This window comes from Narcine bancroftii (assembly GCF_036971445.1).
Source record: "Narcine bancroftii isolate sNarBan1 chromosome 12 unlocalized genomic scaffold, sNarBan1.hap1 SUPER_12_unloc_2, whole genome shotgun sequence".
NCBI classification, from domain to species: domain Eukaryota; kingdom Metazoa; phylum Chordata; class Chondrichthyes; order Torpediniformes; family Narcinidae; genus Narcine; species Narcine bancroftii.
In genome coordinates, this window is record NW_027211808.1 from 5,452,005 (window position 1) to 5,524,093 (window position 72,089).

Sequence of the window (72,089 nt, forward strand, 5' to 3'; positions counted from 1 at the left end):
AATTTATTTGATGTTTGAATGTTATTTCCCACATATTTCCTAATGTTATTATCCTAATGTTTGATTATTTCCCGCTTCTTTTCAAATGTTATTTTAGTGATGTTTGAATGATATTTCCCACTTCTTTTCTATTGTTATTTTCCTGATGTTTGAATCTTATTTACGGCTTATTTTCTAATGTTATTATCCTGATGTTTGAATGTTATTTACCGCTTATTTCCTAATGTTATTTTCCGGATGTTTAAATTTTATTTCCCTCTTCATTTCTAATGTTAATTTCGTGATGTTTAAATGTTATTTCCCACTTCTTTTCTAATGTTAATTTCCAGATTTTTGAATGTTATTTCACGATTGATTTCGAATGATAATTTCAAGATGTTTGAATGTTACTTCGCACTTCTTTTCTAATGCTATTTTCCTGAAGTTTGAATGTTATTTCCAATTTTTTTTAATGTTATTTTCCTGATGTTTGAATGTTATATCCCACTTCGTTTCTAAAGTTATTTTCCTGATGTTTGAATGTTACTTCCCACTTCTTTTCTACTGCTATTTTCCTGATCTTTGAATGTTATTTCCCACTTGATTTCTAATGTTAATTTCCTGATGTTTAAATGTTATTTCCCACTTGATTTCTAATGTTAATTTCCTGATGTTTAAATGTGATTTCCCACTTCTTTCCTAATATAATTTTCCTTATGTTTTAATTTTATTTCCTGCTTCATTTCAAATGTTATTTTCCTGATGTTTAAATGTTATTTCCCACTTCTTTTCTAATATAATTTTCCTTATGGTTTAATATTATTTCCTGCTTCTTTTCAAATGTTATTTTCCTCATGTTTGAATGCTATTACCCGCTTCCTTTCTAATATTATTTTCCTGATGTTTGAATGTTATTTCCCACTTCCTTTCTAATGTTATTTTACTGATGTTTGAATGTTATTTCCCGCTTCTTTTCTAATATTATTTTCCTGATGTTTAAATGTTAATTCCCGCTTCTTTTCTAATGTTAATTTCCAGATTTTTAAATGGTATTTCCCACTTCTTTTCTAATGTTATTTTCCTTATGTTTGAATATTATTTCCCGCTTCTTTTCTAATGTTATTTTCCTGGATTGAATGTAATTTCCCCCCTCTTTTCTAATGTTATTTTCCTGATGTTTCTATGTTATTTCCCACTTATTTTCTAATGTTATTTTCTTTATGTTTGAATGTTATTTCCCGCCACTTTATTAACGTTATTTGCCTGATGTTTGAATGTTATTTCCCTTTTTTTCTAATATAATTTTCCTGATGTTTGAATGTTATTTCCCGCTTCTTTTCTAATGTAATTTTCCTGATGTTTGGATGTTATTTCCCACTTCTTTTCTAATGCTATTTTTCTGATGTTTGAATGTTACTTCCCACTTCTTTTCTAATGATATTTTCCTGATGTTTAAATGTTATTTCCCGCTTCTTTTCTAATATTATTTTCCTGATGTTTAAATGTTAATTCCCGCTTCTTTTCTAATGTTAATTTCCTGATTTTTAAATGGTATTTCCCTCTTCTTTTCTAATGTTATTTTCCAAATGTTTGAATGTTATATCCTGCTACGTTTTGTAATGTTATTTTACTGATGTTTGAATGTTACTTCCCTCTTCTTTTCTAATGATATTTTCCTGATGTTTAAATGTTATTTCCCGCTTCTTTTCTAATATTATTTTCCTGATGTTTAAATGTTAATTCCCGCTTCTTTTCTAATGTTAATTTCCTGATGTATAAATGTTATTTCCCACTTCTTTTCTAATGTTAATTTCATGATGTTTAAATGTTATTTCCCGCTTCTTTTCTAATGTTATTTTCATTATGTTTGAATGTTATATCCTGCTACGTTTTTTAATGTTATTTTACTGATGTTTGAATGTTACTTCCCACTTCTTTTCTAATGATATTTTCCTGATGTTTAAATGTTATTTCCCGCTTCTTTTCTAATATTATTTTCCTGATGTTTAAATGTTAATTCCCGCTTCTTTTCTAATGTTAATTTCCAGATTTTTAAATGGTATTTCCCACTTCTTTTCTAATGTTATTTTCCTTATGTTTGAATATTACTTCCCGCTTCTTTTCTAATGTTATTTTCCTGGATTGAATGTAATTTCCCCCCTCTTTTCTAATGTTATTTTCCTGATGTTTCTATGTTATTTCCCACTTATTTTCTAATGTTATTTTCTTTATGTTTGAATGTTATTTCCCGCCACTTTATTAACGTTATTTGCCTGATGTTTGAATGTTATTTCCCGCTTCTTTTCTAATGTAATTTTCCTGATGTTTGGATGTTATTTCCCACTTCTTTTCTAATGCTATTTTTCTGATGTTTGAATGTTACTTCCCACTTCTTTTCTAATGATATTTTCCTGATGTTTAAATGTTATTTCCCGCTTCTTTTCTAATATTATTTTCCTGATGTTTAAATGTTAATTCCCGCTTCTTTTCTAATGTTAATTTCCTGATTTTTAAATGGTATTTCCCTCTTCTTTTCTAATGTTATTTTCCTTATGTTTGAATGTTATATCCTGCTACGTTTTGTAATGTTATTTTACTGATGTTTGAATGTTACTTCCCTCTTCTTTTCTAATGATATTTTCCTGATGTTTAAATGTTATTTCCCGCTTCTTTTCTAATATTATTTTCCTTATGTTTGAATATTATTTCCTGCTTCTTTTATAATGTTATTTTCCTGGATTGAATGTAATTTCCCGCCTCTTTTCTAATGTTATTTTCCTGATGTTTCTATGTTATTTCCCACTTATTTTCTAATGTGATTTTCTTTATGTTTGAATGTTATTTCCCGCCACTTTACTAACGTTATTTCCCTGATGTTTAAATGTTATTTCCCACTTCTTTTCTAATATAATTTTCCTTATGTTTTAATATTCTTTCCTGCTTCTTTTCAAATGTTATTTTCCTGATGTTTGAATGCTATTACCCGCTTCCTTTCTAATATTATTTTCCTGATGTTTGAATGTTATTTCCCGCTTCTTTTCTAATGTCATTTTCCTGATGTTTGAATGTTATTTCCCGCTTATTTTCTAATGTTAATTTCATGATGTTTCAATATTATTTCCTGCTTCTCTTCTAATGCTATTTACTTGATGTTTGAATGTTATTTCCCATTTATTTTCTAATGCAATTTTTCTGATATTTCATTGTTATTTCCAACTTCCTTTCTATTGTTATTTTCATGATGTTTGAATGTTATTTCCCGCTTCTTTTCTAATGTTATTTTCCTTATATTTGAATGTTATTTCTCGCTTCTTTTCTAAAGTTATTTTCCTGTGTTTGAATTTGATTTCCTGCTCCTTTTCTAATGTTATTTTAGAGATGTTTGAATGATATTTCCCACTTCTTTTCTATTCTAATTTTCCTGATGTTTGAATTATATTTACCGCTTATTTTCCAATGTTATTCTCCTGATGTTTAAAAGTTATTTCCCTCTTCGTTTCTAATGTTAATTTCCTGATGTTTAAATGTAAATTCCCACTTCTTTTCTAATGATATTTTCCTGATGTTTAAATGTTATTTCCCGCTTTTTTTCTAATATTATTTTCCTGATGTTTAAATGTTAATTCCCGCTTCTTTTCTAATGTTAATTTTCTGATGTTTAAATGGTATTTCCCACTTCTTTTCTAATGTTATTTTCATTATGTTTGAATATTATTTCCTGCTTCTTTTCTAATGTTATTTTCCTGGATTGAATGTAATTTCCCGCCTCTTTTCTAATGTTATTTTCCTGATGTTTCTATGTTATTTCCCACTTATTTTCTAATGTTATTTTCTTTATGTTTGAATGTTATTTCCCGCCACTTTACTAACGTTATTTCCCTGATGTTCGAATGTTATTTCCCTTTTTTTTTCTAATATGATTTTCCTGATGTTTGAATGTTATTTCCCGCTTCATTTCTGACGTTATTTTCCTGATGTTTGAATGTTACTTCCCACTTTCTTTCTATTGTAATTTTCCTGATGTTTAAATGTTATTTGCTGCTTCTTTTGTAATGTAATTTTACTGATGTTTGAATGTTATTTCTCTCTTATTTTCTAATGATATTTTCATGATGTTTGAATGTTATTACGCGCTTCCTTTCTAATGTTATTTCCTCATGTTTTAATGTTATTTCCCGCTTCTTTTCTAATGTTTTCTTAATGATGTTTGAATGTTATTTCCTGCTTCTTTTCTAATGTAATTTTCCTGATGTTTGAATGTTATCTCCCATTTCTTTTCTAAAGTTATTTTCCTGATGTTTGAATGTTATTTCCCGCTTCTTTTCTAATGTTATTTTCCTTATGTTTGAATGTTGTTTTCCGCTTATCTTCTAATGTTATTTTCCTGATTTTTGAATGTTATTTCCCGCTTCTTTTCTAATGTTAATTTCATGATGTTTGAATATTATTTCGTGCTTCTCTTCTAATGCAATTTATTTGATGTTTGAATGTTATTTCCCACATATTTCCTAATGTTATTATCCTAATGTTTGATTATTTCCCACTTCTTTTCAAATGTTATTTTAGTGATGTTTGAATGATATTTCCCACTTCTTTTCTATTGTTATTTTCCTGATGTTTGAATCTTATTTACGGCTTATTTTCTAATGTTATTATCCTGATGTTTGAATGTTATTTACCGCTTATTTCCTAATGTTATTTTCCGGATGTTTAAATTTTATTTCCCTCTTCATTTCTAATGTTAATTTCGTGATGTTTAAATGTTATTTCCCACTTCTTTTCTAATGTTAATTTCCAGATTTTTGAATGTTATTTCACGATTGATTTCGAATGATAATTTCAAGATGTTTGAATGTTACTTCGCACTTCTTTTCTAATGCTATTTTCCTGAAGTTTGAATGTTATTTCCAATTTTTTTAATGTTATTTTCCTGATGTTTGAATGTTATATCCCACTTCGTTTCTAAAGTTATTTTCCTGATGTTTGAATGTTACTTCCCACTTCTTTTCTACTGCTATTTTCCTGATCTTTGAATGTTATTTCCCACTTGATTTCTAATGTTAATTTCCTGATGTTTAAATGTTAATTCCCGCTTCTTTTCTAATGCTATTTTTCTGATGTTTGAATGTTACTTCCCACTTCTTTTCTAATGATATTTTCCTGATGTTTAAATGTTATTTCCCGCTTCTTTTCTAATGTTAATTTCCTGATTTTTAAATGGTATTTCCCTCTTCTTTTCTAATGTTATTTTCCTAATGTTTGAATGTTATATCCTGCTACGTTTTGTAATGTTATTTTACTGATGTTTGAATGTTACTTCCCTCTTCTTTTCTAATGATATTTTCCTGATGTTTAAATGTTATTTCCCGCTTCTTTTCTAATATTATTTTCCTGATGTTTAAATGTTAATTCCCGCTTCTTTTCTAATGTTAATTTCCTGATGTATATATGTTATTTCCCACTTCTTTTCTAATGTTAATTTCATGATGTTTAAATGTTATTTCCCGCTTCTTTTCTAATGTTATTTTCATTATGTTTGAATGTTATATCCTGCTACGTTTTTTAATGTTATTTTACTGATGTTTGAATGTTACTTCCCACTTCTTTTCTAATGATATTTTCCTGATGTTTAAATGTTATTTCCCGCTTCTTTTCTAATATTATTTTCCTGATGTTTAAATGTTAATTCCCGCTTCTTTTCTAATGTTAATTTCCTGATGTATATATGTTATTTCCCACTTCTTTTCTAATGTTAATTTCATGATGTTTAAATGTTATTTCCCGCTTCTTTTCTAATGTTATTTTCATTATGTTTGAATGTTATATCCTGCTACGTTTTTTAATGTTATTTTACTGATGTTTGAATGTTACTTCCCACTTCTTTTCTAATGATATTTTCCTGATGTTTAAATGTTATTTCCCGCTTCTTTTCTAATGTTAATTTCCAGATTTTTAAATGGTATTTCCCACTTCTTTTCTAATGTTATTTTCCTTATGTTTGAATATTACTTCCCGCTTCTTTTCTAATGTTATTTTCCTGGATTGAATTTAATTTCCCCCCTCTTTTCTAATGTTATTTTCCTGATGTTTCTATGTTATTTCCCACTTATTTTCTAATGTTATTTTCTTTATGTTTGAATGTTATTTCCCGCCACTTTATTAACGTTATTTGCCTGATGTTTGAATGTTATTTCCCTTTTTTTCTAATATAATTTTCCTGATGTTTGAATGTTATTTCCCGCTTCTTTTCTAATGTAATTTTCCTGATGTTTGGATGTTATTTCCCACTTCTTTTCTAATGCTATTTTTCTGATGTTTGAATGTTACTTCCCACTTCTTTTCTAATGATATTTTCCTGATGTTTAAATGTTATTTCCCGCTTCTTTTCTAATATTATTTTCCTGATGTTTAAATGTTAATTCCCGCTTCTTTTCTAATGTTAATTTCCTGATTTTTAAATGGTATTTCCCTCTTCTTTTCTAATGTTATTTTCCTTATGTTTGAATGTTATATCCTGCTACGTTTTGTAATGTTATTTTACTGATGTTTGAATGTTACTTCCCTCTTCTTTTCTAATGATATTTTCCTGATGTTTAAATGTTATTTCCCGCTTCTTTTCTAATATTATTTTCCTTATGTTTGAATATTATTTCCTGCTTCTTTTATAATGTTATTTTCCTGGATTGAATGTAATTTCCCGCCTCTTTTCTAATGTTATTTTCCTGATGTTTCTATGTTATTTCCCACTTATTTTCTAATGTGATTTTCTTTATGTTTGAATGTTATTTCCCGCCACTTTACTAACGTTATTTCCCTGATGTTTAAATGTTATTTCCCACTTCTTTTCTAATATAATTTTCCTTATGTTTTAATATTCTTTCCTGCTTCTTTTCAAATGTTATTTTCCTGATGTTTGAATGCTATTACCCGCTTCCTTTCTAATATTATTTTCCTGATGTTTGAATGTTATTTCCCGCTTCTTTTCTAATGTCATTTTCCTGATGTTTGAATGTTATTTCCCGCTTATTTTCTAATGTTAATTTCATGATGTTTCAATATTATTTCCTGCTTCTCTTCTAATGCTATTTACTTGATGTTTGAATGTTATTTCCCATTTATTTTCTAATGCAATTTTTCTGATATTTCATTGTTATTTCCAACTTCCTTTCTATTGTTATTTTCATGATGTTTGAATGTTATTTCCCGCTTCTTTTCTAATGTTATTTTCCTTATATTTGAATGTTATTTCTCGCTTCTTTTCTAAAGTTATTTTCCTGTGTTTGAATTTGATTTCCTGCTCCTTTTCTAATGTTATTTTAGAGATGTTTGAATGATATTTCCCACTTCTTTTCTATTCTAATTTTCCTGATGTTTGAATTATATTTACCGCTTATTTTCCAATGTTATTCTCCTGATGTTTAAAAGTTATTTCCCTCTTCGTTTCTAATGTTAATTTCCTGATGTTTAAATGTAATTTCCCACTTCTTTTCTAATGATATTTTCCTGATGTTTAAATGTTATTTCCCGCTTTTTTTCTAATATTATTTTCCTGATGTTTAAATGTTAATTCCCGCTTCTTTTCTAAAGTTAATTTTCTGATGTTTAAATGGTATTTCCCACTTCTTTTCTAATGTTATTTTCATTATGTTTGAATATTATTTCCTGCTTCTTTTCTAATGTTATTTTCCTGGATTGAATGTAATTTCCCGCCTCTTTTCTAATGTTATTTTCCTGATGTTTCTATGTTATTTCCCACTTATTTTCTAATGTTATTTTCTTTATGTTTGAATGTTATTTCCCGCCACTTTACTAACGTTATTTCCCTGATGTTCGAATGTTATTTCCCTTTTTTTTTCTAATATGATTTTCCTGATGTTTGAATGTTATTTCCCGCTTCATTTCTGACGTTATTTTCCTGATGTTTGAATGTTACTTCCCACTTCCTTTCTATTGTAATTTTCCTGATGTTTAAATGTTATTTGCTGCTTCTTTTGTAATGTAATTTTACTGATGTTTGAATGTTATTTCTCTCTTATTTTCTAATGATATTTTCATGATGTTTGAATGTTATTACGCGCTTCCTTTCTAATGTTATTTCCTCATGTTTTAATGTTATTTCCCGCTTCTTTTCTAATGTTTTCTTAATGATGTTTGAATGTTATTTCCTGCTTCTTTTCTAATGTAATTTTCCTGATGTTTGAATGTTATCTCCCATTTCTTTTCTAAAGTTATTTTCCTGATGTTTGAATGTTATTTCCTGCTTCTTTTCTAATGTTATTTTCCTGATGTTTGAATGTTGTTTTCCGCTTATCTTCTAATGTTATTTTCCTGATTTTTGAATGTTATTTCCCGCTTCTTTTCTAATGTTAATTTCATGATGTTTGAATATTATTTCGTGCTTCTCTTCTAATGCAATTTATTTGATGTTTGAATGTTATTTCCCACATATTTCCTAATGTTATTATCCTAATGTTTGATTATTTCCCGCTTCTTTTCAAATGTTATTTTAGTGATGTTTGAATGATATTTCCCACTTCTTTTCTATTGTTATTTTCCTGATGTTTGAATGTTATTTACGGCTTATTTTCTAATGTTATTATCCTGATGTTTGAATGTTATTTACCGCTTATTTCCTAATGTTATTTTCCGGATGTTTAAATTTTATTTCCCTCTTCATTTCTAATGTTAATTTCGTGATGTTTAAATGTTATTTCCCACTTCTTTTCTAATGTTAATTTCCAGATTTTTGAATGTTATTTCACGATTGATTTCGAATGATAATTTCAAGATGTTTGAATGTTACTTCGCACTTCTTTTCTAATGCTATTTTCCTGAAGTTTGAATGTTATTTCCAATTTTTTTTAATGTTATTTTCCTGATGTTTGAATGTTATATCCCACTTCGTTTCTAAAGTTATTTTCCTGATGTTTGAATGTTACTTCCCACTTCTTTTCTACTGCTATTTTCCTGATCTTTGAATGTTATTTCCCACTTGATTTCTAATGTTAATTTCCTGATGTTTAAATGTTATTTCCCACTTGATTTCTAATGTTAATTTCCTGATGTTTAAATGTGATTTCCCACTTCTTTCCTAATATAATTTTCCTTATGTTTTAATTTTATTTCCTGCTTCATTTCAAATGTTATTTTCCTGATGTTTAAATGTTATTTCCCACTTCTTTTCTAATATAATTTTCCTTATGGTTTAATATTATTTCCTGCTTCTTTTCAAATTTTATTTTCCTCATGTTTGAATGCTATTACCCGCTTCCTTTCTAATATTATTTTCCTGATGTTTGAATGTTATTTCCCACTTCCTTTCTAATGTTATTTTACTGATGTTTGAATGTTATTTCCCGCTTCTTTTCTAATATTATTTTCCTGATGTTTAAATGTTAATTCCCGCTTCTTTTCTAATGTTAATTTCCAGATTTTTAAATGGTATTTCCCACTTCTTTTCTAATGTTATTTTCCTTATGTTTGAATATTATTTCCCGCTTCTTTTCTAATGTTATTTTCCTGGATTGAATGTAATTTCCCCCCTCTTTTCTAATGTTATTTTCCTGATGTTTCTATGTTATTTCCCACTTATTTTCTAATGTTATTTTCTTTATGTTTGAATGTTATTTCCCGCCACTTTATTAACGTTATTTGCCTGATGTTTGAATGTTATTTCCCTTTTTTTCTAATATAATTTCCCTGATGTTTGAATGTTATTTCCCGCTTCTTTTCTAATGTAATTTTCCTGATGTTTGGATGTTATTTCCCACTTCTTTTCTAATGCTATTTTTCTGATGTTTGAATGTTACTTCCCACTTCTTTTCTAATGATATTTTCCTGATGTTTAAATGTTATTTCCCGCTTCTTTTCTAATATTATTTTCCTGATGTTTAAATGTTAATTCCCGCTTCTTTTCTAATGTTAATTTCCTGATTTTTAAATGGTATTTCCCTCTTCTTTTCTAATGTTATTTTCCTAATGTTTGAATGTTATATCCTGCTACGTTTTGTAATGTTATTTTACTGATGTTTGAATGTTACTTCCCTCTTCTTTTCTAATGATATTTTCCTGATGTTTAAATGTTATTTCCCGCTTCTTTTCTAATATTATTTTCCTGATGTTTAAATGTTAATTCCCGCTTCTTTTCTAATGTTAATTTCCTGATGTATAAATGTTATTTCCCACTTCTTTTCTAATGTTAATTTCATGATGTTTAAATGTTATTTCCCGCTTCTTTTCTAATGTTATTTTCATTATGTTTGAATGTTATATCCTGCTACGTTTTTTAATGTTATTTTACTGATGTTTGAATGTTACTTCCCACTTCTTTTCTAATGATATTTTCCTGATGTTTAAATGTTATTTCCCGCTTCTTTTCTAATATTATTTTCCTGATGTTTAAATGTTAATTCCCGCTTCTTTTCTAATGTTAATTTCCAGATTTTTAAATGGTATTTCCCACTTCTTTTCTAATGTTATTTTCCTTATGTTTGAATATTACTTCCCGCTTCTTTTCTAATGTTATTTTCCTGGATTGAATGTAATTTCCCCCCTCTTTTCTAATGTTATTTTCCTGATGTTTCTATGTTATTTCCCACTTATTTTCTAATGTTATTTTCTTTATGTTTGAATGTTATTTCCCGCCACTTTATTAACGTTATTTGCCTGATGTTTGAATGTTATTTCCCTTTTTTTCTAATATAATTTTCCTGATGTTTGAATGTTATTTCCCGCTTCTTTTCTAATGTAATTTTCCTGATGTTTGGATGTTATTTCCCACTTCTTTTCTAATGCTATTTTTCTGATGTTTGAATGTTACTTCCCACTTCTTTTCTAATGATATTTTCCTGATGTTTAAATGTTATTTCCCGCTTCTTTTCTAATATTATTTTCCTGATGTTTAAATGTTAATTCCCGCTTCTATTCTAATGTTAATTTCCTGATTTTTAAATGGTATTTCCCTCTTCTTTTCTAATGTTATTTTCCTTATGTTTGAATGTTATATCCTGCTACGTTTTGTAATGTTATTTTACTGATGTTTGAATGTTACTTCCCTCTTCTTTTCTAATGATATTTTCCTGATGTTTAAATGTTATTTCCCGCTTCTTTTCTAATATTATTTTCCTTATGTTTGAATATTATTTCCTGCTTCTTTTATAATGTTATTTTCCTGGATTGAATGTAATTTCCCGCCTCTTTTCTAATGTTATTTTCCTGATGTTTCTATGTTATTTCCCACTTATTTTCTAATGTGATTTTCTTTATGTTTGAATGTTATTTCCCGCCACTTTACTAACGTTATTTCCCTGATGTTTAAATGTTATTTCCCACTTCTTTTCTAATATAATTTTCCTTATGTTTTAATATTCTTTCCTGCTTCTTTTCAAATGTTATTTTCCTGATGTTTGAATGCTATTACCCGCTTCCTTTCTAATATTATTTTCCTGATGTTTGAATGTTATTTCCCGCTTCTTTTCTAATGTCATTTTCCTGATGTTTGAATGTTATTTCCCGCTTATTTTCTAATGTTAATTTCATGATGTTTCAATATTATTTCCTGCTTCTCTTCTAATGCTATTTACTTGATGTTTGAATGTTATTTCCCATTTATTTTCTAATGCAATTTTTCTGATATTTCATTGTTATTTCCAACTTCCTTTCTATTGTTATTTTCATGATGTTTGAATGTTATTTCCCGCTTCTTTTCTAATGTTATTTTCCTTATATTTGAATGTTATTTCTCGCTTCTTTTCTAAAGTTATTTTCCTGTGTTTGAATTTGATTTCCTGCTCCTTTTCTAATGTTATTTTAGAGATGTTTGAATGATATTTCCCACTTCTTTTCTATTCTAATTTTCCTGATGTTTGAATTATATTTACCGCTTATTTTCCAATGTTATTCTCCTGATGTTTAAAAGTTATTTCCCTCTTCGTTTCTAATGTTAATTTCCTGATGTTTAAATGTAATTTCCCACTTCTTTTCTAATGATATTTTCCTGATGTTTAAATGTTATTTCCCGCTTTTTTTCTAATATTATTTTCCTGATGTTTAAATGTTAATTCCCGCTTCTTTTCTAATGTTAATTTTCTGATGTTTAAATGGTATTTCCCACTTCTTTTCTAATGTTATTTTCATTATGTTTGAATATTATTTCCTGCTTCTTTTCTAATGTTATTTTCCTGGATTGAATGTAATTTCCCGCCTCTTTTCTAATGTTATTTTCCTGATGTTTCTATGTTATTTCCCACTTATTTTCTAATGTTATTTTCTTTATGTTTGAATGTTATTTCCCGCCACTTTACTAACGTTATTTCCCTGATGTTCGAATGTTATTTCCCTTTTTTTTTCTAATATGATTTTCCTGATGTTTGAATGTTATTTCCCGCTTCATTTCTGACGTTATTTTCCTGATGTTTGAATGTTACTTCCCACTTTCTTTCTATTGTAATTTTCCTGATGTTTAAATGTTATTTGCTGCTTCTTTTGTAATGTAATTTTACTGATGTTTGAATGTTATTTCTCTCTTATTTTCTAATGATATTTTCATGATGTTTGAATGTTATTACGCGCTTCCTTTCTAATGTTATTTCCTCATGTTTTAATGTTATTTCCCGCTTCTTTTCTAATGTTTTCTTAATGATGTTTGAATGTTATTTCCTGCTTCTTTTCTAATGTAATTTTCCTGATGTTTGAATGTTATCTCCCATTTCTTTTCTAAAGTTATTTTCCTGATGTTTGAATGTTATTTCCCGCTTCTTTTCTAATGTTATTTTCCTTATGTTTGAATGTTGTTTTCCGCTTATCTTCTAATGTTATTTTCCTGATTTTTGAATGTTATTTCCCGCTTCTTTTCTAATGTTAATTTCATGATGTTTGAATATTATTTCGTGCTTCTCTTCTAATGCAATTTATTTGATGTTTGAATGTTATTTCCCACATATTTCCTAATGTTATTATCCTAATGTTTGATTATTTCCCGCTTCTTTTCAAATGTTATTTTAGTGATGTTTGAATGATATTTCCCACTTCTTTTCTATTGTTATTTTCCTGATGTTTGAATCTTATTTACGGCTTATTTTCTAATGTTATTACCTGATGTTTGAATGTTATTTACCGCTTATTTCCTAATGTTATTTTCCGGATGTTTAAATTTTATTTCCCTCTTCATTTCTAATGTTAATTTCGTGATGTTTAAATGTTATTTCCCACTTCTTTTCTAATGTTAATTTCCAGATTTTTGAATGTTATTTCACGATTGATTTCGAATGATAATTTCAAGATGTTTGAATGTTACTTCGCACTTCTTTTCTAATGCTATTTTCCTGAAGTTTGAATGTTATTTCCAATTTTTTTAATGTTATTTTCCTGATGTTTGAATGTTATATCCCACTTCGTTTCTAAAGTTATTTTCCTGATGTTTGAATGTTACTTCCCACTTCTTTTCTACTGCTATTTTCCTGATCTTTGAATGTTATTTCCCACTTGATTTCTAATGTTAATTTCCTGATGTTTAAATGTTAATTCCCGCTTCTTTTCTAATGCTATTTTTCTGATGTTTGAATGTTACTTCCCACTTCTTTTCTAATGATATTTTCCTGATGTTTAAATGTTATTTCCCGCTTCTTTTCTAATGTTAATTTCCTGATTTTTAAATGGTATTTCCCTCTTCTTTTCTAATGTTATTTTCCTAATGTTTGAATGTTATATCCTGCTACGTTTTGTAATGTTATTTTACTGATGTTTGAATGTTACTTCCCTCTTCTTTTCTAATGATATTTTCCTGATGTTTAAATGTTATTTCCCGCTTCTTTTCTAATATTATTTTCCTGATGTTTAAATGTTAATTCCCGCTTCTTTTCTAATGTTAATTTCCTGATGTATATATGTTATTTCCCACTTCTTTTCTAATGTTAATTTCATGATGTTTAAATGTTATTTCCCGCTTCTTTTCTAATGTTATTTTCATTATGTTTGAATGTTATATCCTGCTACGTTTTTTAATGTTATTTTACTGATGTTTGAATGTTACTTCCCACTTCTTTTCTAATGATATTTTCCTGATGTTTAAATGTTATTTCCCGCTTCTTTTCTAATATTATTTTCCTGATGTTTAAATGTTAATTCCCGCTTCTTTTCTAATGTTAATTTCCAGATTTTTAAATGGTATTTCCCACTTCTTTTCTAATGTTATTTTCCTTATGTTTGAATATTACTTCCCGCTTCTTTTCTAATGTTATTTTCCTGGATTGAATGTAATTTCCCCCCTCTTTTCTAATGTTATTTTCCTGATGTTTCTATGTTATTTCCCACTTATTTTCTAATGTTATTTTCTTTATGTTTGAATGTTATTTCCCGCCACTTTATTAACGTTATTTGCCTGATGTTTGAATGTTATTTCCCTTTTTTTCTAATATAATTTTCCTGATGTTTGAATGTTATTTCCCGCTTCTTTTCTAATGTAATTTTCCTGATGTTTGGATGTTATTTCCCACTTCTTTTCTAATGCTATTTTTCTGATGTTTGAATGTTACTTCCCACTTCTTTTCTAATGATATTTTCCTGATGTTTAAATGTTATTTCCCGCTTCTTTTCTAATATTATTTTCCTGATGTTTAAATGTTAATTCCCGTTTCTTTTCTAATGTTAATTTCCTGATTTTTAAATGGTATTTCCCTCTTCTTTTCTAATGTTATTTTCCTTATGTTTGAATGTTATATCCTGCTACGTTTTGTAATGTTATTTTACTGATGTTTGAATGTTACTTCCCTCTTCTTTTCTAATGATATTTTCCTGATGTTTAAATGTTATTTCCCGCTTCTTTTCTAATATTATTTTCCTTATGTTTGAATATTATTTCCTGCTTCTTTTATAATGTTATTTTCCTGGATTGAATGTAATTTCCCGCCTCTTTTCTAATGTTATTTTCCTGATGTTTCTATGTTATTTCCCACTTATTTTCTAATGTGATTTTCTTTATGTTTGAATGTTATTTCCCGCCACTTTACTAACGTTATTTCCCTGATGTTTAAATGTTATTTCCCACTTCTTTTCTAATATAATTTTCCTTATGTTTTAATATTCTTTCCTGCTTCTTTTCAAATGTTATTTTCCTGATGTTTGAATGCTATTACCCGCTTCCTTTCTAATATTATTTTCCTGATGTTTGAATGTTATTTCCCGCTTCTTTTCTAATGTCATTTTCCTGATGTTTGAATGTTATTTCCCGCTTATTTTCTAATGTTAATTTCATGATGTTTCAATATTATTTCCTGCTTCTCTTCTAATGCTATTTACTTGATGTTTGAATGTTATTTCCCATTTATTTTCTAATGCAATTTTTCTGATATTTCATTGTTATTTCCAACTTCCTTTCTATTGTTATTTTCATGATGTTTGAATGTTATTTCCCGCTTCTTTTCTAATGTTATTTTCCTTATATTTGAATGTTATTTCTCGCTTCTTTTCTAAAGTTATTTTCCTGTGTTTGAATTTGATTTCCTGCTCCTTTTCTAATGTTATTTTAGTGATGTTTGAATGATATTTCCCACTTCTTTTCTATTCTAATTTTCCTGATGTTTGAATTATATTTACCGCTTATTTTCCAATGTTATTCTCCTGATGTTTAAAAGTTATTTCCCTCTTCGTTTCTAATGTTAATTTCGTGATGTTTAAATGTAATTTCCCACTTCTTTTCTAATGATATTTTCCTGATGTTTAAATGTTATTTCCCGCTTTTTTTCTAATATTATTTTCCTGATGTTTAAATGTTAATTCCCGCTTCTTTTCTAATGTTAATTTTCTGATGTTTAAATGGTATTTCCCACTTCTTTTCTAATGTTATTTTCATTATGTTTGAATATTATTTCCTGCTTCTTTTCTAATGTTATTTTCCTGGATTGAATGTAATTTCCCGCCTCTTTTCTAATGTTATTTTCCTGATGTTTCTATGTTATTTCCCACTTATTTTCTAATGTTATTTTCTTTATGTTTGAATGTTATTTCCCGCCACTTTACTAACGTTATTTCCCTGATGTTCGAATGTTATTTCCCTTTTTTTTTCTAATATGATTTTCCTGATGTTTGAATGTTATTTCCCGCTTCATTTCTGACGTTATTTTCCTGATGTTTGAATGTTATCTCCCATTTCTTTTCTAAAGTTATTTTCCTGATGTTTGAATGTTATTTCCCGCTTCTTTTCTAATGTTATTTTCCTTATGTTTGAATGTTGTTTTCCGCTTATCTTCTAATGTTATTTTCCTGATTTTTGAATGTTATTTCCCGCTTCTTTTCTAATGTTAATTTCATGATGTTTGAATATTATTTCGTGCTTCTCTTCTAATGCAATTTATTTGATGTTTGAATGTTATTTCCCACATATTTCCTAATGTTATTATCCTAATGTTTGATTATTTCCCGCTTCTTTTCAAATGTTATTTTAGTGATGTTTGAATGATATTTCCCACTTCTTTTCTATTGTTATTTTCCTGATGTTTGAATCTTATTTACGGCTTATTTTCTAATGTTATTACCTGATGTTTGAATGTTATTTACCGCTTATTTCCTAATGTTATTTTCCGGATGTTTAAATTTTATTTCCCTCTTCATTTCTAATGTTAATTTCGTGATGTTTAAATGTTATTTCCCACTTCTTTTCTAATGTTAATTTCCAGATTTTTGAATGTTATTTCACGATTGATTTCGAATGATAATTTCAAGATGTTTGAATGTTACTTCGCACTTCTTTTCTAATGCTATTTTCCTGAAGTTTGAATGTTATTTCCAATTTTTTTAATGTTATTTTCCTGATGTTTGAATGTTATATCCCACTTCGTTTCTAAAGTTATTTTCCTGATGTTTGAATGTTACTTCCCACTTCTTTTCTACTGCTATTTTCCTGATCTTTGAATGTTATTTCCCACTTGATTTCTAATGTTAATTTCCTGATGTTTAAATGTTAATTCCCGCTTCTTTTCTAATGCTATTTTTCTGATGTTTGAATGTTACTTCCCACTTCTTTTCTAATGATATTTTCCTGATGTTTAAATGTTATTTCCCGCTTCTTTTCTAATGTTAATTTCCTGATTTTTAAATGGTATTTCCCTCTTCTTTTCTAATGTTATTTTCCTAATGTTTGAATGTTATATCCTGCTACGTTTTGTAATGTTATTTTACTGATGTTTGAATGTTACTTCCCTCTTCTTTTCTAATGATATTTTCCTGATGTTTAAATGTTATTTCCCGCTTCTTTTCTAATATTATTTTCCTGATGTTTAAATGTTAATTCCCGCTTCTTTTCTAATGTTAATTTCCTGATGTATATATGTTATTTCCCACTTCTTTTCTAATGTTAATTTCATGATGTTTAAATGTTATTTCCCGCTTCTTTTCTAATGTTATTTTCATTATGTTTGAATGTTATATCCTGCTACGTTTTTTAATGTTATTTTACTGATGTTTGAATGTTACTTCCCACTTCTTTTCTAATGATATTTTCCTGATGTTTAAATGTTATTTCCCGCTTCTTTTCTAATATTATTTTCCTGATGTTTAAATGTTAATTCCCGCTTCTTTTCTAATGTTAATTTCCAGATTTTTAAATGGTATTTCCCACTTCTTTTCTAATGTTATTTTCCTTATGTTTGAATATTACTTCCCGCTTCTTTTCTAATGTTATTTTCCTGGATTGAATGTAATTTCCCCCCTCTTTTCTAATGTTATTTTCCTGATGTTTCTATGTTATTTCCCACTTATTTTCTAATGTTATTTTCTTTATGTTTGAATGTTATTTCCCGCCACTTTATTAACGTTATTTGCCTGATGTTTGAATGTTATTTCCCTTTTTTTCTAATATAATTTTCCTGATGTTTGAATGTTATTTCCCGCTTCTTTTCTAATGTAATTTTCCTGATGTTTGGATGTTATTTCCCACTTCTTTTCTAATGCTATTTTTCTGATGTTTGAATGTTACTTCCCACTTCTTTTCTAATGATATTTTCCTGATGTTTAAATGTTATTTCCCGCTTCTTTTCTAATATTATTTTCCTGATGTTTAAATGTTAATTCCCGTTTCTTTTCTAATGTTAATTTCCTGATTTTTAAATGGTATTTCCCTCTTCTTTTCTAATGTTATTTTCCTTATGTTTGAATGTTATATCCTGCTACGTTTTGTAATGTTATTTTACTGATGTTTGAATGTTACTTCCCTCTTCTTTTCTAATGATATTTTCCTGATGTTTAAATGTTATTTCCCGCTTCTTTTCTAATATTATTTTCCTTATGTTTGAATATTATTTCCTGCTTCTTTTATAATGTTATTTTCCTGGATTGAATGTAATTTCCCGCCTCTTTTCTAATGTTATTTTCCTGATGTTTCTATGTTATTTCCCACTTATTTTCTAATGTGATTTTCTTTATGTTTGAATGTTATTTCCCGCCACTTTACTAACGTTATTTCCCTGATGTTTAAATGTTATTTCCCACTTCTTTTCTAATATAATTTTCCTTATGTTTTAATATTCTTTCCTGCTTCTTTTCAAATGTTATTTTCCTGATGTTTGAATGCTATTACCCGCTTCCTTTCTAATATTATTTTCCTGATGTTTGAATGTTATTTCCCGCTTCTTTTCTAATGTCATTTTCCTGATGTTTGAATGTTATTTCCCGCTTATTTTCTAATGTTAATTTCATGATGTTTCAATATTATTTCCTGCTTCTCTTCTAATGCTATTTACTTGATGTTTGAATGTTATTTCCCATTTATTTTCTAATGCAATTTTTCTGATATTTCATTGTTATTTCCAACTTCCTTTCTATTGTTATTTTCATGATGTTTGAATGTTATTTCCCGCTTCTTTTCTAATGTTATTTTCCTTATATTTGAATGTTATTTCTCGCTTCTTTTCTAAAGTTATTTTCCTGTGTTTGAATTTGATTTCCTGCTCCTTTTCTAATGTTATTTTAGTGATGTTTGAATGATATTTCCCACTTCTTTTCTATTCTAATTTTCCTGATGTTTGAATTATATTTACCGCTTATTTTCCAATGTTATTCTCCTGATGTTTAAAAGTTATTTCCCTCTTCGTTTCTAATGTTAATTTCGTGATGTTTAAATGTAATTTCCCACTTCTTTTCTAATGATATTTTCCTGATGTTTAAATGTTATTTCCCGCTTTTTTTCTAATATTATTTTCCTGATGTTTAAATGTTAATTCCCGCTTCTTTTCTAATGTTAATTTTCTGATGTTTAAATGGTATTTCCCACTTCTTTTCTAATGTTATTTTCATTATGTTTGAATATTATTTCCTGCTTCTTTTCTAATGTTATTTTCCTGGATTGAATGTAATTTCCCGCCTCTTTTCTAATGTTATTTTCCTGATGTTTCTATGTTATTTCCCACTTATTTTCTAATGTTATTTTCTTTATGTTTGAATGTTATTTCCCGCCACTTTACTAACGTTATTTCCCTGATGTTCGAATGTTATTTCCCTTTTTTTTTCTAATATGATTTTCCTGATGTTTGAATGTTATTTCCCGCTTCATTTCTGACGTTATTTTCCTGATGTTTGAATGTTACTTCCCACTTCCTTTCTATTGTAATTTTCCTGATGTTTAAATGTTATTTGCTGCTTCTTTTGTAATGTAATTTTACTGATGTTTGAATGTTATTTCTCTCTTATTTTCTAATGATATTTTCATGATGTTTGAATGTTATTACGCGCTTCCTTTCTAATGTTATTTCCTCATGTTTTAATGTTATTTCCCGCTTCTTTTCTAATGTTTTCTTAATGATGTTTGAATGTTATTTCCTGCTTCTTTTCTAATGTAATTTTCCTGATGTTTGAATGTTATCTCCCATTTCTTTTCTAAAGTTATTTTCCTGATGTTTGAATGTTATTTCCTGCTTCTTTTCTAATGTTATTTTCCTGATGTTTGAATGTTGTTTTCCGCTTATCTTCTAATGTTATTTTCCTGATTTTTGAATGTTATTTCCCGCTTCTTTTCTAATGTTAATTTCATGATGTTTGAATATTATTTCGTGCTTCTCTTCTAATGCAATTTATTTGATGTTTGAATGTTATTTCCCACATATTTCCTAATGTTATTATCCTAATGTTTGATTATTTCCCGCTTCTTTTCAAATGTTATTTTAGTGATGTTTGAATGATATTTCCCACTTCTTTTCTATTGTTATTTTCCTGATGTTTGAATGTTATTTACGGCTTATTTTCTAATGTTATTATCCTGATGTTTGAATGTTATTTACCGCTTATTTCCTAATGTTATTTTCCGGATGTTTAAATTTTATTTCCCTCTTCATTTCTAATGTTAATTTCGTGATGTTTAAATGTTATTTCCCACTTCTTTTCTAATGTTAATTTCCAGATTTTTGAATGTTATTTCACGATTGATTTCGAATGATAATTTCAAGATGTTTGAATGTTACTTCGCACTTCTTTTCTAATGCTATTTTCCTGAAGTTTGAATGTTATTTCCAATTTTTTTTAATGTTATTTTCCTGATGTTTGAATGTTATATCCCACTTCGTTTCTAAAGTTATTTTCCTGATGTTTGAATGTTACTTCCCACTTCTTTTCTACTGCTATTTTCCTGATCTTTGAATGTTATTTCCCACTTGATTTCTAATGTTAATTTCCTGATGTTTAAATGTTATTTCCCACTTGATTTCTAATGTTAATTTCCTGAAGTTTAAATGTGATTTCCCACTTCTTTCCTAATATAATTTTCCTTATGTTTTAATTTTATTTCCTGCTTCATTTCAAATGTTATTTTCCTGATGTTTAAATGTTATTTCCCACTTCCTTTCTAATATAATTTTCCTTATGTTTTAATATTATTTCCTGCTTCTTTTCAAATGTTATTTTCCTCATGTTTGAATGCTATTACCCGCTTCCTTTCTAATATTATTTTCCTGATGTTTGAATGTTATTTCCCACTTCCTTTCTAATGTTATTTTACTGATGTTTGAATGTTATTTCCCGCTTCTTTTCTAATATTATTTTCCTGATGTTTAAATGTTAATTCCCGCTTCTTTTCTAATGTTAATTTCCAGATTTTTAAATGGTATTTCCCTCTTCTTTTCTAATGTTATTTTCCTAATGTTTGAATGTTATATCCTGCTACGTTTTGTAATGTTATTTTACTGATGTTTGAATGTTACTTCCCTCTTCTTTTCTAATGATATTTTCCTGATGTTTAAATGTTATTTCCCGCTTCTTTTCTAATATTATTTTCCTGATGTTTAAATGTTAATTCCCGCTTCTTTTCTAATGTTAATTTCCTGATGTATAAATGTTATTTGCCACTTCTTTTCTAATGTTAATTTCATGATGTTTAAATGTTATTTCCCGCTTCTTTTCTAATGTTATTTTCATTATGTTTGAATGTTATATCCTGCTACGTTTTTTAATGTTATTTTACTGATGTTTGAATGTTACTTCCCACTTCTTTTCTAATGATATTTTCCTGATGTTTAAATGTTATTTCCCGCTTCTTTTCTAATATTATTTTCCTGATGTTTAAATGTTAATTCCCGCTTCTTTTCTAATGTTAATTTCCAGATTTTTAAATGGTATTTCCCACTTCTTTTCTAATGTTATTTTCCTTATGTTTGAATATTACTTCCCGCTTCTTTTCTAATGTTATTTTCCTGGATTGAATGTAATTTCCCCCCTCTTTTCTAATGTTATTTTCCTGATGTTTCTATGTTATTTCCCACTCTTTTTCTAATGTTATTTTCTTTATGTTTGAATGTTATTTCCCGCCACTTTATTAACGTTATTTGCCTGATGTTTGAATGTTATTTCCCTTTTTTTCTAATATAATTTTCCTGATGTTTGAATGTTATTTCCCGCTTCTTTTCTAATGTAATTTTCCTGATGTCTGGATGTTATTTCCCACTTCTTTTCTAATGCTATTTTTCTGATGTTTGAATGTTACTTCCCACTTCTTTTCTAATGATATTTTCCTGATGTTTAAATGTTATTTCCCGCTTCTTTTCTAATATTATTTTCCTGATGTTTAAATGTTAATTCCCGCTTCTTTTCTAATGTTAATTTCCTGATTTTTAAATGGTATTTCCCTCTTCTTTTCTAATGTTATTTTCCTTATGTTTGAATGTTATATCCTGCTACGTTTTGTAATGTTATTTTACTGATGTTTGAATGTTACTTCCCTCTTCTTTTCTAATGATATTTTCCTGATGTTTAAATGTTATTTCCCGCTTCTTTTCTAATATTATTTTCCTTATGTTTGAATATTATTTCCTGCTTCTTTTATAATGTTATTTTCCTGGATTGAATGTAATTTCCCGCCTCTTTTCTAATGTTATTTTCCTGATGTTTCTATGTTATTTCCCACTTATTTTCTAATGTGATTTTCTTTATGTTTGAATGTTATTTCCCGCCACTTTACTAACGTTATTTCCCTGATGTTTAAATGTTATTTTCCACTTCTTTTCTAATATAATTTTCCTTATGTTTTAATATTCTTTCCTGCTTCTTTTCAAATGTTATTTTCCTGATGTTTGAATGCTATTACCCGCTTCCTTTCTAATATTATTTTCCTGATGTTTGAATGTTATTTCCCGCTTCTTTTCTAATGTCATTTTCCTGATGTTTGAATGTTATTTCCCGCTTATTTTCTAATGTTAATTTCATGATGTTTCAATATTATTTCCTGCTTCTCTTCTAATGCTATTTACTTGATGTTTGAATGTTATTTCCCATTTATTTTCTAATGCAATTTTTCTGATATTTCATTGTTATTTCCAACTTCCTTTCTATTGTTATTTTCATGATGTTTGAATGTTATTTCCCGCTTCTTTTCTAATGTTATTTTCCTTATATTTGAATGTTATTTCTCGCTTCTTTTCTAAAGTTATTTTCCTGTGTTTGAATTTGATTTCCTGCTCCTTTTCTAATGTTATTTTAGTGATGTTTGAATGATATTTCCCACTTCTTTTCTATTCTAATTTTCCTGATGTTTGAATTATATTTACCGCTTATTTTCCAATGTTATTCTCCTGATGTTTAAAAGTTATTTCCCTCTTCGTTTCTAATGTTAATTTCCTGATGTTTAAATGTAATTTCCCACTTCTTTTCTAATGATATTTTCCTGATGTTTAAATGTTATTTCCCGCTTTTTTTCTAATATTATTTTCCTGATGTTTAAATGTTAATTCCCGCTTCTTTTCTAATGTTAATTTTCTGATGTTTAAATGGTATTTCCCACTTCTTTTCTAATGTTATTTTCATTATGTTTGAATATTATTTCCTGCTTCTTTTCTAATGTTATTTTCCTGGATTGAATGTAATTTCCCGCCTCTTTTCTAATGTTATTTTCCTGATGTTTCTATGTTATTTCCCACTTATTTTCTAATGTTATTTTCTTTATGTTTGAATGTTATTTCCCGCCACTTTACTAACGTTATTTCCCTGATGTTCGAATGTTATTTCCCTTTTTTTTTCTAATATGATTTTCCTGATGTTTGAATGTTATTTCCCGCTTCATTTCTGACGTTATTTTCCTGATGTTTGAATGTTACTTCCCACTTTCTTTCTATTGTAATTTTCCTGATGTTTAAATGTTATTTGCTGCTTCTTTTGTAATGTAATTTTACTGATGTTTGAATGTTATTTCTCTCTTATTTTCTAATGATATTTTCATGATGTTTGAATGTTATTACGCGCTTCCTTTCTAATGTTATTTCCTCATGTTTTAATGTTATTTCCCGCTTCTTTTCTAATGTTTTCTTAATGATGTTTGAATGTTATTTCCTGCTTCTTTTCTAATGTAATTTTCCTGATGTTTGAATGTTATCTCCCACTTCTTTTCTAAAGTTATTTTCCTGATGTTTGAATGTTATTTCCCGCTTCTTTTCTAATGTTATTTTCCTTATGTTTGAATGTTGTTTTCCGCTTATCTTCTAATGTTATTTTCCTGATTTTTGAATGTTATTTCCCGCTTCTTTTCTAATGTTAATTTCATGATGTTTGAATATTATTTCGTGCTTCTCTTCTAATGCAATTTATTTGATGTTTGAATGTTATTTCCCACATATTTCCTAATGTTATTATCCTAATGTTTGATTATTTCCCGCTTCTTTTCAAATGTTATTTTAGTGATGTTTGAATGATATTTCCCACTTCTTTTCTATTGTTATTTTCCTGATGTTTGAATCTTATTTACGGCTTATTTTCTAATGTTATTATCCTGATGTTTGAATGTTATTTACCGCTTATTTCCTAATGTTATTTTCCGGATGTTTAAATTTTATTTCCCTCTTCATTTCTAATGTTAATTTCGTGATGTTTAAATGTTATTTCCCACTTCTTTTCTAATGTTAATTTCCAGATTTTTGAATGTTATTTCACGATTGATTTCGAATGATAATTTCAAGATGTTTGAATGTTACTTCGCACTTCTTTTCTAATGCTATTTTCCTGAAGTTTGAATGTTATTTCCAATTTTTTTAATGTTATTTTCCTGATGTTTGAATGTTATATCCCACTTCGTTTCTAAAGTTATTTTCCTGATGTTTGAATGTTACTTCCCACTTCTTTTCTACTGCTATTTTCCTGATCTTTGAATGTTATTTCCCACTTGATTTCTAATGTTAATTTCCTGATGTTTAAATGTTATTTCCCACTTGATTTCTAATGTTAATTTCCTGATGTTTAAATGTGATTTCCCACTTCTTTCCTAATATAATTTTCCTTATGTTTTAATTTTATTTCCTGCTTCATTTCAAATGTTATTTTCCTGATGTTTAAATGTTATTTCCCACTTCTTTTCTAATATAATTTTCCTTATGTTTTAATATTATTTCCTGCTTCTTTTCAAATGTTATTTTCCTCATGTTTGAATGCTATTACCCGCTTCCTTTCTAATATTATTTTCCTGATGTTTGAATGTTATTTCCCACTTCCTTTCTAATGTTATTTTACTGATGTTTGAATGTTATTTCCCGCTTCTGCTCTAATGTTATTTTCCTGATGTTTAAATTTTATTTCCCACTTGATTTCTAATGTTAATTTCCTGATGTTTAAATGTTATTTCCCACTTCTTTTCTAATATAATTTTCCTTATGTTTTAATATTATTTCCTGCTTCTTTTCAAATGTTATTTTCCTGATGTTTGAATGCTATTACCCGCTTCTTTTCTAATGTTATTTTCCTTATATTTGAATGTTATTTTTCGCTTCTTTTCTAATGTTATTTTCCTGATGTTTGAATTTGATTTCCTGCTCCTTTTCTAATGTTATTTTAGTGATGTTTGAATGATATTTCCCACTTCTTTTCTATTCTAATTTTCCTGATGTTTGAATTATATTTACCGCTTATTTTCCAATGTTATTCTCCTGATGTTAAAATGTTATTTCCCTCTTCGTTTCTAATGTTAATTTCGTGATGTTTAAATGTTATTTCCCACTTTTTTTCTAATGTTATTTTCCTGATGTTTGAATGTTATTTCACGATTGATTTCGAATGTTAATTTCATGATGTTTGAATGTTACTTCACACTTCTTTTCTAATGCAATTTTCCTGATGTTTGAATGTTATTTCCAACTTATTTTTTAATGTTATTGTACTGGTGTTTGAATGTTACTTCCCACTTCTTTTCTAATGCTATTTTCCTGATGTTTGAATGTTATTTCCCACTTCTTTTCTAATGTTATTTTCCTGATGTTTGAAAGTTATTTCCCGCCTTTTTCCAATGTTATTATACTGATGTTTGATTATTTCCCGCTTCTTTTCTAATGTTATTTCTCTGATGTTTGTATCTTATTTCCCACTTCTTTTCTAATGTTATTTTCCTGATGATTAAATATAATTTCCCACTTCTTTTCTAATGTTAATTTCCTGATGTTTAAATGTTATTTCCCACTTCTTTTCTAATGTTAATTTCCTGATGTTTAAATGTTATTTCCCGCTTCTTTTCTAATGTTAATTTCATAATGTTTAAATGTTAATTCCAACTTCTTTTCTAATGTTATTTATCTGATGTTTGAATGTTATTTCCCGCTTCTGTTCTAATGTAATTTTCCTGATGTTTGAATGTTATTTCCTGCTTCTTTTCTAATGTTATTTTCCTGGATTGAATGTAATTTCCCGCCTCTTTTCTAATGTTATTTTCCTGATGTTTCTATGTTATTTCCCACTTATTTTCTAATGTTATTTTCTTTATGTTTGAATGTTATTTCCCGCCACTTTACTAACGTTATTTCCCTGATGTTTGAATGTTATTTCCCTTTTTTTTTCTAATATGATTTTCCTGATGTTTGAATGTTATTTCCCGCTTGTTTTCTGACGTTATTTTCCTGATGTTTGAATGTTACTTCCCACTTCCTTTCTATTGTAATTTTCCTGATGTTTAAATGTTATTTGCTGCTTCTTATGTAATGTAATTTTACTGATGTTTGAATGTTATTTCTCTCTTATTTTCTAATGATATTTTCATGATGTTTGAATGTTATTACGCGCTTCCTTTCTAATGTTATTTCCTCATGTTTTAATGTTATTTCCCGCTTCTTTTCTAATGTTTTCTTAATGATGTTTGAATGTTATTTCCTGCTTCTTTTCTAATGTAATTTTCCTGAGGTTTGAATGTTATCTCCCATTTCTTTTCTAAAGTTATTTTCCTGATGTTTGAATGTTATTTCCCGCTTCTTTTCTAATGTTATTTTCCTGATGTTTGAATGTTGTTTTCCGCTTATCTTCTAATGTTATTTTCCTGATTTTTGAATGTTATTTCCCGCATCTTTTCTAATGTTAATTTCATGATGTTTGAATATTATTTCGTGCTTCTCTTCTAATGCAATTTATTTGATGTTTGAATGTTATTTCCCACATATTTTCTAATGTTATTATCCTAATGTTTGATTATTTCCCGCTTATTTTCAAATGTTATTTTAGTGATGTTTGAATGATATTTCCCACTTCTTTTCTATTGTTATTTTCCTGATGTTTGAATGTTATTTACGGCTTATTTTCTAATGTTATTATCCTGATGTTTGATTATTTACCGCTTCTTTTCTAATGTTATTTTCCTGATGTTTGAATTTGATTTCCCGCTCCATTTCTAATGTTATTTTAGTGATGTTTGAATGATATTTCCCACTTCTTTTCTATTGTTATCTTCCTGATGTTTGAATGTTATTTACCGCTTATTTCCTAATGTTATTTTCCGGATGTTTAAATTTTATTTCCCTCTTCATTTCTAATGTTAATTTCGTGATGTTTAAATGTTATTTCCCACTTCTTTTCTAATGTTAATTTCCAGATTTTTGAATGTTATTTCACGATTGATTTCGAATGATAATTTCAAGATGTTTGAATGTTACTTCGCACTTCTTTTCTAATGCTATTTTCCTGAAGTTTGAATGTTATTTCCAATTTTTTTTAATGTTATTTTCCTGATGTTTGAATGTTATTTCCTGCTTCTTTTCTAACGTTAATTTCGTGATGTTTAAATGTTAATTCCCACTTCTTTTCTAATGTCATTTTCCTGATGTTTGAATGTTATTTCCCGCTTCTGCTCTAATGTTATTTTCCTGATGTTTAAATTTTATTTCCCACTTGATTTCTAATGTTAATTTCCTGATGTTTAAATGTTATTTCCCACTTCTTTTCTAATATAATTTTCCTTATGTTTTAATATTATTTCCTGCTTCTTTTCAAATGTTATTTTCCTGATGTTTGAATGCTATTACCCGCTTCCTTTCTAATATTATTTTCCTGATGTTTGAATGTTATTTCCCGCTTCCTTTCTAATGTTATTTCACTGATGTTTGAATGTTATTTCCCGCTTCTGTTCTAATGTTATTTTCCTGATGTTTGAATGTTATTTCCTGCTTCTTTTCTAACGTTAATTTCGTGATGTTTAAATGTTAATTCCCACTTCTTTTCTAATGTCATTTTCCTGATGTTTGAATGTTATTTCCCGCTTCTGTTCTAATGTTATTTTCCTGATGTTTGAATGTTATTTCCCGCTTATTTTCTAATGTTAATTTCATGATGTTTCAATATTATTTCCTGCTTCTCTTCTAATGCTATTTACTTGATGTTTGAATGTTATTTCCCATTTATTTTCTAATGCTATTTTTCTGATATTTCATTGTTATTTCCAACTTCCTTTCTATTGTTATTTTAATTATGTTTGAATGTTATTTCCCGCTTCTTTTCTAATGTTATTTTCCTTATATTTGAATGTTATTTCTCGCTTCTTTTCTAATGTTATTTTAGTGATGTTTGAATGATATTTCCCACTTCTTTTCTATTCTAATTTTCCTGATGTTTGAATTATATTTACCGCTTATTTTCCAATGTTATTCTCCTGATGTTAAAATGTTATTTCCCTCTTCGTTTCTAATGTTAATTTCGTGATGTTTAAATGTTATTTCCCACTTTTTTTCTAATGTTATTTTCCTGATGTTTGAATGTTATTTCACGATTGATTTCGAATGTTAATTTCATGATGTTTGAATGTTACTTCACACTTCTTTTCTAATGCAATTTTCCTGATGTTTGAATGTTATTTCCAACTTATTTTTTAATGTTATTGTACTGATGTTTGAATGTTACTTCCCACTTCTTTTCTATTGCTATTTTCCTGATGTTTGAATGTTATTTCCCACTTCTTTTCTAATGTTATTTTCCTGATGTTTGGAAGTTATTTCCCGCCTTTTTCCAATGTTATTATACTGATGTTTGATTATTTCCCGCTTCTTTTCTAATGTTATTTCTCTGATGTTTGTATCTTATTTCCCACTTCTTTTCTAATGTTATTTTCCTGATGATTAAATATAATTTCCCACTTCTTTTCTAATGTTAATTTCCTGATGTTTTAATGTTATTTCCCACTTCTTTTCTAATGTTAATTTCCTGATGTTTAAATGTTATTTCCCGCTTCTTTTCTAATGTTAATTTCATAATGTTTAAATGTTAATTCCAACTTCTTTTCTAATGTTATTTATCTGATGTTTGAATGTTATTTCCCGCTTCTGTTCTAATGTAATTTTCCTGATGTTTGAATGTTATTTCCCGCTTCTTTTCTAATGTTAATTTCCTGATGTTTAAATGGTATTTCCCACTTCTTTTCTAATGTTATTTTACTGATGTTTGAATGTTATTTCCCACTTCTTTTCTAATGTTATTTTCCTTATGTTTGAATGTTATTTGCTGCTTCTTTTCTAATGTTATTTTCCTGATATTTGAATGTTATTTCCCGCCACTTTACTAACGTTATTTGCCTGATGTTTGAATGTTATTTCCCACTTCTTTTCTAATGTTATTTTCTTGATGTTTGAATGTTATTTCCCTCCTTTTTCCAATGTTATTATACTGATGTTTGATTATTTCCCGCTTCTTTTCTAATGTTAATTTCATAATGTTTAAATGTTAATTCCCACTTCTTTTCTAATGTTATTTATCTGATGTTTGAATGTTATTTCCCGCTTCTGTTCTAATGTAATTTTCCTGATGTTTGAATGTTATTTCCCGCTTCTTTTCTAATGTTAATTTCATGATGTTTGAATATTATTTCGTGCTTCTCTTCTAATGCAATTTATTTGATGTTTGAATGTTATTTCCCACATATTTCCTAATGTTATTATCCTAATGTTTGATTATTTCCCGCTTCTTTTCAAATGTTATTTTAGTGATGTTTGAATGATATTTCCCACTTCTTTTCTATTGTTATTTTCCTGATGTTTGAATCTTATTTACGGCTTATTTTCTAATGTTATTACCTGATGTTTGAATGTTATTTACCGCTTATTTCCTAATGTTATTTTCCGGATGTTTAAATTTTATTTCCCTCTTCATTTCTAATGTTAATTTCGTGATGTTTAAATGTTATTTCCCACTTCTTTTCTAATGTTAATTTCCAGATTTTTGAATGTTATTTCACGATTGATTTCGAATGATAATTTCAAGATGTTTGAATGTTACTTCGCACTTCTTTTCTAATGCTATTTTCCTGAAGTTTGAATGTTATTTCCAATTTTTTTAATGTTATTTTCCTGATGTTTGAATGTTATATCCCACTTCGTTTCTAAAGTTATTTTCCTGATGTTTGAATGTTACTTCCCACTTCTTTTCTACTGCTATTTTCCTGATCTTTGAATGTTATTTCCCACTTGATTTCTAATGTTAATTTCCTGATGTTTAAATGTTAATTCCCGCTTCTTTTCTAATGCTATTTTTCTGATGTTTGAATGTTACTTCCCACTTCTTTTCTAATGATATTTTCCTGATGTTTAAATGTTATTTCCCGCTTCTTTTCTAATGTTAATTTCCTGATTTTTAAATGGTATTTCCCTCTTCTTTTCTAATGTTATTTTCCTAATGTTTGAATGTTATATCCTGCTACGTTTTGTAATGTTATTTTACTGATGTTTGAATGTTACTTCCCTCTTCTTTTCTAATGATATTTTCCTGATGTTTAAATGTTATTTCCCGCTTCTTTTCTAATATTATTTTCCTGATGTTTAAATGTTAATTCCCGCTTCTTTTCTAATGTTAATTTCCTGATGTATATATGTTATTTCCCACTTCTTTTCTAATGTTAATTTCATGATGTTTAAATGTTATTTCCCGCTTCTTTTCTAATGTTATTTTCATTATGTTTGAATGTTATATCCTGCTACGTTTTTTAATGTTATTTTACTGATGTTTGAATGTTACTTCCCACTTCTTTTCTAATGATATTTTCCTGATGTTTAAATGTTATTTCCCGCTTCTTTTCTAATATTATTTTCCTGATGTTTAAATGTTAATTCCCGCTTCTTTTCTAATGTTAATTTCCAGATTTTTAAATGGTATTTCCCACTTCTTTTCTAATGTTATTTTCCTTATGTTTGAATATTACTTCCCGCTTCTTTTCTAATGTTATTTTCCTGGATTGAATGTAATTTCCCCCCTCTTTTCTAATGTTATTTTCCTGATGTTTCTATGTTATTTCCCACTTATTTTCTAATGTTATTTTCTTTATGTTTGAATGTTATTTCCCGCCACTTTATTAACGTTATTTGCCTGATGTTTGAATGTTATTTCCCTTTTTTTCTAATATAATTTTCCTGATGTTTGAATGTTATTTCCCGCTTCTTTTCTAATGTAATTTTCCTGATGTTTGGATGTTATTTCCCACTTCTTTTCTAATGCTATTTTTCTGATGTTTGAATGTTACTTCCCACTTCTTTTCTAATGATATTTTCCTGATGTTTAAATGTTATTTCCCGCTTCTTTTCTAATATTATTTTCCTGATGTTTAAATGTTAATTCCCGTTTCTTTTCTAATGTTAATTTCCTGATTTTTAAATGGTATTTCCCTCTTCTTTTCTAATGTTATTTTCCTTATGTTTGAATGTTATATCCTGCTACGTTTTGTAATGTTATTTTACTGATGTTTGAATGTTACTTCCCTCTTCTTTTCTAATGATATTTTCCTGATGTTTAAATGTTATTTCCCGCTTCTTTTCTAATATTATTTTCCTTATGTTTGAATATTATTTCCTGCTTCTTTTATAATGTTATTTTCCTGGATTGAATGTAATTTCCCGCCTCTTTTCTAATGTTATTTTCCTGATGTTTCTATGTTATTTCCCACTTATTTTCTAATGTGATTTTCTTTATGTTTGAATGTTATTTCCCGCCACTTTACTAACGTTATTTCCCTGATGTTTAAATGTTATTTCCCACTTCTTTTCTAATATAATTTTCCTTATGTTTTAATATTCTTTCCTGCTTCTTTTCAAATGTTATTTTCCTGATGTTTGAATGCTATTACCCGCTTCCTTTCTAATATTATTTTCCTGATGTTTGAATGTTATTTCCCGCTTCTTTTCTAATGTCATTTTCCTGATGTTTGAATGTTATTTCCCGCTTATTTTCTAATGTTAATTTCATGATGTTTCAATATTATTTCCTGCTTCTCTTCTAATGCTATTTACTTGATGTTTGAATGTTATTTCCCATTTATTTTCTAATGCAATTTTTCTGATATTTCATTGTTATTTCCAACTTCCTTTCTATTGTTATTTTCATGATGTTTGAATGTTATTTCCCGCTTCTTTTCTAATGTTATTTTCCTTATATTTGAATGTTATTTCTCGCTTCTTTTCTAAAGTTATTTTCCTGTGTTTGAATTTGATTTCCTGCTCCTTTTCTAATGTTATTTTAGTGATGTTTGAATGATATTTCCCACTTCTTTTCTATTCTAATTTTCCTGATGTTTGAATTATATTTACCGCTTATTTTCCAATGTTATTCTCCTGATGTTTAAAAGTTATTTCCCTCTTCGTTTCTAATGTTAATTTCGTGATGTTTAAATGTAATTTCCCACTTCTTTTCTAATGATATTTTCCTGATGTTTAAATGTTATTTCCCGCTTTTTTTCTAATATTATTTTCCTGATGTTTAAATGTTAATTCCCGCTTCTTTTCTAATGTTAATTTTCTGATGTTTAAATGGTATTTCCCACTTCTTTTCTAATGTTATTTTCATTATGTTTGAATATTATTTCCTGCTTCTTTTCTAATGTTATTTTCCTGGATTGAATGTAATTTCCCGCCTCTTTTCTAATGTTATTTTCCTGATGTTTCTATGTTATTTCCCACTTATTTTCTAATGTTATTTTCTTTATGTTTGAATGTTATTTCCCGCCACTTTACTAACGTTATTTCCCTGATGTTCGAATGTTATTTCCCTTTTTTTTTCTAATATGATTTTCCTGATGTTTGAATGTTATTTCCCGCTTCATTTCTGACGTTATTTTCCTGATGTTTGAATGTTACTTCCCACTTCCTTTCTATTGTAATTTTCCTGATGTTTAAATGTTATTTGCTGCTTCTTTTGTAATGTAATTTTACTGATGTTTGAATGTTATTTCTCTCTTATTTTCTAATGATATTTTCATGATGTTTGAATGTTATTACGCGCTTCCTTTCTAATGTTATTTCCTCATGTTTTAATGTTATTTCCCGCTTCTTTTCTAATGTTTTCTTAATGATGTTTGAATGTTATTTCCTGCTTCTTTTCTAATGTAATTTTCCTGATGTTTGAATGTTATCTCCCATTTCTTTTCTAAAGTTGTTTTCCTGATGTTTGAATGTTATTTCCTGCTTCTTTTCTAATGTTATTTTCCTGATGTTTGAATGTTGTTTTCCGCTTATCTTCTAATGTTATTTTCCTGATTTTTGAATGTTATTTCCCGCTTCTTTTCTAATGTTAATTTCATGATGTTTGAATATTATTTCGTGCTTCTCTTCTAATGCAATTTATTTGATGTTTGAATGTTATTTCCCACATATTTCCTAATGTTATTATCCTAATGTTTGATTATTTCCCGCTTCTTTTCAAATGTTATTTTAGTGATGTTTGAATGATATTTCCCACTTCTTTTCTATTGTTATTTTCCTGATGTTTGAATGTTATTTACGGCTTATTTTCTAATGTTATTATCCTGATGTTTGAATGTTATTTACCGCTTATTTCCTAATGTTATTTTCCGGATGTTTAAATTTTATTTCCCTCTTCATTTCTAATGTTAATTTCGTGATGTTTAAATGTTATTTCCCACTTCTTTTCTAATGTTAATTTCCAGATTTTTGAATGTTATTTCACGATTGATTTCGAATGATAATTTCAAGATGTTTGAATGTTACTTCGCACTTCTTTTCTAATGCTATTTTCCTGAAGTTTGAATGTTATTTCCAATTTTTTTTAATGTTATTTTCCTGATGTTTGAATGTTATATCCCACTTCGTTTCTAAAGTTATTTTCCTGATGTTTGAATGTTACTTCCCACTTCTTTTCTACTGCTATTTTCCTGATCTTTGAATGTTATTTCCCACTTGATTTCTAATGTTAATTTCCTGATGTTTAAATGTTATTTCCCACTTGATTTCTAATGTTAATTTCCTGATGTTTAAATGTGATTTCCCACTTCTTTCCTAATATAATTTTCCTTATGTTTTAATTTTATTTCCTGCTTCATTTCAAATGTTATTTTCCTGATGTTTAAATGTTATTTCCCACTTCCTTTCTAATATAATTTTCCTTATGTTTTAATATTATTTCCTGCTTCTTTTCAAATGTTATTTTCCTCATGTTTGAATGCTATTACCCGCTTCCTTTCTAATATTATTTTCCTGATGTTTGAATGTTATTTCCCACTTCCTTTCTAATGTTATTTTACTGATGTTTGAATGTTATTTCCCGCTTCTTTTCTAATATTATTTTCCTGATGTTTAAATGTTAATTCCCGCTTCTTTTCTAATGTTAATTTCAAGATTTTTAAATGGTATTTCCCTCTTCTTTTCTAATGTTATTTTCCTAATGTTTGAATGTTATATCCTGCTACGTTTTGTAATGTTATTTTACTGATGTTTGAATGTTACTTCCCTCTTCTTTTCTAATGACATTTTCCTGATGTTTAAATGTTATTTCCCGCTTCTTTTCTAATATTATTTTCCTGATGTTTAAATGTTAATTCCCGCTTCTTTTCTAATGTTAATTTCCTGATGTATAAATGTTATTTGCCACTTCTTTTCTAATGTTAATTTCATGATGTTTAAATGTTATTTCCCGCTTCTTTTCTAATGTTATTTTCATTATGTTTGAATGTTATATCCTGCTACGTTTTTTAATGTTATTTTACTGATGTTTGAATGTTACTTCCCACTTCTTTTCTAATGATATTTTCCTGATGTTTAAATGTTATTTCCCGCTTCTTTTCTAATATTATTTTCCTGATGTTTAAATGTTAATTCCCGCTTCTTTTCTAATGTTAATTTCCAGATTTTTAAATGGTATTTCCCACTTCTTTTCTAATGTTATTTTCCTTATGTTTGAATATTACTTCCCGCTTCTTTTCTAATGTTATTTTCCTGGATTGAATGTAATTTCCCCCCTCTTTTCTAATGTTATTTTCCTGATGTTTCTATGTTATTTCCCACTCTTTTTCTAATGTTATTTTCTTTATGTTTGAATGTTATTTCCCGCCACTTTATTAACGTTATTTGCCTGATGTTTGAATGTTATTTCCCTTTTTTTCTAATATAATTTTCCTGATGTTTGAATGTTATTTCCCGCTTCTTTTCTAATGTAATTTTCCTGATGTTTGGATGTTATTTCCCACTTCTTTTCTAATGCTATTTTTCTGATGTTTGAATGTTACTTCCCACTTCTTTTCTAATGATATTTTCCTGATGTTTAAATGTTATTTCCCGCTTCTTTTCTAATATTATTTTCCTGATGTTTAAATGTTAATTCCCGCTTCTTTTCTAATGTTAATTTCCTGATTTTTAAATGGTATTTCCCTCTTCTTTTCTAATGTTATTTTCCTTATGTTTGAATGTTATATCCTGCTACGTTTTGTAATGTTATTTTACTGATGTTTGAATGTTACTTCCCTCTTCTTTTCTAATGATATTTTCCTGATGTTTAAATGTTATTTCCCGCTTCTTTTCTAATATTATTTTCCTTATGTTTGAATATTATTTCCTGCTTCTTTTATAATGTTATTTTCCTGGATTGAATGTAATTTCCCGCCTCTTTTCTAATGTTATTTTCCTGATGTTTCTATGTTATTTCCCACTTATTTTCTAATGTGATTTTCTTTATGTTTGAATGTTATTTCCCGCCACTTTACTAACGTTATTTCCCTGATGTTTAAATGTTATTTCCCACTTCTTTTCTAATATAATTTTCCTTATGTTTTAATATTCTTTCCTGCTTCTTTTCAAATGTTATTTTCCTGATGTTTGAATGCTATTACCCGCTTCCTTTCTAATATTATTTTCCTGATGTTTGAATGTTATTTCCCGCTTCTTTTCTAATGTCATTTTCCTGATGTTTGAATGTTATTTCCCGCTTATTTTCTAATGTTAATTTCATGATGTTTCAATATTATTTCCTGCTTCTCTTCTAATGCTATTTACTTGATGTTTGAATGTTATTTCCCATTTATTTTCTAATGCAATTTTTCTGATATTTCATTGTTATTTCCAACTTCCTTTCTATTGTTATTTTCATGATGTTTGAATGTTATTTCCCGCTTCTTTTCTAATGTTATTTTCCTTATATTTGAATGTTATTTCTCGCTTCTTTTCTAAAGTTATTTTCCTGTGTTTGAATTTGATTTCCTGCTCCTTTTCTAATGTTATTTTAGTGATGTTTGAATGATATTTCCCACTTCTTTTCTATTCTAATTTTCCTGATGTTTGAATTATATTTACCGCTTATTTTCCAATGTTATTCTCCTGATGTTTAAAAGTTATTTCCCTCTTCGTTTCTAATGTTAATTTCCTGATGTTTAAATGTAATTTCCCACTTCTTTTCTAATGATATTTTCCTGATGTTTAAATGTTATTTCCCGCTTTTTTTCTAATATTATTTTCCTGATGTTTAAATGTTAATTCCCGCTTCTTTTCTAATGTTAATTTTCTGATGTTTAAATGGTATTTCCCACTTCTTTTCTAATGTTATTTTCATTATGTTTGAATATTATTTCCTGCTTCTTTTCTAATGTTATTTTCCTGGATTGAATGTAATTTCCCGCCTCTTTTCTAATGTTATTTTCCTGATGTTTCTATGTTATTTCCCACTTATTTTCTAATGTTATTTTCTTTATGTTTGAATGTTATTTCCCGCCACTTTACTAACGTTATTTCCCTGATGTTCGAATGTTATTTCCCTTTTTTTTTCTAATATGATTTTCCTGATGTTTGAATGTTATTTCCCGCTTCATTTCTGACGTTATTTTCCTGATGTTTGAATGTTACTTCCCACTTTCTTTCTATTGTAATTTTCCTGATGTTTAAATGTTATTTGCTGCTTCTTTTGTAATGTAATTTTACTGATGTTTGAATGTTATTTCTCTCTTATTTTCTAATGATATTTTCATGATGTTTGAATGTTATTACGCGCTTCCTTTCTAATGTTATTTCCTCATGTTTTAATGTTATTTCCCGCTTCTTTTCTAATGTTTTCTTAATGATGTTTGAATGTTATTTCCTGCTTCTTTTCTAATGTAATTTTCCTGATGTTTGAATGTTATCTCCCACTTCTTTTCTAAAGTTATTTTCCTGATGTTTGAATGTTATTTCCCGCTTCTTTTCTAATGTTATTTTCCTTATGTTTGAATGTTGTTTTCCGCTTATCTTCTAATGTTATTTTCCTGATTTTTGAATGTTATTTCCCGCTTCTTTTCTAATGTTAATTTCATGATGTTTGAATATTATTTCGTGCTTCTCTTCTAATGCAATTTATTTGATGTTTGAATGTTATTTCCCACATATTTCCTAATGTTATTATCCTAATGTTTGATTATTTCCCGCTTCTTTTCAAATGTTATTTTAGTGATGTTTGAATGATATTTCCCACTTCTTTTCTATTGTTATTTTCCTGATGTTTGAATCTTATTTACGGCTTATTTTCTAATGTTATTATCCTGATGTTTGAATGTTATTTACCGCTTATTTCCTAATGTTATTTTCCGGATGTTTAAATTTTATTTCCCTCTTCATTTCTAATGTTAATTTCGTGATGTTTAAATGTTATTTCCCACTTCTTTTCTAATGTTAATTTCCAGATTTTTGAATGTTATTTCACGATTGATTTCGAATGATAATTTCAAGATGTTTGAATGTTACTTCGCACTTCTTTTCTAATGCTATTTTCCTGAAGTTTGAATGTTATTTCCAATTTTTTTAATGTTATTTTCCTGATGTTTGAATGTTATATCCCACTTCGTTTCTAAAGTTATTTTCCTGATGTTTGAATGTTACTTCCCACTTCTTTTCTACTGCTATTTTCCTGATCTTTGAATGTTATTTCCCACTTGATTTCTAATGTTAATTTCCTGATGTTTAAATGTTATTTCCCACTTGATTTCTAATGTTAATTTCCTGATGTTTAAATGTGATTTCCCACTTCTTTCCTAATATAATTTTCCTTATGTTTTAATTTTATTTCCTGCTTCATTTCAAATGTTATTTTCCTGATGTTTAAATGTTATTTCCCACTTCTTTTCTAATATAATTTTCCTTATGTTTTAATATTATTTCCTGCTTCTTTTCAAATGTTATTTTCCTCATGTTTGAATGCTATTACCCGCTTCCTTTCTAATATTATTTTCCTGATGTTTGAATGTTATTTCCCACTTCCTTTCTAATGTTATTTTACTGATGTTTGAATGTTATTTCCCGCTTCTGCTCTAATGTTATTTTCCTGATGTTTAAATTTTATTTCCCACTTGATTTCTAATGTTAATTTCCTGATGTTTAAATGTTATTTCCCACTTCTTTTCTAATATAATTTTCCTTATGTTTTAATATTATTTCCTGCTTCTTTTCAAATGTTATTTTCCTGATGTTTGAATGCTATTACCCGCTTCTTTTCTAATGTTATTTTCCTTATATTTGAATGTTATTTTTCGCTTCTTTTCTAATGTTATTTTCCTGATGTTTGAATTTGATTTCCTGCTCCTTTTCTAATGTTATTTTAGTGATGTTTGAATGATATTTCCCACTTCTTTTCTATTCTAATTTTCCTGATGTTTGAATTATATTTACCGCTTATTTTCCAATGTTATTCTCCTGATGTTAAAATGTTATTTCCCTCTTCGTTTCTAATGTTAATTTCGTGATGTTTAAATGTTATTTCCCACTTTTTTTCTAATGTTATTTTCCTGATGTTTGAATGTTATTTCACGATTGATTTCGAATGTTAATTTCATGATGTTTGAATGTTACTTCACACTTCTTTTCTAATGCAATTTTCCTGATGTTTGAATGTTATTTCCAACTTATTTTTTAATGTTATTGTACTGGTGTTTGAATGTTACTTCCCACTTCTTTTCTAATGCTATTTTCCTGATGTTTGAATGTTATTTCCCACTTCTTTTCTAATGTTATTTTCCTGATGTTTGAAAGTTATTTCCCGCCTTTTTCCAATGTTATTATACTGATGTTTGATTATTTCCCGCTTCTTTTCTAATGTTATTTCTCTGATGTTTGTATCTTATTTCCCACTTCTTTTCTAATGTTATTTTCCTGATGATTAAATATAATTTCCCACTTCTTTTCTAATGTTAATTTCCTGATGTTTAAATGTTATTTCCCACTTCTTTTCTAATGTTAATTTCCTGATGTTTAAATGTTATTTCCCGCTTCTTTTCTAATGTTAATTTCATAATGTTTAAATGTTAATTCCAACTTCTTTTCTAATGTTATTTATCTGATGTTTGAATGTTATTTCCCGCTTCTGTTCTAATGTAATTTTCCTGATGTTTGAATGTTATTTCCTGCTTCTTTTCTAATGTTATTTTCCTGGATTGAATGTAATTTCCCGCCTCTTTTCTAATGTTATTTTCCTGATGTTTCTATGTTATTTCCCACTTATTTTCTAATGTTATTTTCTTTATGTTTGAATGTTATTTCCCGCCACTTTACTAACGTTATTTCCCTGATGTTTGAATGTTATTTCCCTTTTTTTTTCTAATATGATTTTCCTGATGTTTGAATGTTATTTCCCGCTTGTTTTCTGACGTTATTTTCCTGATGTTTGAATGTTACTTCCCACTTCCTTTCTATTGTAATTTTCCTGATGTTTAAATGTTATTTGCTGCTTCTTATGTAATGTAATTTTACTGATGTTTGAATGTTATTTCTCTCTTATTTTCTAATGATATTTTCATGATGTTTGAATGTTATTACGCGCTTCCTTTCTAATGTTATTTCCTCATGTTTTAATGTTATTTCCCGCTTCTTTTCTAATGTTTTCTTAATGATGTTTGAATGTTATTTCCTGCTTCTTTTCTAATGTAATTTTCCTGAGGTTTGAATGTTATCTCCCATTTCTTTTCTAAAGTTATTTTCCTGATGTTTGAATGTTATTTCCCGCTTCTTTTCTAATGTTATTTTCCTGATGTTTGAATGTTGTTTTCCGCTTATCTTCTAATGTTATTTTCCTGATTTTTGAATGTTATTTCCCGCATCTTTTCTAATGTTAATTTCATGATGTTTGAATATTATTTCGTGCTTCTCTTCTAATGCAATTTATTTGATGTTTGAATGTTATTTCCCACATATTTCCTAATGTTATTATCCTAATGTTTGATTATTTCCCGCTTCTTTTCAAATGTTATTTTAGTGATGTTTGAATGATATTTCCCACTTCTTTTCTATTGTTATTTTCCTGATGTTTGAATCTTATTTACGGCTTATTTTCTAATGTTATTATCCTGATGTTTGAATGTTATTTACCGCTTATTTCCTAATGTTATTTTCCGGATGTTTAAATTTTATTTCCCTCTTCATTTCTAATGTTAATTTCGTGATGTTTAAATGTTATTTCCCACTTCTTTTCTAATGTTAATTTCCAGATTTTTGAATGTTATTTCACGATTGATTTCGAATGATAATTTCAAGATGTTTGAATGTTACTTCGCACTTCTTTTCTAATGCTATTTTCCTGAAGTTTGAATGTTATTTCCAATTTTTTTAATGTTATTTTCCTGATGTTTGAATGTTATATCCCACTTCGTTTCTAAAGTTATTTTCCTGATGTTTGAATGTTACTTCCCACTTCTTTTCTACTGCTATTTTCCTGATCTTTGAATGTTATTTCCCACTTGATTTCTAATGTTAATTTCCTGATGTTTAAATGTTATTTCCCACTTGATTTCTAATGTTAATTTCCTGATGTTTAAATGTGATTTCCCACTTCTTTCCTAATATAATTTTCCTTATGTTTTAATTTTATTTCCTGCTTCATTTCAAATGTTATTTTCCTGATGTTTAAATGTTATTTCCCACTTCTTTTCTAATATAATTTTCCTTATGTTTTAATATTATTTCCTGCTTCTTTTCAAATGTTATTTTCCTCATGTTTGAATGCTATTACCCGCTTCCTTTCTAATATTATTTTCCTGATGTTTGAATGTTATTTCCCACTTCCTTTCTAATGTTATTTTACTGATGTTTGAATGTTATTTCCCGCTTCTGCTCTAATGTTATTTTCCTGATGTTTAAATTTTATTTCCCACTTGATTTCTAATGTTAATTTCCTGATGTTTAAATGTTATTTCCCACTTCTTTTCTAATATAATTTTCCTTATGTTTTAATATTATTTCCTGCTTCTTTTCAAATGTTATTTTCCTGATGTTTGAATGCTATTACCCGCTTCTTTTCTAATGTTATTTTCCTTATATTTGAATGTTATTTTTCGCTTCTTTTCTAATGTTATTTTCCTGATGTTTGAATTTGATTTCCTGCTCCTTTTCTAATGTTATTTTAGTGATGTTTGAATGATATTTCCCACTTCTTTTCTATTCTAATTTTCCTGATGTTTGAATTATATTTACCGCTTATTTTCCAATGTTATTCTCCTGATGTTAAAATGTTATTTCCCTCTTCGTTTCTAATGTTAATTTCGTGATGTTTAAATGTTATTTCCCACTTTTTTTCTAATGTTATTTTCCTGATGTTTGAATGTTATTTCACGATTGATTTCGAATGTTAATTTCATGATGTTTGAATGTTACTTCACACTTCTTTTCTAATGCAATTTTCCTGATGTTTGAATGTTATTTCCAACTTATTTTTTAATGTTATTGTACTGGTGTTTGAATGTTACTTCCCACTTCTTTTCTAATGCTATTTTCCTGATGTTTGAATGTTATTTCCCACTTCTTTTCTAATGTTATTTTCCTGATGTTTGAAAGTTATTTCCCGCCTTTTTCCAATGTTATTATACTGATGTTTGATTATTTCCCGCTTCTTTTCTAATGTTATTTCTCTGATGTTTGTATCTTATTTCCCACTTCTTTTCTAATGTTATTTTCCTGATGATTAAATATAATTTCCCACTTCTTTTCTAATGTTAATTTCCTGATGTTTAAATGTTATTTCCCACTTCTTTTCTAATGTTAATTTCCTGATGTTTAAATGTTATTTCCCGCTTCTTTTCTAATGTTAATTTCATAATGTTTAAATGTTAATTCCAACTTCTTTTCTAATGTTATTTATCTGATGTTTGAATGTTATTTCCCGCTTCTGTTCTAATGTAATTTTCCTGATGTTTGAATGTTATTTCCTGCTTCTTTTCTAATGTTATTTTCCTGGATTGAATGTAATTTCCCGCCTCTTTTCTAATGTTATTTTCCTGATGTTTCTATGTTATTTCCCACTTATTTTCTAATGTTATTTTCTTTATGTTTGAATGTTATTTCCCGCCACTTTACTAACGTTATTTCCCTGATGTTTGAATGTTATTTCCCTTTTTTTTTCTAATATGATTTTCCTGATGTTTGAATGTTATTTCCCGCTTGTTTTCTGACGTTATTTTCCTGATGTTTGAATGTTACTTCCCACTTCCTTTCTATTGTAATTTTCCTGATGTTTAAATGTTATTTGCTGCTTCTTATGTAATGTAATTTTACTGATGTTTGAATGTTATTTCTCTCTTATTTTCTAATGATATTTTCATGATGTTTGAATGTTATTACGCGCTTCCTTTCTAATGTTATTTCCTCATGTTTTAATGTTATTTCCCGCTTCTTTTCTAATGTTTTCTTAATGATGTTTGAATGTTATTTCCTGCTTCTTTTCTAATGTAATTTTCCTGAGGTTTGAATGTTATCTCCCATTTCTTTTCTAAAGTTATTTTCCTGATGTTTGAATGTTATTTCCCGCTTCTTTTCTAATGTTATTTTCCTGATGTTTGAATGTTGTTTTCCGCTTATCTTCTAATGTTATTTTCCTGATTTTTGAATGTTATTTCCCGCATCTTTTCTAATGTTAATTTCATGATGTTTGAATATTATTTCGTGCTTCTCTTCTAATGCAATTTATTTGATGTTTGAATGTTATTTCCCACATATTTTCTAATGTTATTATCCTAATGTTTGATTATTTCCCGCTTATTTTCAAATGTTATTTTAGTGATGTTTGAATGATATTTCCCACTTCTTTTCTATTGTTATTTTCCTGATGTTTGAATGTTATTTACGGCTTATTTTCTAATGTTATTATCCTGATGTTTGATTATTTACCGCTTCTTTTCTAATGTTATTTTCCTGATGTTTGAATTTGATTTCCCGCTCCATTTCTAATGTTATTTTAGTGATGTTTGAATGATATTTCCCACTTCTTTTCTATTGTTATCTTCCTGATGTTTGAATGTTATTTACCGCTTATTTCCTAATGTTATTTTCCGGATGTTTAAATTTTATTTCCCTCTTCATTTCTAATGTTAATTTCGTGATGTTTAAATGTTATTTCCCACTTCTTTTCTAATGTTAATTTCCAGATTTTTGAATGTTATTTCACGATTGATTTCGAATGATAATTTCAAGATGTTTGAATGTTACTTCGCACTTCTTTTCTAATGCTATTTTCCTGAAGTTTGAATGTTATTTCCAATTTTTTTTAATGTTATTTTCCTGATGTTTGAATGTTATTTCCTGCTTCTTTTCTAACGTTAATTTCGTGATGTTTAAATGTTAATTCCCACTTCTTTTCTAATGTCATTTTCCTGATGTTTGAATGTTATTTCCCGCTTCTGCTCTAATGTTATTTTCCTGATGTTTAAATTTTATTTCCCACTTGATTTCTAATGTTAATTTCCTGATGTTTAAATGTTATTTCCCACTTCTTTTCTAATATAATTTTCCTTATGTTTTAATATTATTTCCTGCTTCTTTTCAAATGTTATTTTCCTGATGTTTGAATGCTATTACCCGCTTCCTTTCTAATATTATTTTCCTGATGTTTGAATGTTATTTCCCGCTTCCTTTCTAATGTTATTTCACTGATGTTTGAATGTTATTTCCCGCTTCTGTTCTAATGTTATTTTCCTGATGTTTGAATGTTATTTCCTGCTTCTTTTCTAACGTTAATTTCGTGATGTTTAAATGTTAATTCCCACTTCTTTTCTAATGTCATTTTCCTGATGTTTGAATGTTATTTCCCGCTTCTGTTCTAATGTTATTTTCCTGATGTTTGAATGTTATTTCCCGCTTATTTTCTAATGTTAATTTCATGATGTTTCAATATTATTTCCTGCTTCTCTTCTAATGCTATTTACTTGATGTTTGAATGTTATTTCCCATTTATTTTCTAATGCTATTTTTCTGATATTTCATTGTTATTTCCAACTTCCTTTCTATTGTTATTTTAATTATGTTTGAATGTTATTTCCCGCTTCTTTTCTAATGTTATTTTCCTTATATTTGAATGTTATTTCTCGCTTCTTTTCTAATGTTATTTTAGTGATGTTTGAATGATATTTCCCACTTCTTTTCTATTCTAATTTTCCTGATGTTTGAATTATATTTACCGCTTATTTTCCAATGTTATTCTCCTGATGTTAAAATGTTATTTCCCTCTTCGTTTCTAATGTTAATTTCGTGATGTTTAAATGTTATTTCCCACTTTTTTTCTAATGTTATTTTCCTGATGTTTGAATGTTATTTCACGATTGATTTCGAATGTTAATTTCATGATGTTTGAATGTTACTTCACACTTCTTTTCTAATGCAATTTTCCTGATGTTTGAATGTTATTTCCAACTTATTTTTTAATGTTATTGTACTGATGTTTGAATGTTACTTCCCACTTCTTTTCTATTGCTATTTTCCTGATGTTTGAATGTTATTTCCCACTTCTTTTCTAATGTTATTTTCCTGATGTTTGGAAGTTATTTCCCGCCTTTTTCCAATGTTATTATACTGATGTTTGATTATTTCCCGCTTCTTTTCTAATGTTATTTCTCTGATGTTTGTATCTTATTTCCCACTTCTTTTCTAATGTTATTTTCCTGATGATTAAATATAATTTCCCACTTCTTTTCTAATGTTAATTTCCTGATGTTTTAATGTTATTTCCCACTTCTTTTCTAATGTTAATTTCCTGATGTTTAAATGTTATTTCCCGCTTCTTTTCTAATGTTAATTTCATAATGTTTAAATGTTAATTCCAACTTCTTTTCTAATGTTATTTATCTGATGTTTGAATGTTATTTCCCGCTTCTGTTCTAATGTAATTTTCCTGATGTTTGAATGTTATTTCCCGCTTCTTTTCTAATGTTAATTTCCTGATGTTTAAATGGTATTTCCCACTTCTTTTCTAATGTTATTTTACTGATGTTTGAATGTTATTTCCCACTTCTTTTCTAATGTTATTTTCCTTATGTTTGAATGTTATTTGCTGCTTCTTTTCTAATGTTATTTTCCTGATATTTGAATGTTATTTCCCGCCACTTTACTAACGTTATTTGCCTGATGTTTGAATGTTATTTCCCACTTCTTTTCTAATGTTATTTTCTTGATGTTTGAATGTTATTTCCCTCCTTTTTCCAATGTTATTATACTGATGTTTGATTATTTCCCGCTTCTTTTCTAATGTTAATTTCATAATGTTTAAATGTTAATTCCCACTTCTTTTCTAATGTTATTTATCTGATGTTTGAATGTTATTTCCCGCTTCTGTTCTAATGTAATTTTCCTGATGTTTGAATGTTATTTCCCGCTTCTTTTCTAATGTTATTTTCCTTATGTTTGAATGTTATTTCCCGCTTCTTTTCTAATGTTATTTTCCTGATGTTTGAATGTAATTTCCCGCCTCTTTTCTAATGTTATTTTCCTGATGTTGGATTATTTCCCGCTTCTTTTCTAATATTATTTTTCCTGATGTTTGTATGTTATTTCCCGCCACCTTACTAACGTTATTTGCCTGATGTTTGAATGTTATTTCCCTTTTTTTCCTAATATGATTTTTCTGATGTTTGAATATTATTTCCCGCTTCTGTTCTAATGTAATTTTCCTGATGTTTTAATGTTATTTCCCGCTTCTTTTCTAACATTATTTTCCTGATGTTTGAATGTTACTTCCCACTTCCTTTCTAATGTAATTTTCCTGATGTTTAAATGTTACTCATGCTTCTTTTGTAATGTAATTTTACTGATTTTTGAATGTTATTTCTCTCTTATTTTTTAATGATATTTTCATGATGTTTGAATGTTATTACGCGCTTCCTTTCTAATGTTATTTCCTCATGTTTTAATGTTATTTCCCACTTCTTTTCTAATGTTTTCTTAATGATGTTTGAATGTTATTTCCTGCTTCTTTTCTAATGTAATTTTCCTGATGTTTGAATGTTATCTCCCGCTTCTTTTCTAATGTTATTTTCCTGTTGTTTGAATGTTATTTCCCGCTTCTTTTCTAATATTAATTTCATAATGTTTAAATGTTAATTCCCACTTCTTTTCTAATGTTATTTTCCTGATGTTTCTTTTATTTTCCAATTATCTTCTAATGTTATTTCCTTTATGTTTGAATGTTATTTCCCGCCACTTTACTAACGTTATTTCCCTGATGTTTGAATGTTATTTCCCTTTTTTTTTCTAATATGATTTTCCTGATGTTTGAATGTTATTTCCCGCTTCTTTTCTAATGTAATTTTCCTGATGTTTGAATGTTATTTCCCGCTTCTTTTCTGACGTTATTTTCCTGATGTTTGAATGTTACTTCCCACTTCCTTTCTAATGTAATTTTACTGATGTTTAAATGTTATTTCCTGCTTCTTTTGTAATGTAATTTTACTGATGTTTGAATGTTATTTCTCTCTTATTTTCTAATGAAATTTTCATGATGTTTGAATGTTATTACGCGCTTCCCTTCTAATGTTATTTCCTCATTTTTTAATGTTATTTCCCGCTTCTTTTCTAATGTTTTCTTAATGATGTTTGAATGTTATTTCCTGCTTCTTTTCTAATGTAATTTTCCTGATGTTTGAATGTTATCTCCCATTTCTTTTCTAAAGTTATTTTCCTGATGTTTGAATGTTATTTCCCGCTTCTTATCTAATGTTATTTTCCTGATGTTTGAATGTTGTTTTCTGCTTATCTTCTAATGTTATTTTCCTGATTTTTGAATGTTATTTCCCGCTTCTTTTCTAATGTTAATTTCATGATGTTTGAATATTATTTCGTGCTTCTCTTCTAATGCAATTTATTTGATGTTTGAATGTTATTTCACGATTGATTTCGAATGTTAATTTCATGATGTTTGAATGTTACTTCACACTTCTTTTCTAATGCAATTTTCCTGATGTTTGAATGTTATTTCCAACTTATTTTTTAATGTTATTGTACTGATGTTTGAATGTTACTTCCCACTTCTTTTCTAATGCTATTTTCCTGATGTTTGAATGTTATTTCCCACTTCTTTTCTAATGTTATTTTCCTGATGTTTGGAAGTTATTTCCCGCCTTTTTCCAATGTTATTATACTGATGTTTGATTATTTCCCGCTTCTTTTCTAATGTTATTTCTCTGATGTTTGTATCTTATTTCCCACTTCTTTTCTAATGTTATTTTCCTGATGATTACATATAATTTCCCACTTCTTTTCTAATGTTAATTTCCTGATGTTTAAATGTTATTTCCCACTTCTTTTCTAATGTTAATTTCCTGATGTTTAAATGTTATTTCCCGCTTCTTTTCTAATGTTAATTTCATAATGTTTAAATGTTAATTCCAACTTCTTTTCTAATGTTATTTATCTGATGTTTGAATGTTATTTCCCGCTTCTGTTCTAATGTAATTTTCCTGATGTTTGAATGTTATTTCCCGCTTCTTTTCTAATGTTAATTTCCTGATGTTTAAATGGTATTTCCCACTTCTTTTCTAATGTTATTTTACTGATGTTTGAATGTTATTTCCCACTTCTTTTCTAATGTTATTTTCCTTATGTTTGAATGTTATTTGCTGCTTCTTTTCTAATGTTATTTTCCTGATATTTGAATGTAATTTCCCGCCTCTTTTCTAATGTTATTTTCCTCTTGTTTGATTATTTCCCGCTTCTTTTCTAATATTATTTTTCCTGATGTTTGTATGTTATTTCCCGCCACTTTACTAACGTTATTTGCCTGATGTTTGAATGTTATTTCCCACTTCTTTTCTAATGTTATTTTCTTGATGTTTGAATGTTATTTCCCTCCTTTTTCCAATGTTATTATACTGATGTTTGATTATTTCCCGCTTCTTTTCTAATGTTAATTTCATAATGTTTAAATGTTAATTCCCACTTCTTTTCTAATGTTATTTATCTGATGTTTGAATGTTATTTCCCGCTTCTGTTCTAATGTAATTTTCCTGATGTTTGAATGTTATTTCCCGCTTCTTTTCTAATGTTATTTTCCTTATGTTTGAATGTTATTTCCCGCTTCTTTTCTAATGTTATTTTCCTGATGTTTGAATGTAATTTCCCGCCTCTTTTCTAATGTTATTTTCCTGATGTTGGATTATTTCCCGCTTCTTTTCTAATATTATTTTTCCTGATGTTTGTATGTTATTTCCCGCCACCTTACTAACGTTATTTGCCTGATGTTTGAATGTTATTTCCCTTTTTTTCCTAATATGATTTTTCTGATGTTTGAATATTATTTCCCGCTTCTGTTCTAATGTAATTTTCCTGATGTTTTAATGTTATTTCCCGCTTCTTTTCTAACATTATTTTCCTGATGTTTGAATGTTACTTCCCACTTCCTTTCTAATGTAATTTTCCTGATGTTTAAATGTTATTCATGCTTCTTTTGTAATGTAATTTTACTGATGTTTGAATGTTATTTCTCTCTTATTTTCTAATGAAATTTTCATGATGTTTGAATGTTATTACGCGCTTCCTTTCTAATGTTATTTCCTCATTTTTTAATGTTATTTCCCGCTTCTTTTCTAATGTTTTCTTAATGATGTTTGAATGTTATTTCCTGCTTCTTTTCTAATGTAATTTTCCTGATGTTTGAATGTTATCTCCCATTTCTTTTCTAAAGTTATTTTCCTGATGTTTGAATGTTATTTCCCGCTTCTTTTCTAATGTTATTTTCCTGATGTTTGAATGTTGTTTTCTGCTTATCTTCTAATGTTATTTTCCTGATTTTTGAATGTTATTTCCCGCTTCTTTTCTAATGTTAATTTCATGATGTTTGAATATTATTTCGTGCTTCTCTTCTAATGCAATTTATTTGATGTTTGAATGTTATTTCCCACATATTTTCTAATGTTATTATCCTAATGTTTGATTATTTCCCGCTTCTTTTCAAATGTTATTTTAGTGATGTTTGAATGATATTTCCCACTTCTTTTCTATTGTTATTTTCCTGATGTTTGAATGTTATTTACCGCTTATTTTCTAATGTTATTCTCCTGATGTTTGATTATTTCCCGCTTCTGTTCTAATGTTATTTTCCTGATGTTTGAATTTGATTTCCCGCTCCATTTCTAATGTTATTTTAGTGATGTTTGAATGATATTTCCCACTTCTTTTCTATTGTTATTTTCCTGATGTTTGAATGTTATTTACCGCTTATTTCCTAATGTTATTTTCCCGATGTTTAAATTTTATTTCCCTCTTCATTTCTTATGTTAATTTCGTGATGTTTAAATGTTATTTCCCACTTCTTTTCTAATGTTAATTTCCAGATTTTTGAATGTTATTTCACGATTGATTTCGAATGTTAATTTCAAGATGTTTGAATGTTACTTCGCACTTCTTTTCTAATGCTATTTTCCTGATGTTTGAATGTTATTTCCAATTTTTTTTAATGTTATTTTCCTGATGTTTGAATGTTATATCCCACTTCGTTTCTAAAGTTATTTTCCTGATGTTTGAATGTTACTTCCCACTTCTTTTCTACTGCTATTTTCCTGATTTTTGAATGTTATTTCCCAATTCTTTTCTAATGTTATTTTCCTGATTTTTTTATCTTATTTCCCACTTCTTTTCTACTGTTATTTTCCTGATGTTTAAATGTTATTTCCCACTTGATTTCTAATGTTAATTTCCTGATGTTTAAATGTTATTTCCCACTTCTTTTCTAATATAATTTTCCTTATGTTTTAATATTATTTCCTGCTTCTTTTCAAATGTTATTTTCCTGATGTTTGAATGCTATTACCCGCTTCCTTTCTAATATTATTTTCCTGATGTTTGAATGTTATTTCCCGCTTCCTTTCTAATGTTATTTTACTGATGTTTGAATGTTATTTCCCGCTTCAGTTCTAATGTTATTTTCCTGATTTTTGAATGTTATTTCCTGCTTCTTTTCTAACGTTAATTTCGTGATGTTTAAATGTTAATTCCCACTTCTTGTCTAATGTCATTTTCCTGATGTTTGAATGTTATTTCCCGCTTCTGTTCTAATGTTATTTTCCTGATGTTTGAATGTTATTTCCCTCTTATTTTCTAATGTTAATTTCATGATGTTTCAATATTGTTTCCTGCTTCTCTTCTAATGCTATTTACTTGAAGTTTGAATGTTATTTCCCATTTAATTTCTAATTCTATTTTTCTGATATTTCATTGTTATTTCCAACTTCCTTTCTATTGTTATTTTCATTATGTTTGAATGTTATTTCCCGCTTCTTTTCTAATGTTATTTTCCTTATATTTGAATGTTATTTCTCGCTTCTTTTCTAATGTTATTTTCCTGATGTTTGAATTTGTATTTCCTGCTCCTTTTCTAATGTTATTTTAGTGATGTTTGAATGATATTTCCCACTTCTTTTCTATTCTAATTTTCCTGATGTTTGAATTATATTTACCGCTTATTTTCCAATGTTATTCTCCTGATGTTTTAATGTTATTTCCCTCTTCGTTTCTAATGTTAATTTCGTGATGTTTAAATGTTATTTCCCACTTCTTTTCTAATGTTATTTTCCTGATGTTTGAATGTTATTTCACGATTGATTTCGAATGTTAATTTCATGATGTTTGAATGTTACTTCACACTTCTTTTCTAATGCTATTTTCCTGATGTTTGAATGTTATTTCCAAGTTATTTTTTAATGTTATTTTACTGATGTTTGAATGTTACTTCCCACTTCTTTTCTAATGCTATTTTCCTGATGTTTGAATGTTATTTCCCACTTCTTTTCTAATGTTATTTTCCTGATGTTTGAATGTTATTTCCCGCATTTTTCCAATGTTATTATACTGATGTTTGATTATTTCCCGCTTCTTTTCTAACGTTATTTCTCTGATATTTGTTTCTTATTTCCCATTTCTTTTCTAATGTTATTTTCCTGATGATTAAATATTATTTCCCACTTCTTTTCTAATGTTAATTTCCTGATGTTTAAATGTTATTTCCCACTTCTTTTCTAATGTTAATTTCCTGAAGTTTAAATGTTATTTCCCGCTTCTTTTCTAATGTTAATTTCATAATGTTTAAATGTTAATTCCCACTTCTTTTCTAATGTTATTTATCTGATGTTTGAATGTTATTTCCCGCTTCTGTTCTAATGTAATTTTCCTGATGTTTGAATGTTATTTCCCGCTTTTTTCTAATGTTAATTTCCTGATGTTTAAATGGTATTTCCCACTTCTTTTCTAATGTTATTTTACTGATGTTTGAATGTTATTTCCCACTTCTTTTCTAATGTTATTTTCCTTATGTTTGAATGGTATTTCCCGCTTCTTTTCTAATGTTATTTTCATGATGTTTGAATGTAATTTCCCGCCTCTTTTCTAATGTTATTTTCCTGATGTTTGATTATTTCCCGCTTCTTTTCTAATATTATTTTTCCTGATGTTTGTATGTTATTTCCCGCCACTTTACTAACGTTATTTGCCTGATGTTTGAATGTTATTTCCCGCCTTTTTCCAATGTTATTATACTGATGTTTGATTATTTCCCGCTTCTTTTCTGATGTTAATTTCATAATGTTTAAATGTTAATTCCCACTTCTTTTCTAATGTTGTTTATCTGATGTTTGAATGTTATTTCCCGCTTCTGTTCTAATGTAATTTTCCTGATGTTTGAATGTTATTTCCCGCTTCTTTTCTAATATTATTTTCCTTATGTTTGAATGTTATTTCCCGCTTCTTTTCTAATGTTATTTTCCTGATGTTTGAAGGTAATTTCCCGCCTCTTTTCTAATGTTATTTACCTGATGTTTGATTATTTCCCGCTTCTTTCTAATGTTATTTTCCTGATGTTTGAATGTTATTTCCCGCTTCTTTGCTAACGTTATTTTCCTGATGTTTGAATGTTACTTCCCACTTCCTTTCTAATCTAATTTTCCTGATGTTTAAATGTTATTTCCTGCTTCTTTTGTAATGTAATTTTACTGATGTTTAAATGTTTTTTCTCCCTTATTTTCTAATGTTATTTTCATGATGTTTGAATGTTATTACGTGCTTCCTTTCTAATGTTATTTCCTCTTGTTTTAATGTTATTTCCCGCTTCTTTTCTAGTATTTTTTTCATGATGTTTGAATGTTGTTTGCTGCTTCTTTTCTAATGTAATTTTCCTGATGTTTGAATGTTATCTCCCATTTCTTTTCTAAAGTTATTTTCCTGATGTTTTAATGTTATTTACCACTTCTTTTCTGACGTTATTTTCCTGATGTTTGAATGTTGTTTTCCGCTTATCTTCTAATGTTATTTTCCTGATTTTTGAATGTTATTTCCCGCTTCTTTTCTAATGTTAATTTCATGATGTTTGAATATTATTTCGTGCTTCTCTTCTAATGCAATTTATTTGATGTTTGAATGTTATTTCCCACATATTTTTTAATGTTATTATCCTCATGTTTGATTATTTCCCGCTTCTTTTCAAATGTTATTTTAGTGATGTTTGAATGATATTTCCCACTTCTTTTCTATTGTTATTTTTCTGATGTTTGAATGTTATTTACGGCTTATTTTCTAATGTTATTATCCTGATGTTTGATTATTTCCCGCTTCTTTTCTAATGTTATTTTCCTGATGTTTGAATTTGATTTCCCGCTCCATTTCTAATGTTATTTTAGTGATGTTTGAATGATATTTCCCACTTCTTTTCTATTGTTATTTCCTGATGTTTGAATGTTATTTACCGCTTATTTCCTAATGTTATTTTCCCGATGTTTAAATTTTATTTCCCTCTTCATTTCTAATGTTAATTTCGTGATGTTTAAATGTTATTTCCCACTTCTTTTCTAATGTTAATTTCCAGATTTTTGAATGTTATTTCACGATTGATTTCGAATGTTAATTTCAAGATGTTTGAATGTTACCTCGCACTTCTTTTCTAATGCTATTTTCCTGAAGTTTGAATGTTATTTCCAATTTTTTTTAATGTTATTTTCCTGATGTTTGAATGTTATATCCCACTACGTTTCTAAAGTTATTTTCCTGATGTTTAAATGTTATTTCCCACTTCTTTTCTAATATAATTTTCCTTATGTTTTAATATTATTTCCTGCTTCTTTTCAAATGTTATTTTCCTGATGTTTGAATGCTATTACTCGCTTCCTTTCTAATATTATTTTCCTGATGTTTGAATGTTATTTCCCGCTTCCTTTCTAATGTTATTTTACTGATGTTTGAATGTTATTTCCCGCTTCTGTTCTATTGTTATTTTCCTGATGTTTGAATCTTATTTACGGCTTATTTTCTAATGTTATTACCTGATGTTTGAATGTTATTTACCGCTTATTTCCTAATGTTATTTTCCGGATGTTTAAATTTTATTTCCCTCTTCATTTCTAATGTTAATTTCGTGATGTTTAAATGTTATTTCCCACTTCTTTTCTAATGTTAATTTCCAGATTTTTGAATGTTATTTCACGATTGATTTCGAATGATAATTTCAAGATGTTTGAATGTTACTTCGCACTTCTTTTCTAATGCTATTTTCCTGAAGTTTGAATGTTATTTCCAATTTTTTTAATGTTATTTTCCTGATGTTTGAATGTTATATCCCACTTCGTTTCTAAAGTTATTTTCCTGATGTTTGAATGTTACTTCCCACTTCTTTTCTACTGCTATTTTCCTGATCTTTGAATGTTATTTCCCACTTGATTTCTAATGTTAATTTCCTGATGTTTAAATGTTAATTCCCGCTTCTTTTCTAATGCTATTTTTCTGATGTTTGAATGTTACTTCCCACTTCTTTTCTAATGATATTTTCCTGATGTTTAAATGTTATTTCCCGCTTCTTTTCTAATGTTAATTTCCTGATTTTTAAATGGTATTTCCCTCTTCTTTTCTAATGTTATTTTCCTAATGTTTGAATGTTATATCCTGCTACGTTTTGTAATGTTATTTTACTGATGTTTGAATGTTACTTCCCTCTTCTTTTCTAATGATATTTTCCTGATGTTTAAATGTTATTTCCCGCTTCTTTTCTAATATTATTTTCCTGATGTTTAAATGTTAATTCCCGCTTCTTTTCTAATGTTAATTTCCTGATGTATATATGTTATTTCCCACTTCTTTTCTAATGTTAATTTCATGATGTTTAAATGTTATTTCCCGCTTCTTTTCTAATGTTATTTTCATTATGTTTGAATGTTATATCCTGCTACGTTTTTTAATGTTATTTTACTGATGTTTGAATGTTACTTCCCACTTCTTTTCTAATGATATTTTCCTGATGTTTAAATGTTATTTCCCGCTTCTTTTCTAATATTATTTTCCTGATGTTTAAATGTTAATTCCCGCTTCTTTTCTAATGTTAATTTCCAGATTTTTAAATGGTATTTCCCACTTCTTTTCTAATGTTATTTTCCTTATGTTTGAATATTACTTCCCGCTTCTTTTCTAATGTTATTTTCCTGGATTGAATGTAATTTCCCCCCTCTTTTCTAATGTTAATTTCCTGATGTTTAAATGTTATTTTCCACTTATTTTCTAATGTTATTTTCTTTATGTTTGAATGTTATTTCCCGCCACTTTATTAACGTTATTTGCCTGATGTTTGAATGTTATTTCCCTTTTTTTCTAATATAATTTTCCTGATGTTTGAATGTTATTTCCCGCTTCTTTTCTAATGTAATTTTCCTGATGTTTGGATGTTATTTCCCACTTCTTTTCTAATGCTATTTTTCTGATGTTTGAATGTTACTTCCCACTTCTTTTCTAATGATATTTTCCTGATGTTTAAATGTTATTTCCCGCTTCTTTTCTAATATTATTTTCCTGATGTTTAAATGTTAATTCCCGTTTCTTTTCTAATGTTAATTTCCTGATTTTTAAATGGTATTTCCCTCTTCTTTTCTAATGTTATTTTCCTTATGTTTGAATGTTATATCCTGCTACGTTTTGTAATGTTATTTTACTGATGTTTGAATGTTACTTCCCTCTTCTTTTCTAATGATATTTTCCTGATGTTTAAATGTTATTTCCCGCTTCTTTTCTAATATTATTTTCCTTATGTTTGAATATTATTTCCTGCTTCTTTTATAATGTTATTTTCCTGGATTGAATGTAATTTCCCGCCTCTTTTCTAATGTTATTTTCCTGATGTTTCTATGTTATTTCCCACTTATTTTCTAATGTGATTTTCTTTATGTTTGAATGTTATTTCCCGCCACTTTACTAACGTTATTTCCCTGATGTTTAAATGTTATTTCCCACTTCTTTTCTAATATAATTTTCCTTATGTTTTAATATTCTTTCCTGCTTCTTTTCAAATGTTATTTTCCTGATGTTTGAATGCTATTACCCGCTTCCTTTCTAATATTATTTTCCTGATGTTTGAATGTTATTTCCCGCTTCTTTTCTAATGTCATTTTCCTGATGTTTGAATGTTATTTCCCGCTTATTTTCTAATGTTAATTTCATGATGTTTCAATATTATTTCCTGCTTCTCTTCTAATGCTATTTACTTGATGTTTGAATGTTATTTCCCATTTATTTTCTAATGCAATTTTTCTGATATTTCATTGTTATTTCCAACTTCCTTTCTATTGTTATTTTCATGATGTTTGAATGTTATTTCCCGCTTCTTTTCTAATGTTATTTTCCTTATATTTGAATGTTATTTCTCGCTTCTTTTCTAAAGTTATTTTCCTGTGTTTGAATTTGATTTCCTGCTCCTTTTCTAATGTTATTTTAGTGATGTTTGAATGATATTTCCCACTTCTTTTCTATTCTAATTTTCCTGATGTTTGAATTATATTTACCGCTTATTTTCCAATGTTATTCTCCTGATGTTTAAAAGTTATTTCCCTCTTCGTTTCTAATGTTAATTTCGTGATGTTTAAATGTAATTTCCCACTTCTTTTCTAATGATATTTTCCTGATGTTTAAATGTTATTTCCCGCTTTTTTTCTAATATTATTTTCCTGATGTTTAAATGTTAATTCCCGCTTCTTTTCTAATGTTAATTTTCTGATGTTTAAATGGTATTTCCCACTTCTTTTCTAATGTTATTTTCATTATGTTTGAATATTATTTCCTGCTTCTTTTCTAATGTTATTTTCCTGGATTGAATGTAATTTCCCGCCTCTTTTCTAATGTTATTTTCCTGATGTTTCTATGTTATTTCCCACTTATTTTCTAATGTTATTTTCTTTATGTTTGAATGTTATTTCCCGCCACTTTACTAACGTTATTTCCCTGATGTTCGAATGTTATTTCCCTTTTTTTTTCTAATATGATTTTCCTGATGTTTGAATGTTATTTCCCGCTTCATTTCTGACGTTATTTTCCTGATGTTTGAATGTTACTTCCCACTTCCTTTCTATTGTAATTTTCCTGATGTTTAAATGTTATTTGCTGCTTCTTTTGTAATGTAATTTTACTGATGTTTGAATGTTATTTCTCTCTTATTTTCTAATGATATTTTCATGATGTTTGAATGTTATTACGCGCTTCCTTTCTAATGTTATTTCCTCATGTTTTAATGTTATTTCCCGCTTCTTTTCTAATGTTTTCTTAATGATGTTTGAATGTTATTTCCTGCTTCTTTTCTAATGTAATTTTCCTGATGTTTGAATGTTATCTCCCATTTCTTTTCTAAAGTTATTTTCCTGATGTTTGAATGTTATTTCCTGCTTCTTTTCTAATGTTATTTTCCTGATGTTTGAATGTTGTTTTCCGCTTATCTTCTAATGTTATTTTCCTGATTTTTGAATGTTATTTCCCGCTTCTTTTCTAATGTTAATTTCATGATGTTTGAATATTATTTCGTGCTTCTCTTCTAATGCAATTTATTTGATGTTTGAATGTTATTTCCCACATATTTCCTAATGTTATTATCCTAATGTTTGATTATTTCCCGCTTCTTTTCAAATGTTATTTTAGTGATGTTTGAATGATATTTCCCACTTCTTTTCTATTGTTATTTTCCTGATGTTTGAATGTTATTTACGGCTTATTTTCTAATGTTATTATCCTGATGTTTGAATGTTATTTACCGCTTATTTCCTAATGTTATTTTCCGGATGTTTAAATTTTATTTCCCTCTTCATTTCTAATGTTAATTTCGTGATGTTTAAATGTTATTTCCCACTTCTTTTCTAATGTTAATTTCCAGATTTTTGAATGTTATTTCACGATTGATTTCGAATGATAATTTCAAGATGTTTGAATGTTACTTCGCACTTCTTTTCTAATGCTATTTTCCTGAAGTTTGAATGTTATTTCCAATTTTTTTTAATGTTATTTTCCTGATGTTTGAATGTTATATCCCACTTCGTTTCTAAAGTTATTTTCCTGATGTTTGAATGTTACTTCCCACTTCTTTTCTACTGCTATTTTCCTGATCTTTGAATGTTATTTCCCACTTGATTTCTAATGTTAATTTCCTGATGTTTAAATGTTATTTCCCACTTGATTTCTAATGTTAATTTCCTGATGTTTAAATGTGATTTCCCACTTCTTTCCTAATATAATTTTCCTTATGTTTTAATTTTATTTCCTGCTTCATTTCAAATGTTATTTTCCTGATGTTTAAATGTTATTTCCCACTTCCTTTCTAATATAATTTTCCTTATGTTTTAATATTATTTCCTGCTTCTTTTCAAATGTTATTTTCCTCATGTTTGAATGCTATTACCCGCTTCCTTTCTAATATTATTTTCCTGATGTTTGAATGTTATTTCCCACTTCCTTTCTAATGTTATTTTACTGATGTTTGAATGTTATTTCCCGCTTCTTTTCTAATATTATTTTCCTGATGTTTAAATGTTAATTCCCGCTTCTTTTCTAATGTTAATTTCCAGATTTTTAAATGGTATTTCCCTCTTCTTTTCTAATGTTATTTTCCTAATGTTTGAATGTTATATCCTGCTACGTTTTGTAATGTTATTTTACTGATGTTTGAATGTTACTTCCCTCTTCTTTTCTAATGATATTTTCCTGATGTTTAAATGTTATTTCCCGCTTCTTTTCTAATATTATTTTCCTGATGTTTAAATGTTAATTCCCGCTTCTTTTCTAATGTTAATTTCCTGATGTATAAATGTTATTTGCCACTTCTTTTCTAATGTTAATTTCATGATGTTTAAATGTTATTTCCCGCTTCTTTTCTAATGTTATTTTCATTATGTTCGAATGTTATATCCTGCTACGTTTTTTAATGTTATTTTACTGATGTTTGAATGTTACTTCCCACTTCTTTTCTAATGATATTTTCCTGATGTTTAAATGTTATTTCCCGCTTCTTTTCTAATATTATTTTCCTGATGTTTAAATGTTAATTCCCGCTTCTTTTCTAATGTTAATTTCCAGATTTTTAAATGGTATTTCCCACTTCTTTTCTAATGTTATTTTCCTTATGTTTGAATATTACTTCCCGCTTCTTTTCTAATGTTATTTTCCTGGATTGAATGTAATTTCCCCCCTCTTTTCTAATGTTATTTTCCTGATGTTTCTATGTTATTTCCCACTCTTTTTCTAATGTTATTTTCTTTATGTTTGAATGTTATTTCCCGCCACTTTATTAACGTTATTTGCCTGATGTTTGAATGTTATTTCCCTTTTTTTCTAATATAATTTTCCTGATGTTTGAATGTTATTTCCCGCTTCTTTTCTAATGTAATTTTCCTGATGTTTGGATGTTATTTCCCACTTCTTTTCTAATGCTATTTTTCTGATGTTTGAATGTTACTTCCCACTTCTTTTCTAATGATATTTTCCTGATGTTTAAATGTTATTTCCCGCTTCTTTTCTAATATTATTTTCCTGATGTTTAAATGTTAATTCCCGCTTCTTTTCTAATGTTAATTTCCTGATTTTTAAATGGTATTTCCCTCTTCTTTTCTAATGTTATTTTCCTTATGTTTGAATGTTATATCCTGCTACGTTTTGTAATGTTATTTTACTGATGTTTGAATGTTATTTGCTGCTTCTTTTCTAATGTTATTTTCCTGATATTTGAATGTAATTTCCCGCCTCTTTTCTAATGTTATTTTCCTCTTGTTTGATTATTTCCCGCTTCTTTTCTAATATTATTTTTCCTGATGTTTGTATGTTATTTCCCGCCACTTTACTAACGTTATTTGCCTGATGTTTGAATGTTATTTCCCACTTCTTTTCTAATGTTATTTTCTTGATGTTTGAATGTTATTTCCCTCCTTTTTCCAATGTTATTATACTGATGTTTGATTATTTCCCGCTTCTTTTCTAATGTTAATTTCATAATGTTTAAATGTTAATTCCCACTTCTTTTCTAATGTTATTTATCTGATGTTTGAATGTTATTTCCCGCTTCTGTTCTAATGTAATTTTCCTGATGTTTGAATGTTATTTCCCGCTTCTTTTCTAATGTTATTTTCCTTATGTTTGAATGTTATTTCCCGCTTCTTTTCTAATGTTATTTTCCTGATGTTTGAATGTAATTTCCCGCCTCTTTTCTAATGTTATTTTCCTGATGTTGGATTATTTCCCGCTTCTTTTCTAATATTATTTTTCCTGATGTTTGTATGTTATTTCCCGCCACCTTACTAACGTTATTTGCCTGATGTTTGAATGTTATTTCCCTTTTTTTCCTAATATGATTTTTCTGATGTTTGAATATTATTTCCCGCTTCTGTTCTAATGTAATTTTCCTGATGTTTTAATGTTATTTCCCGCTTCTTTTCTAACATTATTTTCCTGATGTTTGAATGTTACTTCCCACTTCCTTTCTAATGTAATTTTCCTGATGTTTAAATGTTATTCATGCTTCTTTTGTAATGTAATTTTACTGATGTTTGAATGTTATTTCTCTCTTATTTTCTAATGAAATTTTCATGATGTTTGAATGTTATTACGCGCTTCCTTTCTAATGTTATTTCCTCATTTTTTAATGTTATTTCCCGCTTCTTTTCTAATGTTTTCTTAATGATGTTTGAATGTTATTTCCTGCTTCTTTTCTAATGTAATTTTCCTGATGTTTGAATGTTATCTCCCATTTCTTTTCTAAAGTTATTTTCCTGATGTTTGAATGTTATTTCCCGCTTCTTTTCTAATGTTATTTTCCTGATGTTTGAATGTTGTTTTCTGCTTATCTTCTAATGTTATTTTCCTGATTTTTGAATGTTATTTCCCGCTTCTTTTCTAATGTTAATTTCATGATGTTTGAATATTATTTCGTGCTTCTCTTCTAATGCAATTTATTTGATGTTTGAATGTTATTTCCCACATATTTTCTAATGTTATTATCCTAATGTTTGATTATTTCCCGCTTCTTTTCAAATGTTATTTTAGTGATGTTTGAATGATATTTCCCACTTCTTTTCTATTGTTATTTTCCTGATGTTTGAATGTTATTTACCGCTTATTTTCTAATGTTATTCTCCTGATGTTTGATTATTTCCCGCTTCTGTTCTAATGTTATTTTCCTGATGTTTGAATTTGATTTCCCGCTCCATTTCTAATGTTATTTTAGTGATGTTTGAATGATATTTCCCACTTCTTTTCTATTGTTATTTTCCTGATGTTTGAATGTTATTTACCGCTTATTTCCTAATGTTATTTTCCCGATGTTTAAATTTTATTTCCCTCTTCATTTCTTATGTTAATTTCGTGATGTTTAAATGTTATTTCCCACTTCTTTTCTAATGTTAATTTCCAGATTTTTGAATGTTATTTCACGATTGATTTCGAATGTTAATTTCAAGATGTTTGAATGTTACTTCGCACTTCTTTTCTAATGCTATTTTCCTGATGTTTGAATGTTATTTCCAATTTTTTTTAATGTTATTTTCCTGATGTTTGAATGTTATATCCCACTTCGTTTCTAAAGTTATTTTCCTGATGTTTGAATGTTACTTCCCACTTCTTTTCTACTGCTATTTTCCTGATTTTTGAATGTTATTTCCCAATTCTTTTCTAATGTTATTTTCCTGATTTTTTTATCTTATTTCCCACTTCTTTTCTACTGTTATTTTCCTGATGTTTAAATGTTATTTCCCACTTGATTTCTAATGTTAATTTCCTGATGTTTAAATGTTATTTCCCACTTCTTTTCTAATATAATTTTCCTTATGTTTTAATATTATTTCCTGCTTCTTTTCAAATGTTATTTTCCTGATGTTTGAATGCTATTACCCGCTTCCTTTCTAATATTATTTTCCTGATGTTTGAATGTTATTTCCCGCTTCCTTTCTAATGTTATTTTACTGATGTTTGAATGTTATTTCCTGCTTCTTTTCTAACGTTAATTTCGTGATGTTTAAATGTTAATTCCCACTTCTTGTCTAATGTCATTTTCCTGATGTTTGAATGTTATTTCCCGCTTCTGTTCTAATGTTATTTTCCTGATGTTTGAATGTTATTTCCCTCTTATTTTCTAATGTTAATTTCATGATGTTTCAATATTGTTTCCTGCTTCTCTTCTAATGCTATTTACTTGAAGTTTGAATGTTATTTCCCATTTAATTTCTAATTCTATTTTTCTGATATTTCATTGTTATTTCCAACTTCCTTTCTATTGTTATTTTCATTATGTTTGAATGTTATTTCCCGCTTCTTTTCTAATGTTATTTTCCTTATATTTGAATGTTATTTCTCGCTTCTTTTCTAATGTTATTTTCCTGATGTTTGAATTTGTATTTCCTGCTCCTTTTCTAATGTTATTTTAGTGATGTTTGAATGATATTTCCCACTTCTTTTCTATTCTAATTTTCCTGATGTTTGAATTATATTTACCGCTTATTTTCCAATGTTATTCTCCTGATGTTTTAATGTTATTTCCCTCTTCGTTTCTAATGTTAATTTCGTGATGTTTAAATGTTATTTCCCACTTCTTTTCTAATGTTATTTTCCTGATGTTTGAATGTTATTTCACGATTGATTTCGAATGTTAATTTCATGATGTTTGAATGTTACTTCACACTTCTTTTCTAATGCTATTTTCCTGATGTTTGAATGTTATTTCCAAGTTATTTTTTAATGTTATTTTACTGATGTTTGAATGTTACTTCCCACTTCTTTTCTAATGCTATTTTCCTGATGTTTGAATGTTATTTCCCACTTCTTTTCTAATGTTATTTTCCTGATGTTTGAATGTTATTTCCCGCATTTTTCCAATGTTATTATACTGATGTTTGATTATTTCCCGCTTCTTTTCTAACGTTATTTCTCTGATATTTGTTTCTTATTTCCCATTTCTTTTCTAATGTTATTTTCCTGATGATTAAATATTATTTCCCACTTCTTTTCTAATGTTAATTTCCTGATGTTTAAATGTTATTTCCCACTTCTTTTCTAATGTTAATTTCCTGAAGTTTAAATGTTATTTCCCGCTTCTTTTCTAATGTTAATTTCATAATGTTTAAATGTTAATTCCCACTTCTTTTCTAATGTTATTTATCTGATGTTTGAATGTTATTTCCCGCTTCTGTTCTAATGTAATTTTCCTGATGTTTGAATGTTATTTCCCGCTTTTTTCTAATGTTAATTTCCTGATGTTTAAATGGTATTTCCCACTTCTTTTCTAATGTTATTTTACTGATGTTTGAATGTTATTTCCCACTTCTTTTCTAATGTTATTTTCCTTATGTTTGAATGGTATTTCCCGCTTCTTTTCTAATGTTATTTTCATGATGTTTGAATGTAATTTCCCGCCTCTTTTCTAATGTTATTTTCCTGATGTTTGATTATTTCCCGCTTCTTTTCTAATATTATTTTTCCTGATGTTTGTATGTTATTTCCCGCCACTTTACTAACGTTATTTGCCTGATGTTTGAATGTTATTTCCCGCCTTTTTCCAATGTTATTATACTGATGTTTGATTATTTCCCGCTTCTTTTCTGATGTTAATTTCATAATGTTTAAATGTTAATTCCCACTTCTTTTCTAATGTTGTTTATCTGATGTTTGAATGTTATTTCCCGCTTCTGTTCTAATGTAATTTTCCTGATGTTTGAATGTTATTTCCCGCTTCTTTTCTAATATTATTTTCCTTATGTTTGAATGTTATTTCCCGCTTCTTTTCTAATGTTATTTTCCTGATGTTTGAAGGTAATTTCCCGCCTCTTTTCTAATGTTATTTACCTGATGTTTGATTATTTCCCGCTTCTTTCTAATGTTATTTTCCTGATGTTTGAATGTTATTTCCCGCTTCTTTGCTAACGTTATTTTCCTGATGTTTGAATGTTACTTCCCACTTCCTTTCTAATCTAATTTTCCTGATGTTTAAATGTTATTTCCTGCTTCTTTTGTAATGTAATTTTACTGATGTTTAAATGTTTTTTCTCCCTTATTTTCTAATGTTATTTTCATGATGTTTGAATGTTATTACGTGCTTCCTTTCTAATGTTATTTCCTCTTGTTTTAATGTTATTTCCCGCTTCTTTTCTAGTATTTTTTTCATGATGTTTGAATGTTGTTTGCTGCTTCTTTTCTAATGTAATTTTCCTGATGTTTGAATGTTATCTCCCATTTCTTTTCTAAAGTTATTTTCCTGATGTTTTAATGTTATTTACCACTTCTTTTCTGACGTTATTTTCCTGATGTTTGAATGTTGTTTTCCGCTTATCTTCTAATGTTATTTTCCTGATTTTTGAATGTTATTTCCCGCTTCTTTTCTAATGTTAATTTCATGATGTTTGAATATTATTTCGTGCTTCTCTTCTAATGCAATTTATTTGATGTTTGAATGTTATTTCCCACATATTTTTTAATGTTATTATCCTCATGTTTGATTATTTCCCGCTTCTTTTCAAATGTTATTTTAGTGATGTTTGAATGATATTTCCCACTTCTTTTCTATTGTTATTTTTCTGATGTTTGAATGTTATTTACGGCTTATTTTCTAATGTTATTATCCTGATGTTTGATTATTTCCCGCTTCTTTTCTAATGTTATTTTCCTGATGTTTGAATTTGATTTCCCGCTCCATTTCTAATGTTATTTTAGTGATGTTTGAATGATATTTCCCACTTCTTTTCTATTGTTATTTCCTGATGTTTGAATGTTATTTACCGCTTATTTCCTAATGTTATTTTCCCGATGTTTAAATTTTATTTCCCTCTTCATTTCTAATGTTAATTTCGTGATGTTTAAATGTTATTTCCCACTTCTTTTCTAATGTTAATTTCCAGATTTTTGAATGTTATTTCACGATTGATTTCGAATGTTAATTTCAAGATGTTTGAATGTTACCTCGCACTTCTTTTCTAATGCTATTTTCCTGAAGTTTGAATGTTATTTCCAATTTTTTTTAATGTTATTTTCCTGATGTTTGAATGTTATATCCCACTACGTTTCTAAAGTTATTTTCCTGATGTTTAAATGTTATTTCCCACTTCTTTTCTAATATAATTTTCCTTATGTTTTAATATTATTTCCTGCTTCTTTTCAAATGTTATTTTCCTGATGTTTGAATGCTATTACTCGCTTCCTTTCTAATATTATTTTCCTGATGTTTGAATGTTATTTCCCGCTTCCTTTCTAATGTTATTTTACTGATGTTTGAATGTTATTTCCCGCTTCTGTTCTAATGTTATTTTCCTGATGTTTTAATGTTATTTCCTGCTTCTTTTCTAACGTTAATTTCGTGATGTTTAAATGTTAATTCCCACTTCTTTTCTAATGTCATTTTCCTGATGTTTGAATGTTATTTCCCGCTTCTGTTCTAATGTTATTTTCCTGATTTTTGAATGATATTTCCCGCTTCTTTTCTAATGTTAATTTCATGATGTTTGAATATTATTTCGTGCTTCTCTTCTAATGCAATTTATTTGATGTTTGAATGTTATTTCCCACATATTTTCTAATGTTATTATCCTAATGTTTGATTATTTCCCGCTTCTTTTCAAATGTTATTTTAGTGATGTTTGAATGATATTTCCCACTTCTTTTCTATTGTTATTTTCCTGATGTTTGAATGTTATTTACCACTTATTTTCTAATGTTATTATCCTGATGTTAGATTATTTCCCGCTTCTTTTCTAATGTTATTTTCCTGATGTTTGAATTTGATTTCCCGCTCCATTTCTAATGTTATTTTAGTGATGTTTGAATGATATTTCCCACTTCTTTTCTATTGTTATTTTCCTGATGTTTGAATGTTATTTACCGCTTATTTCCTAATGTTATTTTCCCGATGTTTAAATTTTATTTCCCTCTTCATTTCTAATGTTAATTTCGTGATGTTTAAATGCTATTTCCCACTTCTTTTCTAATGTTAATTTCCAGATTTTTGAATGTTATTTCACGATTGATTTCGAATGTTAATTTCAAGATGTTTGAATGTTACCTCGCACTTCTTTTCTAATGCTATTTTCCTGAAGTTTGAATGTTATTTCCAATTTTTTTAAATGTTATTTTCCTGATGTTTGAATGTTATATCCCACTTCGTTTCTAAAGTTATTTTCCTGATGTTTGAATGTTACTTCCCACTTCTTTTCTACTGCTATTTTCCTGATCTTTGAATGTAATTTCCCACTTCCTTTCTAATGTTATTTTCCTGATGTTTTTATCTTATTTCCCACTTCTTTTCTAATGTTATTTTCCTGATGTTTAAATGTTATTTCCCACTTGATTTCTAATGTTAATTTCCTGATGTTTAAATGTTATTTCCCACTTGATTTCTAATGTTAATTTCCTGATGTTTAAATGTTATTTCCCACTTCTTTTCTAATATAATTTTCCTTATGTTTTAATATTATTTCCTGCTTCTTTTCAAATGTTATTTTCCTGATGTTTGAATGCTATTACCCGCTTCCTTTCTAATATTATTTTCCTGATGTTTAAATGTTATTTCCCGCTTCTTTTCTAATGTTAATTTCATAATGTTTAAATGTTAATTCCAACTTCTTTTCTAATGTTATTTATCTGATGTTTGAATGTTATTTCCCGCTTCTGTTCTAATGTAATTTTCCTGATGTTTGAATGTTATTTCCTGCTTCTTTTCTAATGTTATTTTCCTGGATTGAATGTAATTTCCCGCCTCTTTTCTAATGTTATTTTCCTGATGTTTCTATGTTATTTCCCACTTATTTTCTAATGTTATTTTCTTTATGTTTGAATGTTATTTCCCGCCACTTTACTAACTTTATTTCCCTGATGTTTGAATGTTATTTCCATTTTTTTTCTAATATGATTTTCCTGATGTTTGAATGTTACTTCCCACTTCCTTTCTATTGTAATTTTCCTGATTTTTAAATGTTATTTGCTGCTTCTTTTGTAATGTAATTTTACTGATGTTTGAATGTTATTTCTCTCTTATTTTCTAATGATATTTTCATGATGTTTGAATGTTATTACGCGCTTCCTTTCTAATGTTATTTCCTCATGTTTTAATGTTATTTCCCGCTTCTTTTCTAATGTTTTCTTAATGATGTTTGAATGTTATTTCCTGCTTCTTTTCTAATGTAATTTTCCTGATGTTTGAATGTTATCTCCCATTTCTTTTCTAAAGTTATTTTCCTGATGTTTGAATGTTATTTCCCGCTTCTTTTCTAATGTTATTTTCCTGATGTTTGAATGTTGTTTTCCGCTTATCTTCTAATGTTATTTTCCTGATTTTTGAATGTTATTTCCCGCTTCTTTTCTAATGTTAATTTCATGATGTTTGAATATTATTTATGCTTCTCTTCTAATGCAATTTATTTGATGTTTGAATGTTATTTCCCACATATTTTCTAATGTTATTATCCTAATGTTTGATTATTTCCCGCTTCTTTTCAAATGTTATTTTAGTGATGTTTGAATGATATTTCCCACTTCTTTTCAATTGTTATTTTCCTGATGTTTGAATGTTATTTACGGCTTATTTTCTAATGTTATTATCCTGATGTTTGATTATTTCCCGCTTCTTTTCTAATGTTATTTTCCTGATGTTTGAATTTGATTTCCCGCTCCATTTCTAATGTTATTTTAGTGATGTTTGAATGATATTTCCCACTTCTTTTCTATTGTTATCTTCCTGATGTTTGAATGTTATTTACCGCTTATTTCCTAATGTTATTTTCCGGATGTTTAAATTTTATTTCCCTCTTCATTTCTAATGTTAATTTCGTGATGTTTAAATGTTATTTCCCACTTCTTTTCTAATGTTAATTTCCAGATTTTTGAATGTTATTTCACGATTGATTTCGAATGATAATTTCAAGATGTTTGAATGTTACTTCGCACTTCTTTTCTAATGCTATTTTCCTGAAGTTTGAATGTTATTTCCAATTTTTTTTAATGTTATTTTCCTGATGTGTGAATGTTATATCCCACTTCGTTTCTAAAGTTATTTTCCTGATGTTTGAATGTTACTTCCCACTTCTTTTCTACTGCTATTTTCCTGATCTTTGAATGTTATTTCCCACTTGATTTCTAATGTTAATTTCCTGATGTTTAAATGTTATTTCCCACTTGATTTCTAATGTTAATTTCCTGATGTTTAAATGTGATTTCCCACTTCTTTTCTAATATAATTTTCCTTATGTTTTAATATTATTTCCTGCTTCTTTTCAAATGTTATTTTCCTCATGTTTGAATGCTATTACCCGCTTCCTTTCTAATATTATTTTCCTGATGTTTGAATGTTATTTCCCGCTTCCTTTCTAATGTTATTTTACTGATGTTTGAATGTTATTTCCCGCTTCTGTTCTAATGTTATTTTCCTGATGTTTGAATGTTATTTCCTGCTTCTTTTCTAACGTTAATTTCGTGATGTTTAAATGTTAATTCCCACTTCTTTTCTAATGTCATTTTCCTGATGTTTGAATGTTATTTCCCGCTTCTGCTCTAATGTTATTTTCCTGATGTTTAAATTTTATTTCCCACTTGATTTCTAATGTTAATTTCCTGATGTTTAAATGTTATTTCCCACTTCTTTTCTAATATAATTTTCCTTATGTTTTAATATTATTTCCTGCTTCTTTTCAAATGTTATTTTCCTGATGTTTGAATGCTATTACCCGCTTCCTTTCTAATATTATTTTCCTGATGTTTGAATGTTATTTCCCGCTTCCTTTCTAATGTTATTTTCCTGATGTTTGAATGTTATTTCCTGCTTCTTTTCTAATGTTAATTTAGTGATGTTTAAATGTTAATTCCCACTTCTTTTCTAATGTCATTTTCCTGATGTTTGAATGTTATTTCCCGCTTCTGTTCTAATGTTATTTTCCTGATGTTTGAATGTTATTTCCCGCTTATTTTCTAATGTTAATTTCATGATGTTTCAATATTATTTCCTGCTTCTCTTCTAATGCTATTTACTTGATGTTTGAATGTTATTTCCCATTTATTTTCTAATGCTTTTGTTCTGATATTTCATTGTTATTTCCAACTTCCTTTCTATTGTTATTTTCATTATGTTTGAATGTTATTTCCCGCTTCTTTTCTAATGTTATTTTCCTTATATTTGAATGTTATTTCTCGCTTCTTTTCTAATGTTATTTTCCTGATGTTTGAATTTGATTTCCTGCTCCTTTTCTAATGTTATTTTAGTGATGTTTGAATGATATTTCCCACTTCTTTTCTATTCTAATTTTCCTGATGTTTGAATTATATTTACCGCTTATTTTCCAATGTTATTCTCCTGATGTTAAAATGTTATTTCCCTCTTCGTTTCTAATGTTAATTTCGTGATGTTTAAATGTTATTTCCCACTTTTTTTCTAATGTTATTTTCCTTATGTTTGAATGTTATTTCACGATTGATTTCGAATGTTAATTTCATGATGTTTGAATGTTACTTCACACTTCTTTTCTAATGCAATTTTCCTGATGTTTGAATGTTATTTCCAACTTATTTTTTAATGTTATTGTACTGATGTTTGAATGTTACTTCCCACTTCTTTTCTAATGCTATTTTCCTGATGTTTGAATGTTATTTCCCACTTCTTTTCTAATGTTATTTTCCTGATGTTTGGAAGTTATTTCCCGCCTTTTTCCAATGTTATTATACTGATGTTTGATTATTTCCCGCTTCTTTTCTAATGTTATTTCTCTGATGTTTGTATCTTATTTCCCACTTCTTTTCTAATGTTATTTTCCTGATGATTAAATATAATTTCCCACTTCTTTTCTAATGTTAATTTCCTGATGTTTAAATGTTATTTCCCACTTCTTTTCTAATGTTAATTTCCTGATGTTTAAATGTTATTTCCCGCTTCTTTTCTAATGTTAATTTCATAATGTTTAAATGTTAATTCCAACTTCTTTTCTAATGTTATTTATCTGATGTTTGAATGTTATTTCCCGCTTCTGTTCTAATGTAATTTTCCTGATGTTTGAATGTTATTTCCCGCTTCTTTTCTAATGTTAATTTCCTGATGTTTAAATGGTATTTCCCACTTCTTTTCTAATGTTATTTTACTGATGTTTGAATGTTATTTCCCACTTCTTTTCTAATGTTATTTTCCTTATGTTTGAATGTTATTTGCTGCTTCTTTTCTAATGTTATTTTCCTGATATTTGAATGTAATTTCCCGCCTCTTTTCTAATGTTATTTTCTTCTTGTTTGATTATTTCCCGCTTCTTTTCTAATATTATTTTTCCTGATGTTTGTATGTTATTTCCCGCCACTTTACTAACGTTATTTGCCTGATGTTTGAATGTTATTTCCCACTTCTTTTCTAATGTTATTTTCTTGATGTTTGAATGTTATTTCCCTCCTTTTTCCAATGTTATTATACTGATGTTTGATTATTTCCCGCTTCTTTTCTAATGTTAATTTCATAATGTTTAAATGTTAATTCCCACTTCTTTTCTAATGTTATTTATCTGATGTTTGAATGTTATTTCCCGCTTCTGTTCTAATGTAATTTTCCTGATGTTTGAATGTTATTTCCCGCTTCTTTTCTAATGTTATTTTCCTTATGGTTGAATGTTATTTCCCGCTTCTTTTCTAATGTTATTTTCCTGATGTTTGAATGTAATTTCCCGCCTCTTTTCTAATGTTATTTTCCTGATGTTGGATTATTTCCCGCTTCTTTTCTAATATTATTTTTCCTGATGTTTGTATGTTATTTCCCGCCACCTTACTAACGTTATTTGCCTGATGTTTGAATGTTATTTCCCTTTTTTTCCTAATATGATTTTTCTGATGTTTGAATATTATTTCCCGCTTCTGTTCTAATGTAATTTTCCTGATGTTTTAATGTTATTTCCCGCTTCTTTTCTAACATTATTTTCCTGATGTTTGAATGTTACTTCCCACTTCCTTTCTAATGTAATTTTCCTGATGTTTAAATGTTATTCATGCTTCTTTTGTAATGTAATTTTACTGATTTTTGAATGTTATTTCTCTCTTATTTTTTAATGATATTTTCATGATGTTTGAATGTTATTACGCGCTTCCTTTCTAATGTTATTTCCTCATGTTTTAATGTTATTTCCCGCTTCTTTTCTAATGTTTTCTTAATGATGTTTGAATGTTATTTCCTGCTTCTTTTCTAATGTAATTTTCCTGATGTTTGAATGTTATCTCCCGCTTCTTTTCTAATGTTATTTTCCTGTTGTTTGAATGTTATTTCCCGCTTCTTTTCTAATATTAATTTCATAATGTTTAAATGTTAATTCCCACTTCTTTTCTAATGTTATTTTCCTGATGTTTCTTTTATTTTCCAATTATTTTCTAATGTTATTTCCTTTATGTTTGAATGTTATTTCCCGCCACTTTACTAACGTTATTTCCCTGATGTTTGAATGTTAATTCCCTTTTTTCTTCTAATATGATTTTCCTGATGTTTGAATGTTATTTCCCGCTTCTTTTCTAATCTAATTTTCCTGATGTTTGAATGTTATTTCCCACTTATTTTCTAACGTTATTTTCCTGACGTTTGAATTTTACTTCCCACTTCTTTTCTAATGTCATTTTCCTGTTGTTTAAATGTTATTTCCCACTTCTATTCTAATGTTAATTTCCTGATTATTAAATGTTATTTCCCGCTTCTTTTCTAATGTAATTTTCCTTATGTTTTACTATTATTTCCTGCTTCTTTTCTAATGTTATTTTCCTGATGTTTGAATGCTATTACCCGCTTCCTTTCTAATGTTATTTTCCTGATGTTTGAATGTTATTTCCCACTTCTTTTCTAGTTATTTTCATGATGTTTGAATGTTATTACGCGCTTCCTTTCTAATGTTATTTCCTCATGTTTTAATGTTATCTCCCATTTCTTTTCTAAAGTTATTTTCCTAATGTTTGAATGTTATTTCGCACTTCTTTTCTAATGTTATTTTCCTGATGTTTGAATGTTGTTTTCCGCTTATCTTCTAATGTTATTTTCCTGTTGTTTGAATGTTGTTTTCCGCTTATCTTCTAATGTTATTTTCCTGATGTTTGAATGTTATTTCCCGCTTCTGTTCTAATGTAATTTTCCTGATGTTAAAATGTTATTTCCCGCTTCTTTTCTAATGTTAATTGCATGATGTTTGCATATTATTTCCTGCTTCTCTTCTAATGCTATTTTCCTGATGTTTGAATGTAATTTCCTGCCACTTTACTAACGTTATTTGCCTGATGTTTGAATTTTTTTCCGTTTTTTTTCTAATATAATTTTCCTGATGTTTGAATGTTATTTCCCGCTTCTTTTCTAATGTAATTTTCCTGATGTTTGGATGTTATTTCCCACTTCTTTTCTAATGCTATTTTCCTGACGTTTCAATGTTATTTCCAACTTCCTTTCTACTGTTATTTTCATTATGTTTGAACGTTATATCCTGCTACGTTTTGTAATGTTATTTTACTGATGTTTGAATGTTACTTCCCACTTCTTTTCTAATGATATTTTCCTGATGTTTAAATGTTATTTCCCGCTTCTTTTCTAATATTATTTTCCTGATGTTTAAATGTTAATTCCCGCTTCTTTTCTAATGTTATTTTCCTGGATTGAATGTAATTTCCCGCCTTTTTTCTAATGTTATTTTCCTGATGTTTCTATGT